Raw genomic sequence first — 70,493 nt, 5'->3', positions numbered from 1 at the left:
TAATGTATTATTTATTTATTTACAAAACACTTTAAGTTATGATTGATTTTGTGTGTCTGGGAGTGTGTTATAAAATTATGAAACTAAAAATAACTAAAACATCTAAACTATTTTGTCTTTAAATGTACCCATTACACTGTATACCAACGACCACCACCGTACCATGACCATACCATACCATAGATACAAATATATTCTTTGTATTGAAATAGTGCATTGTGTCTTAAGGGCGGTAAATAAGGAATTACGAACGAGAGTCTATTAGAAGCCCGAAGTCGAAGACAGGGCTTTAGTGAGTCGATGTTCTGAATTCTAGTACCACCCGTGCGACATACAATGTTTTTCATCACATTTGCGAGTAAAATTGTATATTTGCAAAAGAATGACTAATATTTTTTCAAATATTGCCGATACCGCTGACTGCGCTCTTGGCATGTGCCTGAAATACGCGCGCAGGTGCTCCTGCAGCAGCGCGCGCAGCAGTATCAGTACGGGCATTGATTCATTTACCGACCTTGGGCTTCATGACAAGCACATTAAGGTCGAGGGTTTTATTTGGGGGGTTGCAACCAAGGTAGCTTGCATGTTACGACACTGTTTACGAGCAAGTGTGATGAAAAGTATGAGACTGCCCACTAGCACGTTTCGTAACCAACCGTCGCCGTGGCGTGTTTTGTATTGTATTGTATTGTAAAACTCTTTATTGTACATAAAAACACATGGAAATAACAGAACACAGGATAATAAGATGATGGTGATGTTTTCGTGACATGCCGTTCATAACACGTTCCTATTACGGTCATGGCATGATACGGTGTACTGGGTAGAGACCTTTACGTGTAATGGAACGTACATTTACATATACGCGATCAACGCGTTATAAAGGCTCAAGCGCCTACAAAAATATGAAAAACCTAATTGCTATTTAATTTTCACAGGATCTTTCTGTTACGAGCTACAGTCTACAACAAGCAGGGTTACTACGAAACTCGAAACTCGAGGTTCGTGTCGTGCGGTCCCTCTCGCTCTCGTATTAAATAGTATAAGTGTCAGAGGGACGGCACGACACGAACTTCGAGTTTCGTAGTAGCCCTGCTGAGGGTTTACATGTATTTTTTTTCATGGAATGTAGTATGTAGGTAGCTGGACCTCTGGAAGAACACATACGCTACTTTTTATCCCGATACTCCCACGGGATAGGGATAAAATCTCGAAATAATAACCGCTGGACTTAGAGTCATGAAATTTGGTATGTAGGTAGCTGAACCTCTGGAAAAACACATAGGCTATTTTTACGATATTATACTGGATAAAATGTCGGAATAACAACCGCGCTTCATGAAATTTGGTGTATAGATAGCCGGACGTCTGGAATAACACATACGATACTTTTTATCCCGATATTCCCACGGGATAGTAACTAAGACCCATACATTCCTGTGTATTTTGTAAATTGTATACTGTAGTTTTTAAGTATTCAAATGAAATCTTCTAGGCATTGATTCTTTCCGAGGATATTTCTGTACAGACTTCACTGAATTTCTACGGTACACACTACATGGGTTTAACACTATTACGATGATTGTACGTACCTTTACGTAATGGAACGTACCAGTCTCGTTACTCTCGTATTAAATAATATAAGTGTCAGAGGGACGGCACGACACGAACTTCGAGTTTCGTAGTAGCCCTGCTGAGGGTTTACATGTAATTTTTTTCATGGAATGTAGTATGTAGGTAGCTGGACCTCTGGAAGAACACATACGCTACTTTTTATCCCGATACTCCCACGGGATAGGGATAAAATCTCGAAATAATAACCGCTGGACTTAGAGTCATGAGATTTGGTATGTAGGTAGCTGGACGTCTGGAATAACACATAAGCGACTTTTTGGCCCGATATTCTCACGGAATACTTAGGGATAAAATCTCGAAATAACAACCACTGAGCTTAGAGCCATGAAATTTGGTATGTAGGTAGCTGAACCTCTGGAAAAACACATAGGCTATTTTTTACCCCGATATTCCCACGGGATATCTGGGGATAAAATGTCGGAATAACAACCGCTGGGCTTAAAGGCATGAAATTTGGTGTATAGATAGCCGGACGTCTGGAATAACACATACGATACTTTTTATCCCGATATTCCCACGGGATATTTTTGTAACTAAGGGACCCCATACATTCCTGTGTTATTATTATTGTGTATTATGTACTGTATATTAGAAAATTATCTTTAATAGTTTAGGACCTATTGCGATTTTAGTAATCGACCCTTTATTTTTACTCGTCAGTGTAAGTTATATACCTATGATATAGGTACGCACATTTCCAAAATGAACTTTGTATTAAACAAAATCTGGCTGATTTTTAAAATGAGAATATTTCGAATTGTGTCAGTTTCATTCTAAACGTGCATTTAAGCTAAAGATGCATAAAGCAAATCACTCTTTTCAATCAAATGACACATTTCGTGCTCTAAGCTTGGCATAAGTTAAGTACTTAAATACTGCGAAAAGCGTCACCGTATTCTTTTTACTACTAATTTCGTTACATCATACCATACAAAACACCGGACTTTGGTCAATATAAAGTATGTCAATAAACCGGGCACGCTGAATGCAGCCATTCACTTTTAAAAAGTTACGTTTTGGCGCGAACCTCTATCCTCTGTAGATGCGGGAGTGGGTCAAATCCGTTTATTAACCTTTTCATTGAGGTTATTAATTAAAATGCTAGTTTAATATGTGTTTTAAAGATCTTTATTATTAGATACGAAGATTTCTATTATGTGGACGTAACAGGTAGAAACTTATGGTAGAGTCATTTTAAGGAGATCCCTGTGAAGTTGTGACACTTGCAATGATGGTTTTTTTTGTAAATTCGTGTCAAGAGTATATTTTTTTAATTTAAATTTACATCTGTCACAGAGATCATTGTAATATGACTACCATATTACGTAATAAACTAATAATATTTTTTAATAGATTTCAAAGAACACGGAGTTATTGATTTCATCGATGTTGTAATTTTTTTTAGTTAGTTTTCGTTTTTTTGTGCATATTTAGGAGTTATCATAATATAGGACTTATCATATTATATATGTTTTACACGAGTAATATTTACCTCGACGTTCGAGAGTCTACTCGTGACCACGTACGGCCACTGTAATGTGGTCGAAACGTCAAGGTAATTATTACTCGTGTGTTTTAGCGTGATAAAGTCCCGTTTGTAATACTTTGACTATAGTTATATTTTTTAGGACACCGTTGGGTTTTTTCTACAAATGCATCAGGCGATAGTAACCAGGTATACGTTTATAGTACAAATTAAAACTGGTTTAGCAACTACACATAGGCAGCTTATATCGAAACCCGTCAGACGGCGTCATTTAAAACCACCTGCCAACAGACATTGTATGTACCTTATCTAAACCAGCTTTTACCTGCGGCTTCGCTCTTGTAAACCATCACCAGCAGGAAGATCACTGTTGGTCAAAGATCTCCCTTTGACCACCACAATCTACGAATAATAGTGCCACAATTAAAGACTGGGGCCGCATTGCCTTACGTTTCTGACGCTCGCGATCGCAATCAAATGACAGATAGATAGCAATACGGCCTCCGAATAAATAAATCATCATCATCTCAGCCGTAGGACGTCCACTGTTGGACATAGGCCTCCATAGACCTCCACTCGCTTCTGTTGGCAGCGGCCTGCATCCACCGTGAACCCGCGACTTTAACCAGGTCATCCGTCTCGACTCGAGAACTTTTCAGCCCCAACGGCCATCGGTTCTCCGTGCTATATGGCCTACCTGCCACTTCAACGAGCTAATTCGCTTGGCTATGTCGGTCTATAAATAAATATCATGGGACAACTGTATGTCTGTCAAGCAATATAAAGTGTTACATTAAGTGAAAAATTATTACTAAAAGTAATAATTTTGATTGTCCATATTGTTTTATTTACTCGATTAGGTCTGAGAAGTGAATTACTATGTGAAATAATCTATTATTGTGCTAGTTATAAAAAAATACCTACCTAACATCGAAGGGTTCTGAACCTGAACCTAACCCAACTGAGTCGGTTTTGCCCTAGCCAAGCTTATTCACTCGCTTGATAAAATTATGCGAATTCATTTTATAACATTCATTATTACGCTAAATAAATGTCACGCTTCTTTATAATTATGCAAGTTCACTGTTATACACAATTATGTTAGGTATGCCAAATCTGTTATGCGAATTCATTTTAGGACAATTAATTGTTATGTGAAATAAGGGGCACCCCTCGTAGCCACTGTTTGGCTACGGAACCCAATTACTCGGCTTTGAATAGTTTCAGATTTCTAGGCCCAAAGTTTTACGCTGAACGGTTGATGAGTCACTCAGTGAGTAAGTCGGGGATATCGGGAATTTTCTTATGTAACATACATGGTGGCTGGATGACTCTTAACCGTGTACTTAAGTTAAGACAAGTTTTAGTAAACTTAAAAACCGGCCAAGAGCGTGTCGGACACGCCCGAAATAGGGTTCCGTAGCCATTACGAAAAAATTAAGTTATATTTTTCTAAGCATTTCGTATTTGGTACGGGATATTCCAAGTTTAGGTATATTTTATACCTTAGGCTGCTATTTACTCTTAAACCACTAATAATTGTCAAGCAAACTTAACCGTTATAGTTTTCCTTGAAAGTTTGATATAAGTAAGTACTTACTATCATCCTGAATTTTTTTTTAAATTTCCACCAACCGGTTTAGATTTTAGAGGGGGAGGGACGCTCGTTTTTAATGAAAATTTGCACTTTAAAGTTGAATATTTCGCAAACTGATCACTGAATTGAAAAATCGTCTTAACAAACCCCTAATGGTTTTAAAAGACCTATCTAACTATACTCCACACCATAGGGTTGGATGAGAAAAAAAAATCACCCCCACTTTACGTCTATGGAGGTACCCTACATTTTTTTTTTAATTTTTTATTGTACCATTTTGTCGGCATAGTTTACATATATATCTGTGCAAAATTACAGCTTTCTAGCATTGATAGTCTTTGAGCAAAGCCGCGGACGGACGGACGGACAGACAGACAGACAGACAGGCAGACATGGCGAAACTATAAGGGTTCCGTTTTTGCCATTTTGGCTACGGAACCCTAAAAACTATCATCACTCAAAAATTCACTGACCGAATAAAAACATTTTTTTAATAACTACTAATAATAACCATTGGTGGATTATTTTCTTAAAATTATTTATGTTCATGTCACGAAAATCTCTGGGCAATTTATTAAATAGTCTAACAGCCATGCAATACACATTCTTCCTAAATATACTTAGTCTTGTCGTTGGTTGACATAAATACTCGTCCTTGTATTTCGCTTATTACCAGTTCCATACAGTTGAAACAAGTGCTCATGTTCCCTAACAAAAACGCACACACACACTACACGGTTCCTCTCTGTTACGGTCAAATTTTTGCCATGAGACATTTCTAATAAACTTTTCGTAACGGAGCGGAAGGAAACGGCCCGGATGGTGTGCAAACTGCAACTGGCTGCGTAAACTGACCCAGCCCTCATTGTCTCCTACAAGTTATAAAACATTGTTTTTTATAACTTTAAGGTACGGGTTTTACAAATTCGAAGGCCCTAATTGGTTAACAAATGAGTGGGCGGGTCTAGAAGAATCATCACTTGCAAACGGTTTTGATTTTGAAATGGTACTCCGTAGCTCAGTTCCACTGTACATACATGGGAGTGGCAGGATTTCTAACTCCTTAAAAATTGGTTTACAGGTTCATATTTGCCTCCTACAATGGCTCTTAAGCATTTCTTTTGCTGGTCTTATTTTTCTGGTTTTTCTGTGCATCTATATTTCAGTTTGTTTTCGATATAGGTTTTACGGGATGACCGTAAAAGTAACAAAAAATTTGGAATTGAAATAAAAAATACAAAAAGATTCCAAAAAAACAATCTTACTTCTTTTGAGCTCTAAAAGCTCTTTGGATATCCACTGAGTTGCCCCAAACGATCAGACCGTATCTACGAGTAAGTATAGATGCCACATGTCCATGATAAGCTATGAGAGCTGCCTCTTTGGATGCAATTTGCCTTTAATTTCTCAGTGTAAAGACAAATCTATCAAGTCTACCTATACTACATAATCTACATGCTCTTTCCAGTTGCAATTCTTATCTTTTTTTATTATATCAATAAAGAGCGTAGCCTTAATTGTTTGCATAGAAAAGCGGCCCTTTCACCAAACGTTCACTGTATTTTTTTTAATAAGAGCCCTCATGACAAGTATTATTTCCTGTAAGTTTCTATCTTTGTTATTTTCTGAGATATGATTTTTTTTAACTTTTTACAAAAATATTTTGTTTTCCTCATTGGCTACGTAACTTACCTATAACGTTAATGATAAAGAGGTTGCAATATGCATAATCTCTTTTGCGACCAAATTATCTTGTATGGGTACACCACACCATATCCTTTATTTTTCCATTTTCTAGTATGAAGTACCAACTGGATCATTTTGAAAGAAATATATATTGTAGCCCTTTATATAAGCAATTACTTAACAAAAAACTGTTGGTGTCCTAGAAAGCAAGAAAAAAAATACTGAAGTTTTATTTACTACATTTATCAAAGTTTTTTTTTGGAAAAATAAAATATTATTTAAAGAATATGTGAGACTATACACAAATTACTGTACTAAAAGATTACGTAGCTCGCATTAGCCAATGAGGAAAAAAAACATTTTTGTGAAAAGTTAAAAAAAAAATCATACTTATGTCAGAAACTAACAAAGATAGGAAGCTCTAACTTACAGGAAATAATACTTGTCATGAGGGCTCTTGTTAAAAAAATTACAGTGAACGTTTGGTGAAAGGGCCGCTTTTCTATGCAAACAATTAAGGCTACGCTCTTTATTGCTTTCCACTTGTTCAACGGTAATTCCCTGATAGGTACCTGACATTGGGTGGGATTGAATTATAACTGTGGAATTGAATTAATTTAGTTTTTGTTACATTAATTTTAAAATCATTGTCATTTAACCATGTTATAAAATTATGCAAAGTCATATTTATTTCATTATCTAAAGTTGGTTGATTAGCAGAGCAAGCAGTCTTATTATTTTAGGGTCCCGTTGGAAAAAAGACTAATCAAGCCGGGGCGGGACCCTAAAAAGTACTTCGCACCTGCATACCTATATTAAAAATGTACTATATGGTATAACATATCAGAGCTACGGGAAATCCGAATTGGCACAGGAAAACATGGCGTCCTTGAGATGCGTCCGTTCATGCCGTGAGACCAGTTTTGTGCTTGTTTTAATTTACAAATCGGTATTTCTGGATTGCAACTTTGTGGTGTACTTCCCAATTGCTCTATCTACGGAATGGGTAATAGACCCTATTGTCTCAAAGTGCAGATAAACTTGAGCATGCTAGCGAATCCAAATCCCTTTATTAAAAGAAAATAAGTTTTAGGTAAAGATTTCATTTTTAATAAAAGCTTTTTTGCTGACTGTACTTTTTACTGACTGTACTTGTATTGTCACCCAAACTACATTTACATACCAAATTTCAAGTCGATCGAACTACTAGAATTTGGTCGAATTTAACTTGCAAGATATGATTACAGACAGACAGACAACCGGACAGATGAAACTAAATAAAAGCTTGTAAAATAACAGTTTACATTGCATAAAAAAGGAAGAATAATTAAAAACATGATCATGATGATCCAATTACCAGTGATCTATACTGATTTTAATATTATCCCCGATTCTGGTCTGGGCCACACATTGTACACGCGTTCGCGAATGTGAGAATTCGAACATTGATTACATCACTAAAGCCTTTGACTTTTCCTAGCCAATTCATACGCAAATCTAAATGCACGAGGAAACTGTTTGATAATCTAAAAACGTACTTGCGACGGTCCTTCCGAGCGAGAATAGACTCCTATTAATAAATATTACGGCTCGATTACTGAACGTGTTATGCAAATGAAATGATACAAATAAAATCCACGCCAAAATTGACACCGGTTTTTAAACGACTTAAAAAAAAGGAGATTCTCCTTAGTTGGACCTGTACCAGGGATTGGATCACCTATTAATTAGTTATTATGTGCCTGTACTATGTATTTTGTCCGCGATTATCTCGCGTTTGGCTGAACCGATTTTAATACGGTTTTCAGAAAAGTACCTATTTGTTACATTTAGGAGAAGGTTTTGGTACCTATTTAAACCGACTTCAAAAAAACGGAAGAAACTTTGTCATATAACAACATAGGTAACTCAGATCATTGAAATGTTGGTAACAATTAAAGTTTTTTTTTAACAAGAATAGAACTGACTACAAAAACTTGAAAATCATTTTCTACTGGCTAGAAGTCGGTGCCTCAGCACGAGCCAGCAAGAGTGGAAGTACAGTCGTCTCCCTCATCTTCGTACTATATATTGGGCTTCAATCACTCCTGCTGGCTCGTGCTGAGCTGAGGCACCGACGCATTGCGAGGCCGTAAAGCCAACGAGTTTTTAGTTGTCCATCGAGCGCCGTAATGTAATGCAACTTGCACGATTTTTCTTGCAAAGTCTAAACTCGGCTTAGCATTTATACCTGCTGAGCTGGCAACATTGCATTTTTGTTAGTTTTTCTTGATTATTCCATAAAAATTTAATGAAAATTAAAAATGTGGTTTGATAGAACTCTTCTTAATATATACTTAAGTTAGGTAATGTGTCTACTCCAATAATTATTCGTAATACACCTTTATTTTCTTTAATTACCGTTAATAAAATATAATTCGTTTTTAAAGAATATAGGTCTATCACGAATAATCATTGGAGTAGACACATTAACTTATATATTAAGAAGAGTTTTATCAGACCACATTTTTTATATTCATATTAAAGGTCTACGAGTTTGCGGCGCTCGCAGTGGAGACAATGGGTCCCTGGTCGGCTGACATGAAGGCTTTCATGGAGTCCTTGTCGTCCCGGCTGATAGAGACCTCAGGAGACCCCAGAGCTGGCGCTTACCTCTCCCAGCGAATTTCTCTGACTGTACAGAGAGGTAATGCCGCCAGTGTGCTGGGGTCTATGCCGCAGGAGGGCCTCTTAGATGGTGTTTTCTTTTTATAGTTAGGTATATTTATGTAGTTTTTATTTATTTTGTTTTCTATTATATTTTTGTATCTTGTGTTGTGTTTTTAAGTACATCCCAGCCTATACACGTCCCACTGCTGGACACAGGCCTCCTCTCAAAACAAGAGGGCTTGGGCCATAGTTCCCACGCGGGCCCAGTGCGGATTGGGAACTTCGCACGCACCATTGAATCGCTTCGCAGGTTTGTGCAGGGTTTTTTTAAGTATGTGACTATTAATTTAAATAAATAAGTATCATCTAAGTATAAATGCTTGAATTACAGCATTTTCATTGAATTTTTATGGAATACCTAATCAGAAAAACTAACAAAAATGCAACGTTGCCAGCTCAGCAGGTATAAACGCTAAGCCGAGTTTAGACATTGCAAGAAAAATCGTGCAAGTTGCATTACATTGCGGCGCTCGATTGACCACTACAAACTCGTTGGCTTTACGGCCTCGCAATGTAATGCAACTTGCACGATTTTTCTTGCAAGTCTAAACTCGGCTAGAGATTCTTTGGATTAGGTACAGCACTTCTAAATAGTTTCGAGAGTCTAAATTCTGTAGAGCACTTCTACATAGCTTAGTTATAGTCTTTTTGGCGTGATTAAGTCCCGGTAGAGCGGTTATCAATGACGTTAAATAAGTCATTAGTGAAGTAATTAAAATGACAATGACTCACAGTTAATAGGTGCGTGTGTGTTAGTTATTTTACGACGCTAAAACAGCTATGAGGTACTTAGACTTGAATGAATTTTTGCAATAGGTATGTAGATGGTGCTGATGATGATGATGATGCTGGATCTCAATAATAATAATGCATAGCCTAATTTTTATTCCGATACAGCTTTTGCCCGCGGCTTCGGCCGCGTGGTATTCGGTTATCGCGCGCTGTTTCCTCGGGAACTGTGCATTTTTTCGGGGTTAAAAGTAGCCTATGTCACTCTCTGGCCCATGAACTATCTCTGTGCCAAAAATCGTGTCGATCCGTCGCTCCGTTTCGACGTGAAAGACGGACAAACATACAAACACACACTTTCGCATTGGATTGGGATGAATGCAAATCTCATCTGGTTGTGCTTCATACAACGTCACAACGATGAAAACCGATATAATTGTGATATCTGGTAGCTTGGTGAACGATTGTGTTGCTCTGATGATGAACTCTGGTTGAGTTCGAAACGTGACAGCGTAGTGATAGTTTATGTGATGTGTGTGTTTTTACAGCGTGGATTGGGAAGAGCTGCATGATAACACATTAGTTGCATAAACGTAGCTATCGAGGTTGCCGGTGAGCAAAGTAAGTAATTGTTTATTTTATTTAGTTCACCGAAATGATTATTTTGGAAATCAATATTCCCAAATTTCAATTCAACTGTCCTTAATAGACTCAAAGGTACAGTCACCAGCATTAATGTCTGCCACAGCGGAGCGTGCAAAAATATCTGACATGTCCTTCCAGCCCTAGAAATAGAGTCGTATCAGATTTATGCACGCTTGTTGTGTCAGATATTGGTGCTGGTGACTGTGCTTTCACAGGCGAAGCGACTTATAATAGACGACCAGATGGCCTAGTGGTTAGAGAACCTGACTACGAAGCTTGAGGTCCCGGGTTCGATTCCCGTGTCGGGGCAGATATTTGTATGAAAAATACTAATGTTTGTTCTCGGGTCTTGGATGTTTAATATGTATTTAAGTATGAATCTATCTATATAATTATATTTATCCGTTGCTTAGTACCCATAACACAAGCTTTGCTAAGCTTACTTTGGGACTAGGTCAACTGGTGTGAATTGTCCCGTGATATTTATTTATTTATTTATTTTATTTATAATAAAGTCGCAATTTGTAATTCATCCCCTGTCACACGTAGTACCTATTCTATTGCTACGAAAATTGTAAATTATTTTATTCCTCTGTAACAAACCGCGTAACCTGAGGCCTATAACAAAACGTGTGACGTAATTTACTATGGATGACCCTTTGTTACAATTCTTTCAATAGAGTAAGTTTTTTTTACAGCAAAAGCGATTTCTTTTTAAACTGGCAGGCTCCGGGTTCCACGAAAAGCCAGCCATAGTAAAGGTGACCTTCGATGTTTTGCTTTTATTCGCACCAGCCAGTACCATGATATGCTGTACTTATTATATTTTATCTGTGTAAAAACGTTCAGTTCCAAAACATGTTAAGTTGTTATGTACCTAATGTATGCAATTAAAATGTCTAGTCTATGATTTTATACGAGTAGAATAGGTACTTACTATGGCGGTGATATCCTTTATGATCCTAAATTTAATCCGTACCTAATCCTATCACCGTCCTATCATATTATAACAACTGTTTCCCTAACTTTATCATAAAGCCACAATAAAACATAAACCGGCCAAGAGCGTGTCGGACACGCCAGATATAGGGTTCCGTAGCCATTACGAAAAAAATAAGTAATATTTTTCTAAGGATTTCGTATTTTATACGGAATCTTCCAAGTTTAGGTATATTTTATACCTTAGGCTGCTATTTACTCTAAAACTACTAATAATTCTCAAGCAAACTTAGCCGTTATAGTTTTCCTTAAAAAATTTGATATAGGTACTTACTACCATCCTGAATTTTTTCAAATTTTTCTACCCACCGGTTTGGATTTTAGAGGGGAGGGGGGGACGCTCGATTTTAATGAAAATTAGCACTTTAAAGGTGAATATTTCGCAAAGATATCGCTGAATCGAAAAATCGCCTTAGCAAACCCCTAATGGTTTTAAAAGACCTATCCAACGATACCCCACACTATAGGGTTGGATGAGAAAAAATCACGAAATCCTTAGAAAAATATTACTTAATTTTTTCGTAATGGCTACGGAACCCTATTTTTGGCGCGTCCGACACGCTCTTGGTCGGTTTTTTGCTAATGTCTAATGTTGTATAGGTACGGAAGGCCGACTCGCACTTGGCCGGTTTTTTTTTGGCTGTGCGAAGCCGGGGCGGGTCGCTAGTGACTTAAGTATAAAATTATGGCAGTCAAAAGGATCCCCATTTACAGCGGCGGCCTTAGGGGATGGCGAACAGGGCAACCTCCCGGGGCCTCGCTCTTGCCAGGGGCCTCGCGCAACAACCCAAGCAAATTTAAAAAATTAAGAATTTTTTAACTATATTTTCGCATCACATAGGTACTTTTCACGAAGGACAAAGGGCCTCGCAAAGACCTGCCGCCCGGAGCCTCGCAATGGGTCAGGCCGCCGCTGGTCATTCATTTTTAGATTTTTATATCTACAATAAAGTAAGAGTAAGTAGATATTATAGGTATATAATTTGTCAACGGTAAAACCAGCACAACGAAGCCAAAATAAAAACAGCAACAAACATGATCTTTTCATAATGCAAAGCAACCTTTTCAATTTGGTTAGGTTACACACTATTTGTATTTAGTTTATGCATGCTATCTCTGTCCTGTATAAACACGATGTGCACGATGTAGATACATTTTCCCGCTCTAAGTTTCACCACCTTAAAATTACATGTTGCCAAATTTTACATTAGTTACGACAGAAACCCCTTTTTGGAAAATAGAAGTTTAAAAATAGTTACTTGAAAGTGCTACAGCTACACAATACAGTAAACAGCAAAGTGCAAAACCAAGCGAGTTGAATAATATAAGTGGGTGGGGTGACGTCATTCACAGTCACTAAAAAATAAAATTGAGTGTTTGACATTTATAAAGTGTTGCCAGTTTTTGCACATTTCGCTGGAATTATCGAAAAATATTGGTGTACTCACTTTCATTGATGCAGGAATCGATATTACATACTAAGTGCATTTTTATTTACTTTAAAACATTATTTTGTTTAAACCTTGCCTGGCTAGCAATAAATTTTCCCTTTGTAAAAAAATAAGTTAAATGAATTATGATGATGTTTTTTTTGGAATATTCAAAGCGAGGGTATTCTCAAAGGGGCCAAAGCCGCGGGCACAAGCCAGTCATACAATGTGATAAAGCTGAAAAATATACATTTATCCCCAAAATCTGTGAAAAACGGTAGTAAAGTAGACTAGACTTCGCCTAGTAATTATGAATCCCACCAAAAACATTCTGTAACAAACTAGCCAACTCTCGATGGAGCTGCTTGTTTATCTCTAAAAAGTAATGAAATCTAGACAAAGTCGTGCCAAGTCCAAGGTTCCTTACTGCGATTTCTTTATTATTCCCCACTCACGTATAAAGAATGTTGAGTCTTATCCAGTAAATGTTGAGACTCAATACGCGGACAATATAAAGAAATCGCAGTAAGGAACTTTAGACTTGGCACGACTTTGTCTACATTTCATTACTTTTTAGAGATAAACAAGCAGCTCCATCGAGACTTGGCTAGTTTTTTACAGAATGTTTTTGGTGGGATTTCACTTGTTTTTGTAGAAAATTTGTAAAGGCGGTATGTCGATCTCTAATAGTTTGGTTGAACGGTTGTTTTCTAATCAGGGTCACCATGTACTCCAGATCTTCGATTATCCTAGTTTTTATAGTTTTCCCTTTATGTGGCCATTAAACCCTAACTCTGTACCAAATTTCAGCTCTCTGACTTTATGGGAAGTACTAGTCCTATTTTGATGATCATGAGTGAATGAGTGTCATAAATGCGAAACTTTGTTAATTTTAATGATCCAAAAAAGGCGATGGCGGGACGACCTAGACGCGTTTTCCAGCGACTGGCCAGACATTAGTGCCGACAGGGCAAGTTGGAACTCCAAGACTCTGAAGAGGCTTTTGTCCAGTATTGGGACATTAGAGGCTAAAAATTTTTTTGTTCTAAAAACGATGTTAATCTTTCTTCTCAAATGGTTGATCGCGACTTCGTCTGCGGAGATTTCGTTTATCACTGTCCCGTGGAAACTATGTAATTTTCCGATACAAATAATATTTTTTAGTCTCAAACTATCTCAATACCAAAAAATTTTGTAACTCGATTCAGCAGTCTAAGCTTGAAAGAAAAGGTAACGGACAGAAAGATAGTTATTTTCAGTCAGTTATGGATACAAAGTTTCGAAAAGTTACTATATTTGTCAATATTTTAAATGTGCCATGCCTTTTGCTAACATTATGGCAATTATTGTTGTGATCCTGACTGATTTTTGAAATGTGTGCAGTCGTATTTTCTTCAAGCTCAGCAGCAGTGCTCGTATCAATAGAACACAAAAAAATATTGTGAGACTGAAAAATATGTTATATTTAAATCCTAACACTAGCAACACCAGTGACGCAAGCCACAGAACCGACCGACTTTGACAGCTAGCTATCTACAATACTCCGCCGTCGTGGTGGTTACTCGTGCGCATCACAGGTCGCGTTTTACTGCGAATAGCAAAATAATTCCAGGAATCGGTGATAAAACAATCAGTGATTTTGTGAAAAAACTGGATCAAACACTGGAGTGCAGTGAGAGTGCATGTTATTTTTTCTGGAGGACCTTTGTTGCGTTGCCTAGGTAAGTCTTACAAAAAAAAACCACATTCACTTGTCTTTGACGTTTCGAAAGTTGGTTCGAACGTCACTTTTCCCGTGATATAGTCGAAAAAGGTCTTTTAGATTTTTATAATGTTATTTAGGCACATATGGCAAAATATTTCTGTTGTGCGAAATGTAAATGCGTCAGGCCATATTGTTATGATAATGCAAGCAAAGCTACATTTACCGCGTTACTTACGTGGTCACTCAATTGAATTGACTAGTCAACTACATTTCAAATTAGGTTTAGAAATCGAAGTATTTTCGCAGTAATTCGCTTTGCTCAGCATTTCCTTTACTAACACTAACTAAAAAGGTTTGTATTTAAAATATGCATAATTATAACATAATTAAAAGTTTTAAAAGTTTGCTTTTTGGTCAGCTGGCTAGTGCGTAAAAGGGGTTTTACCTCTTATCTAGCCCGTTAATGTAATTTTTAAAATATACACACATTATGGTACTTGAAACAAGATATTGATACACTTAGAGAGCACAAGGCCTTGAGATTAGTTAATAATAAACAGTGCATTGATCTGTCTGCCTTGGAGAACTTTTTGAAAGTTATGCTAATTATGGAATATTCCTGACTTCCAAGTTCATGTTTTAATATTTTGGCTTATCGGTGACCCAAACTGATCACATGCTAGCTTCATTGGCAGCATGACATGAAGGTTTTAGTTTGGTAACCTGAGACCACTCTCAGGAGGCCCACGTGAGGCATAAAAGTAAGGTTGTCCTCCTAGGTGACACTATACAGTTAACTCAGCAACTTGGATAGCATTGAGGCGTTATGCACTGTGTGCCCTTATGGAAAAGGTTGTACTTTATCTTGCTTTGGGTTGGCATCCTTTATATAGCTTATACAAGGTGGAAATTTGAAAATAAACGACATCTGGAGATAATAAAGTACTCTCAATATTGAAGATAGGGAAAGTTACTCAAAGGAAATATTCCTTTATTTTTAAAAAGAAAGAAAATTGCAAAAAATAATTTTTTTCTTTTATGTTTAGTTAAAATAAAATTAAAACAAAGTTTACATTTAATGGTCTTCCATTCTATTTATTTACCATTGTGTTTATTTTGATCCTTACAATTAATAAATCTTAAATCGGTAAATGCCATAACATTATAATAGGTATTAGTTTTGTTTTGTATTTTAATTGGTTAAAGTGACAAAGTTTAAAGTTCATAGAACAAAATTTTATATGGTCCATACAATGTTATATTTTGAACATGAAACTACCGTGAGACTCACTCATATTAAATATATTGACCCGGATAACTCACGTCTTACATCGAGTTTAGCTCAACATGTTTCGGGCTAATCCAAAGGGCTACGGATTAGCCCGAAAGACGTGAGTTATCCGTGTCAATATATTTAATATGAATGTTATATTTGTTATTAATTACAGTTGTTGCACTTAATGTGGTTCAGATAATCTAAGTAACTAATTAAGTAGCAAAGTCCACTATATTTAACCGAGCAAACAATCATTTAAGTAGGTGAGACAATAACTTGACATGTTCATCAGTCACTGTAAACAACAAGTTGAAATAGATACAAACAACAACTTAAAAATACAATGGTGACATTGACAAGTAGTGCAAAGGTGACTTATTATAACACTAACTTTTGCCTGCAACATTGTCTGCGAGGAGTTTGTTTACTGCTGGGCCGCAGAAACTACACAATTTTCAAGTATAAAAACTACCCTATGTTCTTCCCAGTCCCAGATTCAAGATAATTTAACTACACATTAACTGTTATAACATAAATGTGTAAACACATAAAACAGTTATATCTTTATTATTAAACATAGTACAGCTAATTAATGGATATACCAAATTACTATTACTTAATTAGTTTTTGATACTGTCATTCCTCCTGAGGACATTATTACATCATATCTCTGTTATACCTGTTACTGTAATTAAAGTTAAGTAAAAGGTGTTTAAAACCCATTATCATGTCATACTTCATGAGTCATGTTTTACTGTAAAACTTTGTATTGGTGTTCTTCAATAAAAAGTCTAAGTATATAGATTTAATGCTATTTATTGTCTCAGTATAACGTATTTATGTAATAATGCAAAATGTATAATTTTAACATGAAACTACCGAGGGACTCATAGTGAAATAAACTTGATAACTTATGTTAATCGAGTTTAGCTCGATTCATCAACATCATCATCCCAGCCTATATACGTCCCACTGCTGGGCACAGGCCTCCTCTCTTAGCTCGATTGTTTCGGGCTAATTCGTAGTCCTTCATTACAGAGCACACGCCACGACGACTGCTTCAAAACGCGGACTGTGCGCTACCTGTCGCGTGAGCTCTGAGATGAAAGGCTATGAATTAGCCCGAAATATAAAATAAATAAAAGAAAAAAAAAAAATCGCAGTTCAAATCGCAAAAATTGGTAGCTAGTCTGGTCGCCCTGTTGCATGCGTGCGCGCGTGTCGCGCTCGCGCTGGCTGCTGGCGGCGGACAAGGGCGGTGCTGCTGTGGCTGGCGGAGGTGCTGGAGAGCGCGCGTTGAAACAACAGACGGTCGCGTCCCATTACCGGCCAGCGGCCTGCAAAATTGTATGAAATCTCTTTTCACTTCTCATGCTCGTAAACTCGTAAAGTTCGTGTTTATGCTGGATCTAGGCGACATAAAATGACTTTTTATGCTCTCGGGTATAAAGTAAAATCTTCGTCTAATACCAAGGCAATCGGGTGTTAACAGCCACTAACAAAAAAATATCTACTTAAATATATATTTTTTAATAATTTTTAATTTGTATAAAACTAAAAATTAATCAAATAAATTAAAATAAATCAATAAAACTAAGTATTCATAATTATATTAGCAAGGCATGAAAAATAAAAGGTACCTTCTTAGTAGTGAACAATGTTTCCACTATTGGTATTTCATCTCCTCGCAATCAAAGTGAAAAGTAGAGTGTAAAACTCGAGCATTAAAACCATTCCTCTCGACGTGTCTATCAACCCTCGCCGCAAAGGCGTCTTTACCTATAGTGCAGGGTGTGCGTTGCACACGGGCGCAGCGGTGTTAGGGGCGCCGGTCGCGGCACTTTGTATCTATTCCATTTTGACCGCGCGCTTCCTAGATGCCGCTAAAGTAATAATTGCACACGGGCGCTACATGGGCTAAAGACGCCTCTGCCTCGCCGTACCGGCTCGGGTGGCTATATGAACGTCTCGGGTAAAATGGCTCGTTTTATGCTCTTGTTGTACAACAATCTACTATTGCAGGCCGCTAGAGTGACCGCGCGCCGGCAGCCGAGCCGCAGCGCCTACAGTGCGATACCTCCCGGCCTATTATTTGTAACACAACGTAATATCGAAAATACAAACTGAGACATGGATGCACAGAAAAACCAGAAAAAGAGACCAGCGCTGGGAATCGAACCCAGGTCCTCAGCATTCCGTGCTGCGTGCCATACCCCTACACTACCACTGGACAGGAGTACAGACACGAATTTCTCCTATGCTCCCATATCTCAGGCAGGTTGCTTATTTCTACTAACTAAGGTACTTAAGCAGCAGCACTAGCGACATCTATGTTTCGCTCTCATCGAGAGACGTAACACACTTTTGGAACTAACCGCTCACCCAGACAAGAGATGTCGCTACTAAGCAATCAAATTATGATTGGTTATTTGGAGTCTTTTTGTATTTTTTTTATTTCAACTCCAAATTTGTTACTTCTACGGTCATCCCGTAAAACCATATCGAAAATTCAAATTGAGACATGGATGCACAGAAAAACCAGAAAAAGAGACCAGCGCTGGAAATCGAACCCAGGTCCATGATTTTAATAACTGAAGCTAAAAACGTGTTAAACGATACAAAATCATCTTCTATTTGTCCAAACTGAATACCTCAGCTTAGCCGATAAAAGTTCCATATTAGTCACGTTTATTGTTTACTCACACACTAAAACAGAAGCACTTAATTAGGTTAATACTATGTTTGTTTCTGTCTATCAAAATTGGTCTCGACTATGTCAGAAAAGGACACAACACTGAGACTGACGTAAAGCGTTAATCGCAAGGAAAATAAAACAAATGAGTAACTATAAATGCCTTAACTTTATATGGTATTATTATTACTGAGTTAAATTGTACTTTATGAATCATGAATGGGTTTGTAAAGTTAGGTAGTAAACTTAAATCCAAATCTTTATTACTATTACATAACTAACCTACCCACTCGTATACCTTCTTCTTCCATTTGACCACATTCAACGTAGAAAGAAAAGCAAATACATTTATTGCCCATAAAACAAAAACATACATATAACATCACCACTGCCAACTGCCACCATATAGAGAATGGTCTTGTCGGTGACCAGCTGATTTCCGATCGATTCACCGACCTAGTCTTTCAGCCATTTGCTGGTAAGCCGGGAGAGGAGCATGCATTCTCCCGTTAGGCTCTGTTTGGTGCTTGGGTCAGTCTTTTTTAGGGTTCCGGAGCCAAAATGGCAAAAACGGAACCCTTATAGTTATTATAGGGGGGGCACTCCATACACGTAACAGAAATTGTTTTTTTTTTAACTCGCATCAACTTGTGGCACATAGTTCGACAGCTGTTTTGAAAAAATAGTAAGGTTTCTCAAAAACTTTACAAAAAGGACGTAAGTGCCGTGAAGATACGCTCTTTTTCTGGTAATAGATTTTAAGACTGTAGTAAGTGTTTTAATTGTGTTATAATATAACGCACATAATATTACTACATTTTTTTCGTAATGGCTACGGAACCGTATCTTGGGCGTGTCCGACACGGTCTTCGCCGGTTTTTTGTTGATTCCCATTAATTTCTTCCTTGACCGACCCAGTCTTGCTTCAAACATTGGCTGGAAAGCCGGGAGAGGAGCGTCCATTCTCCCGTTAGGCTCTATGGGGTGATTGAGGCAGTCTTTTTTTGTTTTCCTTTTCATAATCAATTTCGCTTTGATTTCTTTGGCAGATGTATGTGTAGCGACACAGTTGTATAGCTACCCATATAGCGATATCTTTATAGGTTAGCTATACCGACGGGCTCGCCAGTAGTCTCTCGCCCATAGGACTGTGTACTCGTCCTATATGGGAATAAATAATAATTGGCAGTATTCAGTGTTTGGACTTATATCTCTCATTGACTCTCCATTACGGTATTTGACTATTTTGTATCTGTTTTATAAATTAAAACTACACAATGCCTGTTATCGAATAGAAAAACAATTTTTAGGCTACCTTTACAAATAACAAAGTTATAAAGGTTTGAAATTCAAGATTAGACAGAGAAAGACATACTGGCATGTGACGTCACACGCCAGTACCGCCATACTTGCTGCATAGAGAAAGAGACAGGTATATAGATTTTTCAAAAAATCACTATAAATCCAAATGTCAACCGATTTAAATTTTCTCTTCGCTAAACACTATCTGTATATCTATATTTTCATAATAATATTAAGATATGGCAAAATAGGAGTTGTCAAATACCGTATTGCAATAAACGATTCTAAATTCTAACACAAAGAATACTAAATATGGAATGTTAATATGACGTTAGGAGCACAAAGGTTCCACCCAACGATTCAGTTTATTTGACCTACAGGCGACTGAACCACTGTAAATTACCGTTGTTCTAAGAGTAGTAGACAGTTTAGTATACTACTGGCTCCCCGATATAGTGCCCTAGATTGTGTTAATGACTAGTGCGTCAACAACTTTGTGGTTATCGCACTAATTGAGGTGTAGCAATTAATACTAATGTCTTTATTTAACTTAAGAGACACTTTTGTTAATTGAAGATTCTTCCTGTTGTTTTACTGTCGCTTATGTTTAGATTTTTACGTCATCTTGGGCGGAGCCGTTTGTTCAATGATGAACTAAAAGAATTTCTTTGTTCACCCGCGACCTTATACTGAGGAACTGCATGAACACGCATAATAATATCTTGCATACACTTAAGAGCGTTTATACCTGCTGAGTTGGTAACGTTGCATTTTTGTTACTTTTCTCGATTCTTCCATAAAAATTAAAAATGTGGTCTGTTAGAACTGATCTATATGGAGCTCCGCAAAGTAACGCCTGATTCAATAAATTGTTGACGCGGAATCAGCTTTAGCCGATCAAATAACGTTTTATGTCCACGCAAATGTACAAATGCTTTATGGCCCCCATAGCATGGTGCTTGGTGCCCAAAAGGCTGGCAACATTCGCTCGTCGAATAGCGATATGGCAATTCGTAGAGATATGCCAGCCCTTTAGTCTCCGGTAGTGTCGAGTGTCGACTCGACTAGGCGCTTTTGCACTTTGTTTTGGTATATTGCATATTGTAGTTTGTGTGCGAGTGTGCGTCGGGACCTCATAGACTTAGGGTCTCAAAACCGACAATGACCACATTGTATGAAAGAATGAATAGAAAGAAAACACAAATTACTCCGTGGCCCAAAAATACGTTGACTTAATAGTCTTGGAAATTAATTGACGACACAGCGACCTTACTATCTCACACCCGTTTATATGCGTCGTATAAGGACAAGAAATTATTGCTTTGCATTGCGTAAACATGACAAAAACCAATAACTAAATAATTTTAATAACTTAATAATGTACCAATTCCGGCTACGAATAAATATTCTAATATTCTACGAATAAATATTTATTCGTACAATTCCGGCCTTACAATACCGACCTGATATTTCGTGTACACAGCCATAGAAACTCTTGTTAATTAGAAACCAGTTTGTATGAGCGTGTACACACACGAAATATCTTAATAAATAGTGTCACCCCAAATCGTTAACAAAACTACCTAAATAATGCAAAAACCCAACAAAGAAACAAATACAAATGAACTCATAACGTTACGTTACTTTTAAATTTTGTCAACCTACATCCGTTATTTATTTTACTTAAGTAGTGTTTATTTAACATTAGCCTCATTTTGTTCGCCGAGAGTAGATAGGTATTGTGCTGTTTATAACGCCGTATGCGTAACCGGGATTCGTTTCGCGGTCGACCTTGTCACTCGTGCTTCGTTCCAAATAAAGCGCAGCCGACTGTCACATAATGTTTTTTAACAAAACCTGATTTAATGTGTCGCATACTGGTGTCTATCTTGACATCATCACTGGTTCGGAGTACCTACCAACTTCGGAGTTGTAGCACGGAAAGATGAAAGCGAACAATGGATGGATAGCCAAGTGGTTAGAGAACCTGACTAGGAAGGTAGAACCCGGTCTCGATCCCTGGCCGAGGCAGATATTTGTATGAATAACACGAATGCTTGTGGGTCTTGGATGTTTATTATGTATTTATCTAAGTATATAAGTATGTTTATCCGTTGCCTAGTATCCATAGTAACTTTGCTTAGTTTACTACTGTACTTACTAGGTCAATAATGTCCCATAAGCTGTCGCAGCGTGTCTAGCCAAGCTCAAATAAAATGGAACAGGCGACGCAGCCGTGTGCATATTTACACGAATAATTTCGTGCTAATTTTTACCTCCTTCACAACTCGAAACCTATTTAATCTACATAAATGAAATTTGGCACATGTAGTCAAGCCCCTTAGCTGTAAGAATCCAAAATTTAAGCACGTTATAGTTACTACATACGGGACCAGGCGCTTTTGTACTTCTTTAACCTCATCACCGTCAGTCATCTAATGGAATGCCTCTCACGCCACGGTCATCTATAAATAACCAACATTCAATTCGAAATTAATCATTCTGCAATGAAATTAAAAATCAAGTTGATGTGTCGCTGTTTTTTCCGTAACGTAGGTACAGAGCAAGTTACTTCGTTTGTTTTGTGGCGGTGGAGAGGTTAATTCGTTTGTGTGCACTGGGACTCCATGGACTCAGGGTCTCAAAACCGACAGCAAATTGTATGCTTCGCACCCTGGTATTTACGTCCACTTGCAGGCTTTTTAATCTAGGTTTAAGTGGTCTTAAGTCCTGTCAGATCCATAAAAGAACTGTCAATTTAAGCCTTAAATCGAGATTTAAAAAAGCCTACAAGACGTCCTTAATTTTCCTGCTCTCGGCTGCTTTAGCCGCTGATTGCGATTTTCAACTTTATTTATGTACAGTACAACTAGAATGACAATCGCGCTCGGAACTCTCCGGTTTTCTTCGTTTTCCTAAAGATTCAAATGAGAGAAAAAGAAAACCCTTTTATTTCGAATTCCGAACGACATTAGCAAACTAAAGTGTAAACAATTTACTAATCCATTTCCGTTGGAAGTGTATATCTCTATACACATATCACCTACTGATGCGACGACGGTGAGGTGATGTCAGCTGATAGCAGTGATACTGAATGTGTTCACGCGATCAAAATAACTATCGATGGTGCAATATTTTTATTGTTAAGGTGTGCTTTCTGCGAAATCAGTGTTACCAACTCTCAAAAATATTTATTCCTAAATGTCAAGTTAAAAATTGCCACAATTAATTGGAAATCCCCCTAAAAAAAATTATAAATAAAAAATTATAAATTAACCTCTAAAATCAGGAACTTCCGTTATTGTTTTGTGGCGGCAAAATCTAGATTGGGTTACCCCATGCTCAATATTTTTACTGTTTATTATATTTTTATTTAAATTAATTCAGCATTCATTTGCAATACATAGGTAATCAATTAGATTAATTATTACTTCTGCCACTTAAAAATCTTTTATTTATCAAAACTAAGGAAGGATACACACATTAAGAAAACTTAACTATGAACTAAGTACCTTACTTAAAAAACTGAATACTAAATTGAATACAATATTAACATAGTTCGTAAGTATAACCAATGTCACTTATAATTTATGGATTTTATTATCTCAAAATATATATTTTTTATTAGCCATTTTCTATGTCCCATTCAAAAAATCAAAAAAATCAAAATCATTTATTCAGTAAATAGGCCGCAATGGCCACTTTTACACGTCATTTTTTAAACTACCAGCGCTTTCGGAAAGACCATCATTGCCAAGAAGAATGCGCCGCAAGAAACTTGGCAGAAAGACATTTTTTCAACATAAAATAATTACAAATAAAATACTTAAAAACTACAGTATACAATTAAATAAAAGAAAAAAATAAGCTTGCTGGTCAAAGGCCTCTCCCTCGGACTTCCAACTTCCCCTGTTGGCAGCTAAGTTTTGCCAGTTGTTTCTGAATGCGTCCAAGTCGTCCCGCCACCTCCGTCTCGGTTTCTTTAAATCAATAACAAATATGAGAAGTATGAAAAATAGGAAAAAAAAAGAGGAAAAAAACCCGGAATTTCAACTGCTAAATCTTCAGACGCGTGCGAAGTCTCGGGTAATGTCTAGTCCAATATAAACGGTGCCTCAACGGGCTCACGCCGTTTTGTCACTTGATTTGTTTTAAATATTTTTATTGATTATATGTATGTTAGTCTGTAAGGTTTTGTATGGGCCAAGAAGCCCGAAATAAATGGATTTATTATTTATTTTAAAACGCCCTCTCGACACACCTATTTTAACGTTTGTTTTTGCTTTAAACGTTGAACTAACAAAGAGAATACTACAACAACTTTGTATGTATTGTCGAGATTATATTTGCAGTCACTCCCTGCTGGCCTCTTTTTAGCAATTCAAATTTATTCTGAAAACTTTTCAATGTCAAATATCGTGTTAGAACATCGACGGCTAATACCCATAAATATTAGAAAATAAGTAAGTATACGTCGTTTAAGTAGCAAAAACTCCTTAATGTATTTCTGTACCCGACCCCACATTCGGTTTTGGTTTCTGCGTTAAATCCGACTAATATTATAAAAAAATGCGAAAGTTTGTGAGTATCTTAGATCTTAGTAATGCCATCATCACATCGATTCTCGCGTAACAGTTCCTGAGACTGACGACTCGGGCCAGACTTCTTTTACAAACTGACAATTAACAATAGTTATTTTTTTCCCGCGTCCAGATCTCAGCATCAAGATCGCGCATGGCAACACTGGCGTTTCGTAGGTGATATAATGCCAATCCTTAATAAACCCCGCATGTCACTGACCAATATTGATAATTCTACATATATATAATATAATATAATAGCTGTTGCCCGCGACTCTGTCCGCGTAGAAGTAAGGATCAACATAGGTTTACATCCTATTCGCAGACAGACCTGTTGCCCGCGACGCGAATATAGTTTACATCCTATTCTCAGACCTACCGAATATATCTACATAAAAAAACCGGTCAAGAGCGTGTCGGACACGCCCCAAATAGGGTTCCGTAGCCATTACGAAAAAATTAAGTAATATTTTTCTAATGATTTCGTATTTAGTAAATTTTATACCTTAGGCTGCTATTTACTTTTAAACTACTAATAATTTTCAAGCAAACTTAACCGTTATAGTTTTCCTTGTAAGTTTGATATACTTACTATCGTCCTGAATTTTTTCAAATTTTTCCACCCACCGGTTTAGATTTTAGAAGGGGGGACGCTCGATTTTAATGAAAATTTGCGCTTTAAAGTTCTATATTTCGCAAATGAATAGCTGAATCAAAAAATCGTCTTAGCAACTCCCTAATGGTTAAAATACCTATCCAACGATATCCCACACTATAGGGTTGGATGAGAAAAAAAAATCACCCCCACTTTACGTCTATGGAGGTACCCTAAAAAAAATGTTTTTTTAATTTTTTTATTGTACCATTTTATTGGCATAGTTTTCATATATATCCGTGAAAAATTACAGCTTTCTAGCATTGATAGTCCCTGAGCAAAGCCGCGGACGGACGGACAGACAGACAGACAGACATGGCGAAACTATAAGGGTTCCGTTTTTGCCATTTTGGCTACAGAACCCTAAAAAAATATAAAAGTTCGAAGGAGTTTGGCCACAAACATGTTTGACCCGAGAGTTTTATATATTAGATAATAGGTAAGCATATCGATAACCATAACCTAATAAAGCAGATAATAAAACCTGTTTCCCGCGACTCCGTCTGCGTAGAATTCATTATCGCTATACCGCGGGAACTACTTACGCAATTTTCCGGAATAAAAGCTATCCTGTCCTTCCCCGGGACTTAAACTATCTGTATTCCGAATTTCATCTAGAGGTAAATTGAAATCGGTTCAGCAGTTTAGACGTGATGAGGTAACAAACAAACAAACAGACTTCCAAACTTTCGCATTTACACTATTAGTGAGATTTATAAATATTTTTTTCTTTTTTACGAGTTCTGTGATAAGACCAACTTTAGGTAAGACTATGACATGTGTCCGCTCGTCTGTGACCGCGTCTGATAACGATATAATGGACTCCGGGATTTCCGAACCATCAAATAAATAACCTTTTAATCACGCAATGACCCTATGGCCCTGCTAATTAAATAGACTAATCAACTGGTGATAACCATTGCTAACTTCTCTTTTTTTAAGTAGTTAACTATTTTTCTGGCAACATCTACATAGCACTATTAATTATGTACCTAATCAAATTCAAACTCAAAGTCAAAATATCTTTATTCAATTTAGGCTCAACACCAAAGCAACAAAGCACTTATGAACAAAGAGCGGAATTTCTCATAGCAAAAAACAAACATCAAAGGGATTGAACATAAGTTTTATCGACTATTCCAGTTATCGATGTTATCGAATCGACTCTTCTTGTTATCGCCTTGTAACAATATTCTGTAAAATTTGACCTCTTTGATGAGCGACTTTCATCTCCATATTAAAATAAAATAAATCGCGCCAACGTCACATATTATGACATTTATGTCGCTTGAGTTTTTCTTAGTCATTCCCGTGTTATTAAAATGGTTAATCCTAAAAGAAAAACGATTGTCAAATGGATTAAAAAACATCCCTTACTTATTTACAATGAAGATTCTCCAACGATATTACTGCTCTAAATGTAAAGTTAATTTAAAGCAGCTCAAACTCTTTATATTTTTAATTGTAACTTACTTAAAAAGCGCTATTTTAAAAGTTCCTACTATTTCCTGTTTATATATTAATTACTGAAATATTTATCGATAGTCGATAAGACTTATGTTCAATTCCTTTGACGTTTGATTTTTGCTATGAGAAATTCTGCTCCTTGCTTATGAATGTCAAAAAAACTACCACTGTTGAGAAAAATCCGGCAAGAAACTCAACGAGGTACTCGTATATGTACGAGTATATAAACAGATTTACAATATTATTACTTAATTGATATATACATCACAAGCTTTTTTTTTTTCATTTTTAACGCAGTAGATTTCTTAAATATGCCGCATAATTTTTAAAGATTTTATTTATTTTGTTAATTCAGTTCCAATTTTGCGTCGTATTTTACACACTTCTAGTGGTTGAATTGACTTAAAACTTGGTAGGTACAGTCAGCAGCAGAAGTAGATGAGCATCAGTGGTGCTCAAATGAATCTACACTCTCTTATTACCTTGGCAATACAGTCGCGTATAGATCATTTTGAGCGTCGTGACTGCTCATCCACGTCTGCTGCTGACTACATACATGAAGGTAAGATGACAATGCAGTATAGACAATAGAAAGTATTGTCAGGAAAAAGCTTGTATTAAATATTTTTTGCAAAAGCTGTTTCATAAAAAAATATTGGATATCGAAAATACGAACTGAGACAGCGCTGGGAATCGAACCCAGGTCCTCCGCATTCCGTGCTGCGTATACCCCTACACTACCACTGGACTTAGTCTGGGTTCGATTCCTAACGCTGGTCTCTTTTTCTGGTTTTTCTGTGCATCCATGTCTCAGTTTGTATTTTCGATATGGTTTTACGGGATGACCGTAAAAGTAACAAATTTGAAGTTGAAATAAAAAATACAAAAAGACTCCAAATAACCAATCATAAAATATTGGATGTCATAACTGTATGGGGTATTTACTTGAAACGTTTGCGTCATTATGGTTTTATGGATGAACAATCGCAGGTGACGTGGTCTCTGGAAGACAAGAGTCAACTGGTGACGAACGACAGCAAACGAGTACCCGTGTTTATCCGTATTCAATCACAAATAAACTCAATTTTATTAAACAGCTAGCACGCGTAAATCATTAGATACAGCAGTACCCTTAGTGTAAGTTTTCGTTTACAAAATACGGCTCGATCGCGTCCGCGTTAAAATCTCAATTTGTATAGAAACACGAACATCGCAAACGTTCCGCTAGAGGCGCTGTTCGTGTTTGCATACAAATTGAGATTTTAACGCGAACGCGATCGAGACGTATTTTGTAACCGAAACTTACACTAAGGGCACAGTTGAATTGAAAGTTGAATTGTGTCTGTGGCACCGTAGCTCTTAAACGGGTGGACCGATTTGAATGTGGCTGAAAACAGGTTTTCTAGCGATGGTTCTGAGACATGTTTCATCAGAATCGGTCCAGCCGTTTTTGAGATATTAAACTTTGAAGTGACAAAGTCGGGGGTTTTCCAACTTATTGTTCGTTAGGTTAGGTTATTTATTACACTTGACTGTACATACATGAGATTGACTTCTGTACCCTATCTGTTTTGTGACCCTGGGGTTGCCAGAGATTTTTTTGGTGTTGGATGGCCACGGTCCTGAAGTTTCTGATGCAAGTGTCGCTAATGTCGCGAATATATATATTTAGTAATTCTTGTGTATTTTCTTTTTAACCCCCGACGCAAAAAGCGGGGTGTTATAAGTTTGACCGCTGTGTGTCTGTCTGTGGCACCGTAGCTCTTAAACGGGTGGACCGATTTGAATGCGGTTTTTTTTATTGGAAATCAGGTTCTCTGGCGATGGTTCTTAGACATGTTTCATCAAAATCGGTGTAGCCGTTTCTGAGTTATTGAACTTGGAAGTGACAAAGTCGGGGGGGTTCTAACTTTTTGGTCGTTGGGTTCGTCAGGGAGATGCGAGTGCCCTTGCACCCCCTCCCGCCGCTCATGAATAGGTATGAACAACCTGATACATTTAAAAAGTTAAACAATAGTTAAATGCGTAAGTGACATACCTACTGCATTAACATTAAAACTGCCTATAGTGGTTTTGTGACGCACATAAAATAACCAAGTACCTAGACATGATAATAACGGCACGCGTGCCATTTGACGAAAACATAGAACTTCATAAACATAGTAGTTTATTGATTTATTTATATTGTAGTTTATGTATTATATTGTTTAAAAGACTGTATAGTAGCTTCCACATTTTTTTTACTCTTAAACGCGCTCTTTGTCGGACCCTAACTGGTTACTCCTCTCATCTACTCAAAGGTTGACTGGTAGAGATCCCTTATAGGGATAAGTCCGCCTTTGTACAAGTATCTCAAAGTTTATCAATTGTGTTTTGTTTCTTTTCTTTTGTACAATAAAGAGTTTACATACATACATACAAAACAGGTTCTGTTTTATGTTTGTAAAAGTTATTATTGAAATCACGAAGCCGTGATAATTCTATATTATACAAAAAACTGCTAAATATCTCCGAATATATATTGAGAACTAACAAAGGCAAAATCTGTTAGTGTTTGGATTTTCGGTTTCGGCGAATTTCAACGTTGGATCTTATACGTTATATACGGTTTCGTATTGTATGTAAACTCTTTATTGTACAAAAAAAATAAAAGAAACGAAATACAACTGACAAACTTTGAGATACTTGTACAAGAGATCTTTACCAGTCAACCTTTGAGTGGATGAGAGGAGCATTCAGTTGGACGACACAAAGAGTGAGTAGGTATAAGAGTCAGAAATGGTAAAAGCTACGATACATTGGTTTAAACAATATAATACATACATTTAGTGCTACCAGATATTAAAGTTGCGTTCAGAAATCGTTTAAGGAACTCACCAATAATTCTTAATCGCGATTATTCGCGACACATATAGAATGCAGTAGGTTAGGAGAAATTACTATTTCAGAAATAAATTACTTTATGGCAAATGAAAATTCTGGAAAACGATACATTCGGGCATATGAAATTCGGGCAAACGATAGAGAACCTTTTTACCTATTATAAAGGAAATTCTTGTCAGTAACCATAACATGTTTATCACTAGGCATGTCTATATAGTATCTATAAATGTACCTATAACATTCGCGCATCTTAACTTCGCACGTCTGGCAGCTTGCCGAGCACTGTTTACAAACAAAGGGGTGTCGCTCACACCGATGCGTAATTCATCCTCCAGGGTTCCATCAAAGTGATAATATCTAGTACATATTGTTAGCAATAAAACTTGTATCTTTTGAAAAAGGAATAGTGTCATTTTTTCTGTATCATTCAAATTTACAAAAAAAAAAACTTTATCTATGAGACATTAAAGTTTTAAATTTCGATGTCATATTTTGTTGTATGATGGGATGGGTCGCAGGTGGTTATACTTGTCTCAGGATCATTATACGAGCGTTTCAACCATAGTAAAATAGGAGAAGTATGTAACCGCCCCTTTAGGAGACTTAACTGCCTACTCCGGCGCGGGCGCTTAGGGTTGTCGATGTCTATCGCTGTCTGTCTGTTTCGCTCTTTTTTTCGCAGCGCAGCCTTGACGAGAGAATATTTTAATCCTGCTTATATTATCAGTGTGTGCGTGCGGCGGGTGCCTGCGTATCGGCGCCAACTGGCGCACGCACATTTAAGCCGCGCGATGTACTTTTGTTTGTAGTGAAATTACTTGTCCTATTTTACTATGGCTTCAACCGCCGTAACTGTCGTGGTCACATTTTGTTATGAATGGGCTGAGAATTTGATGACATTGGCCATTATTTTTTAGCCGTCCTGTACTAGATAACCTGGAAACTGTAACAGAATACAATACAATACAATGTGGATTGTAATACAACATTTAAACAATAAAGAGATTTGAGCTTAATTTGCAAATTATGTTACTTTGATAATTCAATATTAAAATATAACGATAGCCAGAGGCGGCGCTACACATGAGCCATCGCCTACACCTCGTGCTTTGGAAGTTTCTCGTTTTTTTTGTTCATCTAAAAATCCGTAATTTAACGTGTTGTGTGCCATTACAGTGCCTCGCGAAATTTATCTTGACTACGCCAAATTTAGGTCCTGCATTGTCACTGACAAAGCAAAGAGATTCGAGCTTAACTTGCTAATTCGTTACGGTGTAATAAGCTCCCTTCACGAGTTATTTAACTCAGTGGGCAGACATAGCGCTACCGAGAAATTCTTTAAATATAGTGCGTGATGACTACCACAATGATTATAATACTAGCATGCCACCTAATTTAGGTCGATTGGTTGAATACATCAGCAACGAATAATATTAAAAACAAAATATAGTTATAATTTTCAATAGTACAAAAGTTTAATTTACCGCATTAAAAAACTTGATATTAAGTGTGCAAACTTGCGTGGAGAGCGTTCGGTACACTGCGCATTATGGAATTTTCCTATGTTATTTTAAACATCATGAACTTCTTATAGATTTTCCTTTAATGTACTTAATAATGAAAAATTGAATGTATTTGTAAACAATTTTACTCCCATTAGTTTCCGAGATAAAGAGGGATGTTTGTTGGATGAAAGTGTGCTATTTTATTTTTATTTTCTAATTTATACCTACTTTACAAGTGACCCCATGTTTAAAATGAATTTACTTACCCACGTTACATGACTGTTTTTGGATCACCGACTTGCATAATGTGTAGATAGCAATTCAACTCAATCGTTTCAGTAGTTTCGGAGCAAATTTGCTGTGACGGAAGACGGACTGATAGACAGACACGCAAGGGTTCCGATTTTCCTTTTGTGGTAGGTAAGGACTACGGCGTGCATTGAGGGTAGGCAGCGCTTGTCTTGCCTACCCTGCTACGGGAAGGCGGCGTGCTGCTGCGCAGGCGCAAACTGCCAGCTGCCTACCCTGGAATTGACCCACTGCACGTCAAAGTGTCGAGTAGTTCGTATCTCCGCAAAATAACCCCTGAATCAATCAATCGTTTGATGTGATGAATGATGATCCTCCTTAACGCTCCTTAATACACCTTTCTCTTTGTTCCAGGATGCACTTGAACTAGACCTCATCATGGGAACAGCAACAATGTCCGCCACAAAAACACCAATGGAGAAAGAAAAAAAACCGAATATAATAAAAATCATATCCACACTCTTCCAGAAGAAAAACAAAAAAGAACCGGAGAAGAAAAATGAAGAACCCAAGCCAGAATACAAACCTCTCAAAGTTACATCAGTTGCAACTCTGCTAAAAGACTTCCAGAAGATAGAAATAAAAGATAAAGAAGATGACAATAGAAGCGATGAGTTCAAGCAATTCTCTTTCACTAAAAGCGCTAAACCAGTAGAAACGTCTGACAATGAAACTGACGATTTAAAAGAAACAACTGAAACACGGAGTGGGAGGTTTGGTTCACATTCATCAAAAGACAGTGGATATTCAGAGCAGAATGAAACGAAAGATGAAAAAGACGATATAGTTAAGAAACTTGATAATTTAAAGATTGGGAAAGAAACGAAAACGCAAACTGTTGTTATATCTAGGACTCCCCTCAAGAATAGGGTCAGCGATGTTGTTGGTAAACCGCATCCGTATTCCAGAGATGCGGATAACTACAAACAGGTATATATATAACGTTTTAAGCGAAACTTTTTTCCACGCACGACTAAAGCATGAAACCAGCTTCCTGGGACAATATTTCCGGAGCGGTACGACTTAGGGATGTTTAAAAAACAAGCCTATCAGTCTCTCAAAGGGCCGGCAACGCACCTGTGATACCCCTCGTGTTGACACGTGTCCATGGGCGGCGGTGATTGCTTTCCATCAGGTGACCCGCATGCTTGTTTTCCCCCCTTACATATATAAAAATAATATATTATATAACTAATATTTTTTTAAATATCGTCAAAGATAATAAGGTATTTTGACACATCAATCAATTGAAGTACTCTTTATAAGCTGTCAAAAGTAGTCAAAACATGATTCAATGAACTATAAATAGTTACTTTGCTCACCCGCGACCTTACGATATTATGTCTATGCAACAAAGTATATTCATGCAGCTCCTTTGACTTCACACGTTCTCCACACTGCACATTTCTGCTGCACGCATGTTGAAGAACAGTGAATACATGTTGTTCACTTTTAATATTTTGACTTTGTTGTTTTTTGATTTTGACAAGCTTTTGACTGTGTCATAAAAGCTAATTTCACTAGGCATACCAACGTTAGATATAATTTTCATTAGCCCTAATATCATGACAGCTAAACTTGTATGTCCGAATTGATTACTAGACAGTGACTAGACCTAAAGTTTTACATCCTAATGGTTACTTGTACTAAACATTAAATGCTCTAATATAACTAAAACTGATAATGAACTGCGGGTAGTATGAAAAACTTGGACGTGTAAACTACCAACACTTTAGTCAACTCGTAGTAGTGATTCTATTCTCTTTAGCAGTTGTTGCTCGAAAATGTGCTTGTTTCCTTGTGTGTGTGCTAGTGCTACTAATACCGATGGCTGGATGGCTGGTAGGTCAATATAGCTGCTACATCAATCATGCAGGCCTACGCGTCTGTTCCAGATGAGTTTTGGCGTATTGTCTGTGCACGTCTTTGGTGGCTGACTAGACCGATGCGAAAGCGACATGTTCGTACACAGGTCTAACAAGAGAAGTTAGCGGAGGTTGGTGCAGAACCGCCTTGGTGTCGTTTCTGTCTCTTGTCAGGAAGTGTCTTGAGCCAGGCTTCATCTCAATACTTGCGATCCTCCAATACGCGTCTGCGCCAATCTGTGCGTTTTTCCGCTAGCTTTTCCCAGTTAAGGTGGTAAATTTTGAAGGTGGCCATGCTGCGCTTAGCGCAGTCCTTTAATCTGAACCAAAAGGTCTCCCGAAGTGTCGTCGTGTCTGGCATTGGCCAAGAGCTGCTATATAGTGACTATCAAACGGGCGTCACCCGTAACGTATAGCTTTTGTATAATCTTAGACCATATTTAATGCGTTGATCCAGGAAGAAGGGCTACGAATTAGCTCGGAACATGTCGAGTTAAACTCGATTTAAGACGTGAGTTATCCGGTATTTATCGATGCACATGAGCTGGCACGAATGAACTGAATGAGTGAATGAAAGTATCATCTGCGTGCTAGCTATTTGAAAACACCACACAAATGTGAAAATGTGCATCAGTCAATTTCCTACAAAAATGTCTAAATGTGTTAAAAATCACGTCCTTTAACTTCAGACGTTAGCCTAATCTATCATTCAATTAACACCTATTAACGGTCAGTCTGGAAGTCTCGTTTCATTATTATTATACGGTTGCGAACGTTATTTATATTAATTAACTTACACTTAGAGGCCTTAGATTAGAGCATTAAAGCAAGAGGAGGCGTCTTGCGTTTCATCATTATATAGTATAGATAGTGCCACGAGAGTTGAAGTGAATGATTACACTCACAGCTACATCGAAAATACAAACTGAGATATGGATGCACACAATTATGATTTTTTTTTTTAGTCTTTTTGTTTTTATTTTTGTTTTTTTAATCATAATTTTGATTGCTTAGTAGCGACATCTCTTGTCTGGGTGAGCGGTTAGTTCCGAAAGAATGTGACGTCTCTCGACGAAACATAGATGTCGCCAGTGCTCCTGCTTAAGTAGCATAGTAGAAATAAGCAACCTAAGATATGTATGCATAGGAAAAATTCGTGTCTAGATTCCTGTCCAGCAGTGGTGTAGGAGTTATAGCACGCAGCACGGATTGATGAGGACCTGGGTTCGATTCCCAGTGCTAGTCTCTTTTTGTGCATCTGGTTTTTCTGTGCATCCATGTCTCAGTTTGTATTTTCGATATCGTTTCACGGGATACCCATAAAAGTAACAAATTTGGAGTTGAAATAAAAAATACAAAAAGACTTCAAAAAACCAACACACAGCTACAACATTTCGTATAAGGCCAGCAGGATTTGGACATTTACTCATTCATTCTCATTTCTTCATTCATAAATTATTACTTACACAGCTACAAAAAGAACTGATTGCAAAGGAGAATAAATGAAATGAATGAGTAAATGTCAAAATCTTGCTGTCATTACACGACATGTTGTAGCTGTGTGTGTAATCATTCACTTCAAATCTCGTGGCACTACCTATATTAGCTTATAAACGCCCCACTGCTGGGCACAAAGTTCCTCTTAGAATGATACGGCGGACGGCTATGATACTATCAGCCAGCGCCCTTGGCTAATCAGAAGGCTATATACTCCTGCGCAGTATCGCTGCAAAGCCGTCAACGCGTGCTTCTGCAAACATACCTGATGCACTGCAAAAACGCGTTAGCCCCATCAATATCCTAAATCCGTTATTGTAGGTACTAGATGCGCAGGGCGTTAATTTAATAGGTACTTACTATACTTTATTTTGCCAATTTGCCATATCCTGTATATTATTATGCAAATATAGATATATTATGTTAGCTAAGAGAAAAATTGATTCGGATGAAAATTGGATTTATAGTGATTTTTTGAAAAACCTGTATATCAGTCTCGTTTTAAAAATGTCTACTTGTAAAGGTAGCTTAAAAATTGTTTTTCTAGTCGATAACATGCGTGGTCAAGCTTTAATGTATAAAATAAATAAATAAAAAATAGGTACTTAGTCAAATACCTACTCAATATCAATATCAATAGTAATAAAGTAATTCATGAACTTTCATCATTCTTTCGATAGGTAAGCTATCAGATACGCGACATTGACAACGAAATGTGATAAAATAAAGCACCATTTTATTTTATCCGGCTTTTCGGCTAGACAAAGAAAAGATATCTTAAATTGACATGAATTAGTGATTAATCAAAATATCTGTAACAAAAAAGGTAAATAGGATATTTATTTAAGTTTTACTTACAATTTGAATAAATTTTTAGGGTTCCAAAACTCACCTGGAAGATTTGAGCGAATTCCTTTGCGTCCTGTGACAGTTCACCATTTTGAATTATTATGAAGCTAAAGTGCTAGTTTTTTTACGTAATTTGACCTGTGATGTCAATGACCCCTAATCTCACCTAATGCAGTTGCAAATGAGGCCAAAGGTGTATCTCACTGGTTCAGTACTTAGTTTCGAGCACGATCTCCTCTCTTATTTGTTTGCGGGGCAAAGATACTCGTATCTTTTGTTTTTTTGAAAAGTTTTTGCGAACTTATGTTCGGAGAAATGCATTTTCTGTGAACAAAGCACTCCATAGTTTACGAGGAAGTCTATATGGGTTTTTTGCAGCTGCTTGCCTTAGTTTCTCGCTATTCGAATTCTTTGACTCTACGGCCATTGAATACGTCCTAAAACCGCTAAACGGATTTAAATGGCCTTTGATATGGAGTCGGGATAAAATTTCGAAAATTCACGTAAAATTTGGTTTACGTGTGTGTAGCCGCTGGTAAACATAAACACTAGTTTGTAATAATATATTGTAAGGATTGTAGTTTATAGCATTAGATAAGAAAGTTAGCCTTTGAAAAAGCCCCACAATAAATCTAGATCGTTTAAACTATTTTTTGAGCTTGACAGTATACTCTATTTATCTAACTAAGAATAGAGAAGTAAATCGTGAACTTGAAAGAAAAAACATCCATTCATAACAACGTGGAACAAAGAAATTAAAAATAAAATTACTTAATGAAATAAAAAATGCTCATATCACAAAATGCTCCCAAATCAGCAAACTGCCTATCTTGCTAACGGCGCTGATATGTCATTTTTTTGACCTTGGAACGCTGTTTTCTCAAAATAGAACAAAACCGACTGAACCTCGTCTGAAGCCCGTTTGTGCCTTCCCTAAATTATTTCAATTCAGTATTTATTCAAAAACTTCATCTTTTCAGATATGTCGGGTCCCGTTCAACACGAACAACTACACAGGCGGCCAAGTCTTCGTAAAACCCAATACAGACCTCTCCGAAATCAACCAAGCTCTCTCCACAATCGAGACAAACGTACAGAACTTTCCAGAAAACTGCGAGCAACAAAGCTTACTCTGGCAAACCGCGCAAGAATACGTCAACGAAGATGCATCCGAATTACCAGAGGATATACTCCACGATTATATCGAAATGCTTAGCGAGAACTACATCCCCAAAGAGATAGATCCTCTAGAAGAATTCAACAAAACACTCTTAAATTTCGAGCTAGACAGCAGCTACCAAGCCGCCTATCCAACGCCGCCGTATTCTGAAAATGTATCCAGCCCAGTTTCTGTCAATTTGGGTTCACCACAACTCACTAGCTCAGAGTACATTCTATCTCCGGACCGCTCATCACCTATCTACAACAGTGACTTGGAAAAATACCAAGATATAACCACAGAAGTAGAGAGATACCAGGAGGTCCCAAAGGAGTTGCATCAAGATTTGCACCAAGAGCTGCTTGATTCAGAAAAGAAGCGGCCGAAGGCATCATCAGGGTCGCTGATGACAATGAAGCAGTATAAAGATCTACAGAAGGAGCTGTTGGCGGAGTTTGCTAAGCTGGAGTGTTGTCAGATGAGCAGGAAACCTTGCAAGGAGATATTTGAGGAGCATGCGAGGAAACTGAAAGTGGAGGAGAGGAAGGGGTTGTGTGTGAAGCTGTCGCAGCTGGATACGAAAGCAGCGTACGGGTGAGTCTTTTTGAATCCTAAACCCACCCAAGGGGGGCCACTACGAAATTGGAAAATCGAAGTTCGTATCGTACCGTCTCTCTCACTCTTGTTTAAATAATATTAGCGTCAGCGGGACAGCAAGATACGAAGTTCGAATTTTGCACTTCGTAGTACAGGGCCATTTGTTCGTAGGCCAGGGCCGACTATAGACAACCATCTAGGTACAGTCACCAGCATTAATATCTGCCACAGCGGAGCGTGCAAAAATATCTGACACGTCCTTCCGGCCCTAGAAATAGAGTCGTATCAGATATTTATGCACGCTTGTTGTGTCAGATATTGGTGCTGGTGACTGTACACCGGACAAGTCTGCCTTTGGCGCGCTTTTAGATACGACAAGCGACAAATTGACAGGTCGTGTTTGTTACACATAGAATACCTACTCATACTCACTTCTACGAGATAAGTCTATAAAAGTTAAAAGGTTGTACGCTGAATCTAATTTTCAATCTAAATATACCTATTTCAAAGTAAATGGACATGTACGTGTACCATCAGCCAAATAAGTGGTCTATCAATTTTTAAACAAGTTCCTATGAATATGTATGAATATGTCGCTAAAGTCGAACTTTCAAGTTGACAGACACGTTATTGGATTATTTTGACGTGCAAACGCTCAACGTTAGGCGGTAGATACATAATGGCTGGTGGTACCTGCCGACCCGTTCGATGGTTCCCCCGTTTCCACAAACAACATGGTTTTTATTGGAAGGTTATTCATTCAGCGCGTGACCCATTTTTCACGCGAAAGCAGAGTGGATTGACAACATACATATATTCATTAGGTGAAGTACAATTATTCGCCAGCCGCTAAAGGCTTGAATTATCATATATCTGTGAGGAAAACTGAGGGCTTGCGTCATCCAGCCCACTCGGGACGAAAATAGCTGTTTTACCTCCAAGACGTGAAATATACTATTTATTTGAATATTATTGACTTGCATTTATATACAGGGCGATTCTGGAGACGTCATTAGGACCAACATTATGTTGAGTGGGGCCCAATTTATATATTTTTTTTATTATTAATTTGTTATGTCCCTCTAAAGTGTTTTTCTGTGTATGGAAAATGTGTACCTAAATCTATTTCTCAGGTTACAAAAATAACTAACCCAAAACAAAAAACCATGTATATTTCCCGGGTTTATCCCAATAAAATATAAACCACTTTTCAAATGACGAATGAATTCTTCGCGGATAAATTATTCTAGAATAAATGACCGGCCAAGAGCGTGTCGGACACGCCCAAGATAGGGTTCCGTAGACATTACGAAAAAATCAAGTTATATTTTTCTAATGCTTTCGTATCGTGTACGGAATCTTCCTAGTTTAGGTATATTTTATACCTTAGGCTGCTATTTAATATCTTACTACCATCCTGAATTTTTTCAAAATTTTCCACCCAACAGTAGATTTTAGAGAGGGGCTTAAAGTTGAATATTTCGCAAACCGATACCGATCACTGAATCTCGAAAAATCGTCTGGGCAACCCCCCAATGGTTTTAAAAGACCTATCAAACGATAACCAAAACTATACGGTTAGTCGAGAAAAATAAATCACCCCCACTTTACGTGTATGGGAGGTGCCCTAAATTTTTTTTTTACCACTGTCTTCGTGACATATTACGTGGCATATTACTATGTATATTCCAGGAGGCTTAACGATGGCAACAAGTTACAAGCTGAAGGAAAGCATTTTATTCTATCAAAGAATTCTTTAAATAATAACATGAAAGTTATCACATTGTTCAATTTCAATTTTCAATTATTTATTTGCATTAAATGTGGCCTTATAAATATGTTGCATGTTGTTATGCAGAAATTAATATTAAATTCAATTCAAATCATTTATTTCATGTAACAAAACACATAATATATTAGTAAATAAATTTAAGAAGGGGTTAGTAACTTATTTATCTCTAACGATTAATTTCAATTTTACAATTTATTAATAATCAGTATTTAATCTTGCTGAATAACATTATTTATTTTAGGTAAAAAAAAAATCTAGAAAATAAGATTTGTTTGCATGCCAGTGTATCTGGTTAGACATAATTATCGCAGCTCATTAGCACTATTTTTTAAGACCGATTTACCATGTCTGAAGCAAAATAAACTACTTCATTTCAAGAAAAAGTTTATCGACTCAATTCCTTATTTACCGCCCTTAGGACACAATGTACTATTAAAACAAACCAATCTAACTTGGGGGACATCCCAAAAACGTGTTTAGTTCTAATTTCAAGTTTTTTATTTAAAATTTTCCTTGTTTGTATGTTACTGAATTAGATAGGTATGTACCGGTAATAGTAATATTATTATGGTATGGAGCTGATATGTAGCTATATATGCTTATAAACAGGGAGATTCTGATTAGATAAAATCGGTTCGGTTAGTGCACGACCCCGAATTTGCCGACCCGGAATTATTAAATTATTATTAAATTACCTACTTATATAAATAAAATATATCCCACTAATATCATAAATGAGGTTCGTGAGTTCAAACCCCGGCCCGCACCTCTGTGTTTTTCGAAATTCATGGTGCGAAATTACATTTAAAACAATTATTAAGTACCTACGAGCTTTACGGTGAAGGAAAACGTTGCGAGGAAACCTGCACACACCTGTGAAGTAATTCAGTGGTATGTGTGAAGTTCCCAATCCGCACTGGGCCTGCGTGGGAACTACGGCCCAAGCCCTCTCATTCTGAGAGGAAGCCTGTGTCCAGCAGTGGGACGTATATAGGCTGGGATGATGATGATGAATATCGTAAATGCGAAAGTTTGTTAATCTGTTTGTGTGTTAAATTGTCACGTCTCAACCGCTGAACCGATTTAGATGAAATTCGTTATAAAGATAGTTTGAGTCCCGGGGATGGACATAGGATAGTTTATATCCCGGAAAATTGCATAGTTCCCGCGGGATAGTGATAAACGAATTCTACACGGACAGAGTCGCGGGCAACAGCTATTTTACAACAAACTATCCTAGACTTAAAATGCCTACATAGAACAAAAAAAAACTCAAATTAAACACAAACAACAAATGATTAAGCCGTGGTGGCCTAGTGGTTTGACCTATCGCCTCTCAAACAGAGGGTCGTGGGTTCAAACCCCGGCTCGCACCTCTGAGTTTTTCGAAATTCATGTGCGGAATTACATTTGAAATTTACCACGAGCTTTGCGGTGAAGGAAAACATCGTGAGGAAACCTGCACAAACCTGCGAAGAAATTCAATGGTGCGTGTGAAGTTCCCAATCCGCACTGGGCCCGCGTGGGAACTATATGGCCCAAGCCCTCTTGTTCTGAGAGGAGGCCTGTGCCCAGCAGTGGACGTATATAGGCTGGGATGATGATGATGAATATCGTAAATGCGAAAGTTTGTTAATCTGTTTGTGTGTTACCTTGTCACGTCTCAACCGCTGAACCGATTTAGATGAAATTCGTTATAAAGATAGTTTGAGTCCCGGGGATGGACATAGGATAGTTTATATCCCGGAAAATTGCATAGTTCCCGCGGGATAGTGATAAACGAATTCTACACGGACAGAGTCGCGGGCAACAGCTATTTTACAACAAACTATCCTAGACTTAAAATGCCTACATAGAACAAAAAAAAACTCAAATTAAACACAAACAACAAATGATTAAGCCGTGGTGGCCTAGTGGTTTGACCTATCGCCTCTCAAACAGAGGGTCGTGGGTTCAAACCCCGGCTCGCACCTCTGAGTTTTTCGAAATTCATGTGCGGAATTACATTTGAAATTTACCACGAGCTTTGCGGTGAAGGAAAACATCGTGAGGAAACCTGCACAAACCTGCGAAGAAATTCAATGGTGCGTGTGAAGTTCCCAATCCGCACTGGGCCCGCGTGGGAACTATATGGCCCAAGCCCTCTTGTTCTGAGAGGAGGCCTGTGCCCAGCAGTGGGACGTATATAGGCTGGGATGATGATGATGAACAAATGATTAAAAACAGCCCCCTTAGGCAAGATTCCGAAAATGCTGACAGCGTTTACTCTTTGAATAGCTAAGCTAATTCTATGTCCGAGGAAGCTGCCGGCTCTTCGGTCCCCTGTTATAGATATTTTGGTAAAGCTTCAAGGCGCTAGGACCCAACGGACCAAGGGTCTCGACACCAAACGGGACAAAGTCATATTCAAAGTCAAAGTCAAAATATGAATGTCAAAAAAAATCTACCACCGGTTCGGAAAATCCTCTGTTGAGAAGAATCCGGCAAGAAACTCAACGAGGTATATTTTTTGTCACACCTCTCCTTCAGAAAAGTAACTTTTCCTCCCTGGCGAGAGGGAGCAAAGTGCAACTTTTCTGTTCAAGGCTTTTCTAAGTGTTTTATTGCAAATGCCATTTTTTGAAGTTGATAATTTTAAAGTCACGCCATTTTCTATGCTGGTTGTTCTTTAATAATATTTAGAATTATTTTTTTCAAGTTTATTAATGCTCGGTGTGAAAAGTTGTATGAGCCACTCGGGAGCAAAATATTTTCATCTTGGACGCTTGAATCCCTCATTACGCTTAGGATTCTACTTTACAATCCCTCTCTACGCTCAGGATTCTATTGTAGAATCCTTCGCTCCATTCTGGATTCAATTTACGCCCTCGCCGTAAATACACCATTTTGCTCCCTTGTGACACAAATAACTATTAAACAGAAATATTATTAAATGATATCTATACATCACAAGTACTTAACACAACTTTATTTTTAACACAATAAGTTCGCTATTTGAAGGGACCGCTAATGCGGATCGGAATTATTTCCAAATATCCCTGTCCATGATATAATCATTAACTTTATAATACGCCTTTGATATTAATGTCTTCTTGACAACAGATCTGAATTTTAAATGTGTTTAATTTATAATATTTTTTGGAATTTTATTATAAAAACGTATGCAACTTCCCAGAAACGACTTATTCGGTGCCCTAGGCCTGTGATTACATGAGGGTATGAATTATCACTGTCGATTTTTGTCGTTCATTCAAGGCGCCAATTACAGGTCGTACATTAGCTGCACACGATAAAATGTAACAAAACAAAATTTGATTCTTACTATATTCCCATGGGAATCCCTGAAAATTGAATCGTGGTTTTCTTTTTCTTTCACAAGCTAGAAAATACAATTGTAGCGAAAATATATGCATCATTCTCGGCGCGCTTAATAATCTACCTCTTTTAAAGTATTATTAAAGTATATTAATGTGATATCATTACAGACTAAAGGTAATTATAGTATTCAACTATGAGTGAAAATAACAAAAGTTTAAAACATTTAATGTTAGAACATTTTTGCCTAGCTTAAAGTAAAAAGTTTTCGTTGATATTATAATAAACCAACTCAAAATAATGCCAAAATCAGTACTTACTCAAATTTCGAAAAAAAAAACAGAATACCTACATTCTATACCATACAGGATACATATATTCTCCCACAGATTTAGTACAACCATAACTATTTAGACATTTCTTTCAAAGGAACTGTGAGTCTAATTGTGCAGTTGATTGAATATCTGGTGTTCAGGGCTAAAACTAAGTGCTTTTATGGTGTCATCTACCATATTACATCAACATCACAAAGAAAACATAAAACACTGTCTCCCGCTCAGGTATTTCAATATTTGTCCAACCATTTAAGTATGCATCGATTTGAATAAGTTGTGACAGGAATAGACGTGAAGTAGGTACCTGCGCAGGAGCAGACGTCGGTACACAAACACGATGCAGAGCTGACAACATAACGAGTTTGAGAAATATCGTTTATTTATGCTGGCTCGTAAGCCAATCGTTTGCGTACAAACCAGGGTTATATTCATAGCCTACTAGTACTAGTATTTAAATAAATAAATATCATGGGAAAGTTTACACCAATTGCCCTAGTCCCGAACTGAGCAAAAGCTTATATAGATAAATATACCTTAATAATCAAACATCCAAGAGCCGAGAAAAAACATTCGTATTATTCATACAAATATCTGCCCCGGCCGGGAATCGAAACCGGAACCTCAAGCTTCGTAGTCGGGCTCTCTAACCACATGGCCATCCGGCCGCCTAATTTGGGTCAATCAACTTGTATTTAAGTGTGGGTACTTATATTATTCTGTCCCGCAACTCGGGTGACATCAGTTACACTTTGTGTAACTGTGTGTGTTTGTTTCTATTGGTTAATGAACACATTCCGCGCACCTCTCTGGTGTAAATGCAGCCTAACGTTACTTTGCATAAGTAAGAAAGGTTCCGTTTTTGCCATTTTGGCTCCGGAACCCTAAAAAGTATGTAAGTATTAAAGTAAGATTTGAGAAGTGAACTACTATGTGAAAATATCCGTAATCGGGCTGTTACAAAACATTCACAAATGCAAAACAAATAGATAAAGAGAAAAGAAAAGTATTTACTTTGCAATCTTAATAATATTATAAACGCGAAAGTTTCTATGGATAGATGTTTGTTTGGATGATTGTTACTCTTTCACGCAAAAACTAATGAACGGTATTGCATGAAGTTTGACATACAGATAATATAGGTAGAGTCGAAAATACAAACTGAAATATAGATGCACAGAAAAAACAGAAAAATAAGACCATCACTGGGAATCGAACCCAGGTCCTCGGTAATCCGTACCGCGTGCTATACCGCTACACCACTCAACGGTACCGACACAAATTTCCCCTATGCACCTCATATCTCAGCTTGTTTGTTTCTTACTTAGTCACTTAAGCAGCGACGCTAGCGACATCTATGCCGTAGCCCTCATCGAGAAACTTTCAGTTTGTATTTTCAATTTAGGTTTTACGGGATGACCGTAAAAGTAAAAATTTGGAATTGAAATAAAAAATACAAAAAGATTCCAAAAAACCAATCTTAATAGGTAGAGTCATTCACGATGACGCGTGCATGTCATTAATGTCTAATTTTGAGAAAATCACGCGTCTTCGTCGATGGCACTAGGTATATATAGGTACTCTGGATTAACATACATTTAGGCTACTTTTTATCCGTAAATAGTGGTTCCTGTAGGAAGTTTCAAACTACATACCAATTCTGCGGCAACGTCTAGTTGAGGATACACATGTATATATCTAGCTAAAAATATACAAGCAGGCTCGTGTCCAAGCCTCCAATGTGTGCAAGCCTGGTTTGAACTATTTTTCCTTTAGTAACCACGTGTTGAGCGAGTGAACACGCGACTACGTTATTTCCCGCACTATAAATTAACTTTACTTACGTTTAAAAAATACCGGACAAGTGCTATTACTACTAAAACACGAAGGGTTCTGTACAGTACAGACGATTTTCAATTAGGGGACGTTCAAGTATTTCGTAACGCAATTTTTGACAAGGGAGGAATGCAGGAAGGAAGGCAATTGGGGGGGAGGGGTTGTGAAACGTTGACGATGTGTTACAGGGGCGGGAGGGGGTTCAAAGAACGCGTTACGTCACAGTTTTTTTGTAACAAGTACTATAATGTCTCCAAAAGTGGGAAATTCGCATCATCAGTTGATGTTCTTGGCCTATAAATGCTCTCATGCTGATTGCCAGTGGAACTGTGCCAAAAAATACCAACTAAATTCGTTAAAACTGCTAAAGAAAAGCTAAAAAAAAATAAGAAATGGTCATTTGGTTGTTATGTAACGTTTAGGAAGGGGGAGTACCGAAAAATGTTACGGCGCGTTACATGGGGGGGGGGGGGTCAAAATCTCCAAAACTTGCATTACGTATTATTTGAACGCCCATTTTACCATAAGCACTACATATTTGTATATTAGTCATTTACGGACTAATAAGCAATATCTTTAAAAGGGTTATTTTTTAAGGATTTCCCTTTTTAGGGTTCCGCACAAATAAAACGGAACCCTTATAGGATCACTCGTGCGTCTGTTTGTTTGTCCGTCCGTCTGTCACAGCCAATTTGCTCCGAATTTACTGGACCCCAAATCAAGTGAAATTTGGTAGGATGGTGTAATCCTATGACCCGAACACAGATGTGCAAAGTAAATAAATATTTTTTTTAATAAGGGTAAGGGTCATTGTCGGGGGACAAATCGGGAAACTAAAAAATAAAGTTTTGCAAACCATACTGTGTCATATATAAAATGAAAGAGTTCGTTATAGGGATCTCAAATATATTTTTGTTATTATTATAAAATATCAACAGTGTTGATTTTATTCACGAAAGAAGACGAAAATTTACCATTCCCAAACCCCCCACCCCTGATCTCCGAAACAATCAATTGAAAATAACGTGGTTCACTAAAACCTCACTAGATAGCGCTAGTAAGTTGTGACGAGGGAACCCGTCACGAGTCAAGGAACGTGCGGCTACAACACTGCGCCAGGCTGACGCAACCGCTGCCGACACCTGCGAGCCAGACCGTGCGCTACAACACTGCAGCGCCGCCCCCGCCGCCGCCCGCGCACCGCACCATACCCCGCGATAGTATATAACCGCGCCGCACCGCCGAGAGCAGGAGTTGCCCGGCGTCCTCCGACGCGACTAGACCGGAGCGGTGCGATCTCTCGCGCAGCCTGGCTGGACGTGTGGGGCCGTCGAGTGACGCCCCCCCTCCGATTCCTCCTCTCCCCGCTAACCCCCTCTAGCCTCCCGTACCTACTAATTACCGCCTCGCCGCCGCGGTGCGATCGACCTCGCGCAGTGGTAGCGGAGTGAGGATAACCGCCCGTAACATCCGTACTAAACACTGACCCGCCACCGCGGTGCGATCTACCTCGCGCAGTGGAGCGTGGCCAGACCCGCCGTCCATCCCGTATCCACTAACCACCGCCTCGCCGCCGCGGTGCGATCGACCTCGCGCAGTGGTAGCGTGGTGTGAATAACCGTCCGTGCCGTCCTTACTAAACACTGTCCCGCCGCCGCGGTGCGATCGTTCTCGCGCAGTGATAGCGTGGACAGAATAACCGTAGGTTAAGTTCGCCGTAGTTTAAGTAGTGATTTAGTATTTAAGGTGTAGGTTTACTAGTTATCAATAAACAGGCATAAAAGCCCTCAGTATTGTGTATTATCAAATCGGTGTTTACATCATCTCCCTGACCTAGACCCCTGAGCTAGTCCGAGTATAGAAAGCCTCCAGACCCTCAGTGCGCAGCCGCACCTGGATCGTAGGCTAATGTTAGCGCGGCGCGAAGGTGCCACGGTACGTTTGCAATCTAACGTGGCAGTCAATCCCCTCGCCTGTCCCGCGGGAGACCGGGGTTCGACTCCCCGCCGAAGCGCCACGTTACATTTGGCGCCCAACTAAATAACTCACAGTGTTTCGCTCAGAGTCAGGAGAGATAGTAGAGAAAAACCGACGATTACGACAAACGAACAGACCGACCGACAACACGCACGGACTAATCGACTTAGTACGAGGCGTAATGCCCACATCCTGGATATACAGCCTACCGAAAACAGAATTAATTAAAGAATCAAAAGAACAAGAGTTACCGACCGACAATTTAACCGTAGAACAACTACGAAAACAACTAGCCGACCACATCCGAAGCCAAGAAGGCCACGAAACAGAAGACACGAAGGAGACCGCGATACCGAACGAAGGGGAAACAACCATGAGCACCGAAAAACAACCAGAAATGGACATGACGAGTCTAACGAGAAGCTGGGGAGTAACGTTTGACGGAACCGGTGATCCGGTAGAAATCCTAGAAAGGATAGAAGAGTTGATGACCTCGAAAAACATCAAAAAGGATCAAATGCTCCAAGCTCTACCACACGTGTTAAGGGGGAAAGCACTGTGGTGGTACAGAAATAATAAAGATGCATGGGAAGATTGGGACGGGTTCGTGAAGTTGTACAAACTTTATTATTTTCCAAGCAATTACGAAACAAGACTAGAAGAAATAGTAATCACACGAAAGCAAAGGTTCGCAGAGAAATTCACAGATTACGTGACAGACTTACAGACAATAATGAGAAGACAAGCCAAACTGTCGGAGGAACAGAGGATAAACCGGATCTATGAAAACATGCACCCGAATTACAAAACGTACGTAAAGAAACAAGACTTCACAACCATAGAGGACCTCATACAACTAACGACCGACTACGAAAATATACAGAAGGAAAAATTCAAAGAAAAAACCCGAATAGGACCGATACCGCAGCTAGAAACCAATTACCGACCAAAGGGATCACCAATGGAGCACCGACCAGGCACAACAAGCGGGCGAGGGAAAATACAACCCAACTACAACTCCGCAACATGCTGCTGGTCGTGCGGCAAACCGGGACACTCCACAAGAGAATGCCGAGGCAGGAGGCAAATATTCTGCAGTACATGCGGGAAAGTAGGAGTATTGAGCAAAAACTGCTGCAGATGGACAAAGGAAGGTGCAGGAGCAGCAAATGAAATACAAAGGGAGGACAACCGGTATTTCAAAGAAGCATCTATAATGGGAGGAAAACAAAAATGCTTGATAGACACAGGCTCAACTAACACATATATAAATGCAGATACGTACAAGAAATGCGTCGAAAGCAACGCAACCCAGAAGGATAGGCGTAGGAAAATAATACTAGCAAACGGTAACGAGGTGGAAATAAACAAGGACGTCCTAGTCTCTATAGAGCTGAATGGAATCACATTTAAGCACTGGGTTAGAGTGTTGCCAACAGCAAATTGCACCATTATTGGAATGGATGTATTGAGACGAGTGGGACTGACCCTTCAGTGGGGAAACACCCCAGCTAAAAAAGAAGACAGCGACGTCACAAAGGAAAACCAAGTGGAAGAAAACAATACCGGCCTAACACAGAAACAGAAAGAGGAACTGGAACAGATGTTGACCGCCGAGTTTGAGAAATGCGACAAGAGCCCGATTGGCAACACATGGATGGAACACCGGATCAAACTAGAACACAATAAACCAATAAAGCAAAAAGACTACCCGAGGAAACCCCACCAGCAAAAGAAAATTGATGAACACGTGAAAACCATGTTGGAACAAGGCGTCATAGAACCGTCCGAAAGCCCGTATAGCTCACCAATAGTGCTAGTAAAGAAAGAGAATGGTGACCGCCGAGTCTGTATTGACTTCCGTAAGAAATATGAAATCTCCGAAAAAGACGCATACCCGATACCGCAAATAGATCACACGTTAGAAAAGTTGAGAAACGCGCAAATATTCTCAAAATTCGACCTCAAGAACGGACCGGGTAAACACAATCAAGTAGCGGATGAATTATCCAGAAACCCAGTTTATGCATATCAACAACAGCCCCGAGAATGGTACAACACAAAAATAACAGAGGTAACCAACAACCGACAACAAGAGCAACACCGCATAAAAGAAGGAAGATTCTATAAAAAGATAACAAACCCAACATACGGAACAAAACTAGACCCGAAATCAGAACGGAAAATGTGCGTGCAGCAAGAGAAAAAAACCGAAATCCGACAAAAGAACCACGACGCCTTAGGAGCAGGCCGTATGGGCACGGCAAAGACGCTAAATAAAATAGCACAACCGTACTACCAGCCAGAAACCCAAAAGAAATATTACGATCAACAACGGAGACAGTGGGAAACCCAGCCCGACAGTTACGTATTAAAAAAAACATACCCGTTATCAGATGCGAATAAAAATTTTTGCGCGAAGCTAAGCCCAAAATACGCGGGACCATATAAGGTCGTCGGAAGGAAGTCACCAGTAATATACTTATTACGAGACGAAGCCAAGAGAAACCGAATAATAACAGCCCATATAAAAGACATAAAACCCTTCACAAAACAGAACAAAAAAAAAAAAAAGGAAATAAAACTAAGATCCCGACCGCCCCCTACAAATAACCCGCAGCAAAAACCGTATTAGAAAACCGGAAATAACGCCATTAAGTAGGAGCCACACCGTTACATTTGCTATTAGGCAAGAGTCCACGCCGATGAGAAGGAACACGGACACAGAGACCTCCCCAGTTGGACCGGAAGGTACCAACGGAGAAGAAAGGAAAAAAAATAAGAGGAGAGGGAAGCCGCGCAACGGCAACCACAGAAGGGGTTGCATACGGCTCCCCAAATACAAAAAACAGCCGTGACCAAAACAGTACAAACAAACGAAAAAAAAAAATGGAAAAACCCAACTGGAAGTTTAGGTTTCACTTATAACCCGTAGTCCCGTACAAACCTACAATTCATACAGATAAGTATCAACCGTTACCCGCAACCGCACGAACACAGGTGGACCCCAGCAGGCAGTACAGATCGTACAAGGTAGTCCAACAGGTTCACCGGTGATTTTTTTCCCGCAGGAAAAAAATCTTCACGAGCGGGAGGGGGATGTGACGAGGGAACCCGTCACGAGTCAAGGAACGTGCGGCTACAACACTGCGCCAGGCTGACGCAACCGCTGCCGACACCTGCGAGCCAGACCGTGCGCTACAACACTGCAGCGCCGCCCCCGCCGCCGCCCGCGCACCGCACCATACCCCGCGATAGTATATAACCGCGCCGCACCGCCGAGAGCGGAGTTGCCCGGCGTCCTCCGACGCGACTAGACCGGAGCGGTGCGATCTCTCGCGCAGCCTGGCTGGACGTGTGGGGCCGTCGAGTGACGCCCCCCTCGATTCCTCCTCTCCCCGCTAACCCCCTCTAGCCTCCCGTACCTACTAATTACCGCCTCGCCGCCGCGGTGCGATCGACCTCGCGCAGTGGTAGCGGAGTGAGGATAACCGCCCGTAACATCCGTACTAAACACTGACCCGCCACCGCGGTGCGATCTACCTCGCGCAGTGGAGCGTGGCCAGACCCGCCGTCCATCCCGTATCCACTAACCACCGCCTCGCCGCCGCGGTGCGATCGACCTCGCGCAGTGGTAGCGTGGTGTGAATAACCGTCCGTGCCGTCCTTACTAAACACTGTCCCGCCGCCGCGGTGCGATCGTTCTCGCGCAGTGATAGCGTGGACAGAATAACCGTAGGTTAAGTTCGCCGTAGTTTAAGTAGTGATTTAGTATTTAAGGTGTAGGTTTACTAGTTATCAATAAACAGGCATAAAAGCCCTCAGTATTGTGTATTATCAAATCGGTGTTTACATCATCTCCCTGACCTAGACCCCTGAGCTAGTCCGAGTATAGAAAGCCTCCAGACCCTCAGTGCGCAGCCGCACCTGGATCGTAGGCTAATGTTAGCGCGGCGCGAAGGTGCCACGGTACGTTTGCAATCTAACGTGGCAGTCAATCCCCTCGCCTGTCCGCGGGAGACCGGGGTTCGACTCCCCGCCGAAGCGCCACGTTACAAGTAGTTAACTCGTGTCTTACCGTGAGGATTTCACGATATTTTCCGTGGGGATTTGATATTTTGTATTAATTTAAAAGGCACCGTAAAAATATTAAAAAAAAAGTAGAGGAAATCTTTGACTTGGGCATTGTACGGAACCCTCTCCACGCGAGTTCTACCCGCTTTTGGCCGGTTTTTTGGGTACCGTTACTTAACTAACAGTAAATTGTGTAAATAAGGAAGTAATTAAGCAAAAACATGTTATTAATGCATATTCTGTTCCATAACAAACTTATCTACGGGGAAACTAGGCAAAAGCGTGATCCGTAAGGATGTGAAAAATGTACGTAGAGAATCCCCACAAAAAACATCAATGAAGACTTAGTTTTTAACCCCCGACGCAAAAAGAGGGGTGTTATAATTTTGACCGCTATGTGTCTGTCTGTCTGTGTGTCTATCTGTGGCACCGTAGCTCTTAAACGGGTGGATCGATTTGAATGCGGTTTTCTTTATTTGAGGGCAGGTTTTCTAGCGATGGTTCTTAGACATGTTTCATCGAAATCGGTTCAGCCGTTTTGGAGATATTGAACTTGAAGTGACAAAGTCGGAGGTTTACCAACTTTTTGTTTAGGTTATATATCGAAACAAGTAACAACTTTAGGCACAAGTTTACAAAAATAATCAAAATAATTGATGTGCGTGTTTAAATAGTAGATTGTACAACTAGAGCATAAAACGAGCCATTTTACCCGAAACGTTCAAATAGCCACCTGAGCCGGTACGGCAAGGGTGGATACACGTCGAGGGGAAAATGGGTTTAATGCTCGAGTTTTACACTGCTTTTGACTTCGATGGCGAGGAAATGAAATAACAACAGTGGAAACAATTGTTCACTTACTATGTACATTTTGTTTTTCGTGCATTACTAATTATACATTTTTAGTTTTATTGATTTATTTTGATTGATTTTGAGTTTTATATAAATTAAAAATGTATAAAAAAAATATATAGAAACTTCTTTGTTTGTGTCTGTTGACGCCTGATTACCTTGGTCTTAGACGAAGATTTTACTTTATGCACTAGAGCATAAAAAGTTATTTTATGTCGCCTAGATCCAGCATAAACACGAACTTTACGAGCATGAGAAGTGAAAAACTATTTTGACTGCCGACTGAAAGTTTTATCGTTTGTTAAAACGAGATCATTTTTAAATAATCTTACCTAATAGTTAAAACAACATAAAACCTGCCTGACTGATCCATCTTTACACCCTGGGATCCTGGATACCATTTATGAGAAGTGCACCCTAACCCTAAGACTATTCTAGCAAGCTTAAATACGTCTAGGTTACATTGTCCGTTAGGTGTCTTGTAGTTTCATCGCCTATCTTCCTTGAGAAGCGAGCCCCAGTTAAAACCTACGACCTCTGCTTGACAGGCCATATGTTAAACCACTAAGCCACCAGACTTCTACTTTTAACATGACTTTCTTTTAGGTTCCGTAGTCAACTAGGAACCCTTTTAGTTTCGCCATGTCTCTGTGTGTCTGTCTGTCCGCGGGTAAGCTCAGAGACAGTACTAGAAAGCTGTAATTTGACATAAATATAGATATCAGTCACGCCGACAAAGTAGTACAATAAAAAAAAGTAAAAAAAAAATTTTAGGGCACCTCCCAATAGACGTAAAGTGGGGGTGTTTTTTTTTCTCGACTAACTGTATATTGTGGGGTATCGTTAGACAGGTCTTTTAAAACCATTGGGGGGTTGGTAAGACAATTTTTCTATTTAGTGATCTGTTTGCGAAATATTCAACTTGAAATCGAGCGTCCGCCCCCTCTAAAATCTACTGATGGGTGGAAAAAATTGAAAAAATCAGAATGGTAGTAAACATATCAAATTTACAAGGACAATTATAGCGGCTAAGTTTGCTTGAGAATTATTAGTAGTTTAAGAGTAAATAGCAGCCTAAGGTATAAAATATACCTAAACTTGGAAGATTCAGTACACAATACGAAATAAATAAAATATTTGATTTTTTCGTATGGCTACGGAACCCTATCCTGGGCGTGTACGACTCGCTCTTGGCCGGTTTTATTTTTTCATACTCTTTTTAAACTTATTTGTCATCCCTAGAGTTCATAATATAAGTACATAGACATACAAACACGCTCCGATAAGTATGGCTTGGGCGCTGATTGGTATTCGACCTTGTGGCATCAATATACGTAGTTGTACATACATATACGTTTATACTATAAATGCGCATGCAAAAACCAAGGTGTGCCTGTTGCTATTTGCATCTCTTTCTATCTTAGTCAATGGAAGGGAGATGTAACATCTTAGCTAAGAGCTTTGTTTTTTTTAATGTAAGCAACTACACGATTATAAGAGCCCGATATTTGGAGTCACCTGCATTTATTATATCTCTCACAGCGCTGAGGAGCGTGCAAAAATGTCTGACACTTCCTAAGTAAGTGACATATTCAACTGGTTCCCGCCAATTTGTTTTTTTTTCTTACTTTTTTTTGGCAGAGTTAGTAGCCAGTAGCAGCAGGGCTACTACGAAACTCGAAGTTCGTGTCGTGCGGTCCCTCTGACGCTTATGCTATTTAATACGAGAGCGAGAGGGACGGTACGATACCAACTTCGAGTTTCGTAGTAGCCCTGCTGAGATGTGCGAGGTTGTGTCGCGATGAATGTGTTTTTATGAAACGTTGTGGTGGAAACAGCTGAGCGGAGCGAGGCGAGGTAAATAATAAATATTGATTGATTGAATTGATCTAGTCCCAAAGTAAGCTTAGCAAAGCTTGTGTTATGGGTACTAAGCAACGGATAAATATAATTATATAGATACTTAAATACATATTAAACACCCAAGACCCGAGAACAAACACTCGTATTTTTCATACAAATGTCTGCCTAGACACGGGAATCGAACCCGGGACCTCAAGCTTCCTAGTCAGGTGCTCTAACCACTAGGCAATCTGGTCGTCTAAAAGCGTTTCTATTGGTCAATGAAAAATATTTCCTCGCGACACATCCTCGCGCGTCTCTGGTGGAAACGCTGCTTAAGTTAACACAACACATGCTTTTCTGGCGTCACCTGTTCACGAAAAACCAGAGGAGGCCTGTGTCCAGCGATGGGACATAGGCTGGGATTATGATTAACACCGTCCAATTTCGTTCACCATCTGAATTTTGATCGTTGTTTAAGTTTAGATTACAGATGAGATACAAAACTGGGAAACACAAGAACAATAGCTGAAATATGAGGTGCATAGGGGAAATTCGTGTCTGTACTGTTGACCATCAGTGGTGTAATATAGCACGCGGTACGGAAATAAAAGTGGTTAGATTCCAAATTATTTTTCTGGTTTTTCTGTGCATCTATATTTCAGTTTGTATTTTCAATTTGGGATTATGATCATATAGGTCGGAGGTTCCCAAACTTTTTTCGTGTAACGTCCACTTTGAAAATCAGTTATTTTGTGGGGACCCCCATTTTTTTCACCCTCAAAACCCCAATAACATATTAGTCTCGCCTAATGAAGGCACAAAGGTGAAGCAGTTGACAGCAGGCAGGTGGTAGGACCTTGTGCAAGGTCCGCCCGGATTGCTACCACCATCTTGCTCGCTAATCCTGCCGTGAAGCAGCAGTGCTTGCACTGTTGTGTTTCGGCGTGGAGAGTAAGACAGCCGGTGAAATTAGTCGCATTTGAGGTATCCCATCTTTGGCCTCTAGGTTGGCAACGCATCTGCAATACCTCTGGTGTTGCAGATGTTTATGGGCGGTGGTGATCTCTTACCACCAAGAGACCCACTTGCTAGTTTGCCATTCAGTCGAATAAAAATAAAAATAAATCTCTAGGCCCTTACCGCCCCCCTCTAGACCTACAGCACCCACAAGGGAGCGTTATCGCCTACTTTGAAAAGGACTGATATAGATAATGATGACTAACAAGATCACCACAGGTTACCTTTAGCGCCCAGTGCCGGCAAAAACACATTTGCAAAGTATTGTTTGCCGGCCTGCAGACGAGTGTATAAAACAGTTTTTACCGCCTCCGTAGTTTATTGACATTCACGAAATCGTGCTCAAGATTACGTTCGGGAACAGCGTTGATTGTGACAGCAAGATCACTTCGGAAAAAACGCTGGGTCAGTTGCGTGGAGACGTATACACATTACGCAACATAATGGTTTAAACTTTCGTGATTTTCACTCGTAATTAAATATCATAATTAAAACATAAATACACAAGTGATATCTTTTTTTTTGTTTTTTTTTTTATTTATATAAGAAGGGGAAAACGAGCATGTCAGCATGGCAGGGTCAACTGATGGGAAACAATCACCGCCGCCCATGGACACCTACCAATACGAGGGGTATAAAAAAAGTCGTTTATTGACCAAAATAGTTCTTTTACATTGAATACAGTGTCTAGTGGGCCCCAAACTAGGCATAGCCTGTATCTTATCACATAATCGCCTATATCGGTATCACAGATGCATTGCCGGCCCTTTGAGGGAATGATAGGTTGAGTCTTCTTAAGGGCCAATGATACTAAGGTCTGTGTCTTTATTTACTTGTTTTTAATTTTTAAATATTGAATGAGGTGCTTTATAGGAGATGGCAGAGGTGCAGGATAAATCTGCTATGGACGACTGGGAAGGGAGTTAGGGAGGAATGTGGAGGGGACATTGCCGGACTCTCAAGAGCTAAAAAAACCCGGCTGCACGTCCCCAGGTCCCGGAGCTTACTACGGGGAGGAGAGGGTTGGAGGGGTTTCTTCTTATCTACTTACTAACAGAGTCTTGCTTCAGTCTCAATCCAGTGGCACCGTAGCTCTTAAACGGGTAGACCGATTTGAATGCGGTTTTTTTATTTGAAATCAGGTTTTCTAGCGATGGTTCTTAGCCATGTTTCATCAAAATCGGCTGAGCCGTTTTTGAGATAATGAACTTTGAAGTGACAAAGTCGGGCGTTTTCCAACTTTTTGCTGGTTAGGTTATTAATATTAGTACGCATATTTCCTTCCAGAAACGTACAAATGACACGCCAACGTCTAGACTTACATCCTCGCCTCGCCTTGTCTCGCTTGAAATAAAGTAAGGTGCACGTCAACGATAAAATCCAACGCGCGTTTTTTACAAAGCCACCGCTGTGCTCTAAGCTACGCACGCCCCGCAGGTGGCAACTGGTAATTCAATTAGCTTTACTTTTTCTAAAAATAAAAGCCATTTAAATAGATTAAAGTCTTTTTTGCCAAAATATATTAAGTTATTTTAATGAAAATATATTACTCTTTTTCTGCATTACTTTCGAATTAGCCTTGACACATTTAGAAAATGTAGCGGATTTTTTATACAAATCAAGTAAAAAGCAATCTTATTTCAATTGTCACAAAAGATTTGACACGCGAAGAGTCACTTTAAATATACACACATAGATAGAATTATTTAAAAAAAATCCGTTAGATGGCGCTGTTTTTAATATTGCTTATTTTGTCTGATTTTTCATACATTATTTTTATAATATTCTCAACGATAATAGGTTTAGGTTTAAAGATAATTTATTCTCAAAAAGAATTTTATAATTCATTTACTTGAGAAATTACGTGTACTTATACATAAGCGTTAATATTACGATTACAATTGCGAGCGCAAAACATGCGGCGGCCGCGATACTAAAATGAAAACAAAAATTAGGGTAGAAACTAAATACACCAAGAACCACAAAAGCTAAGTTCCAACATTATTTGTTGCGAAGAATGAAATGTTCAGCCAGTGTTGAGAACAAGTTGTTTTCCTTAGCTATAGTTAGCTGACTGAAACAGGGTGTCCTAATACGACGTCCGACGATAATCCCAGGCCCTACTTCCCCGCTGGGCACACTGGGCACGTGCCCAGGGCCCCGTGATCGACTGGGAGCTCCTAGTCCCTACTCTATTACCATTACCAAACTATAACCGATAGCTAAATAGTGCTTTATTATAGTCATAGGTGCGCCATTATCCTAACGTGGCCGCCCATACGTAAAAGACGGTAATGCACGACGACGACAATCCATCGACAGCTGACACAGCTGCTTAAAAAATTACGACTCAAAATAAAAAAAATTGTTAAGGAAAAATGGCTTAGTTTAGAGCCTCAAATGTATTTTTTATCTCTAGTTGTTTTCAAACCTTCCTGAAAAGTCACTTATATTCGATACTAGTGTTGACCTCCGGCTCCGCACGTGTAAATCATTACTTAGCCCTTGTTCGTCCGCAGGGTCCTCCAACACATCTTGCTGAGTCTGTCGACTGGCGCCACCAAGGAGGAGAACCTGCAGTGCGCGCTGTTCAGCCTGCTGTGCGAGCGCGTGCTGGCGCAGCGCCCGGCGCTGTTCCTGGGGGACTTCGGTGAGTACAACCTGGGGATCCAGCGACCCAGCATTCGAATCCAGTAATGCCCAGTACAAGTTAAGTGTGTCGCCGACTTACTCGCCTACCAAGATTTTTCCCTTAAGCCAGGTTTTCTTAAAGTGGGGTCCACGGACCCCTTAGGGTCTATGTGTATTAGGGGTCCTCAGTAGGACAGTCTGTAAACATATTTATTAGAAAAAAATCCAAAAAATATTTTTGACAGGGGTCCGTGACTGAAAAAAGTTTAAGAAACCCTGCCTTAGGCATAAGCACTTCCTCAAAATTTCCTTACTTTAACTCCCTCTAAAACCAAAATAACCCTCTTTTCCATAATAAGCTTAGCCGGTGACATTCCTGCCCCCTCTTCCCATCCCAGTAATCGATTTTTCTCGACTTCACGCCGCCATCTCATTCTCATTCTCGGACCTTCAGACGACCGCCACCTGACTACGAAGCTTAAAATCTGATAATAAACTAAATGTATTTAAGTATGTAATCTATATAAGTATGTTTATCCGTTGCCTAGTGTCCATAGTACAAGCTTTGCTTAGTTTGGGACTAGGTCAATTGGTGTCAAGTGTCCCATGATATTTTATTTATTTATATTAAACTAAAATCAAGTAAATAAAAGTAAGGACCTAGTGTCTTTGGCCCTTATGCCGATTATAACGTAAACGTTTTGCAGGGCTAGGGCTCCTGAAGTCGGCGGCGCTCCGCTGCCACCGGCGGCCGCTGTTCACGCGCTACCTGGTGCAGTGCGTGCGCACGGCGCTGCGGCTGACGCCCGCGCACATGGAAGGACGCGACTGCGTGTTCCACGAGGTACGCTCTAACTTGGGACCGGACAAGTTACACCAATGAGGGCTATCGCGTATGAATTCGCCACTAGAGGCGCTAGTGTAGCGTGAGGTCTCCGAAATGTCAAATCTCATAGTGTTTGGGTGAGCTACGCGGGTTTATTTGTAATTAGAATAATTTTGTGAATATTTTGCAATATCTGAAATTAATTATGGCAATTATGCGTTACGGGGCAATGAATGTCTGTGTTTTGAGACAGTTTTGTCTTTCGGAAACCTTTGTCCTCCCTTTTTTCCGAATAAAACGGGGACTATGCAACACTGTGGCATGCTCGATATTTTTATGTACGGTTTTAAGGTGTATTAAATATGATTTTAATCTAAACTTTGTTTTCGCGCCCGTAATGCTAACAACAGTGCGCCATCTATAAAAAACTAGTGAGCCAACTAGAAAACAACTAGTCAGAGACATACATTATCTTAACTCTTGATCAGGCGTTTTCAACCTTTTCGTTTTAACGGCACAGTTTTCGTTCATCAAAGTTTCACGGCACACCAGTAAAAAATAGCCAAGTGCGAGTCGGACTGGCGCGTAGAGGGTTCCACCCGCCCCGCTATTCCTTCCGCTCCGTTACCATAACAACCTGACAACGCGAATCGCACACGCCACGCGTCAGTTGTTTTCGTATTATTTTCTTATTAAAATAGCCATTCATAATTTCAATGCAGCATAGGTACACTTCGCGGCAATCGCGGCACACCTGAAAATATACGCGGCACACTGGTTGAAAACGTCTGCAGTAAGGCCCAATTTAGACTATACGAGAACTTGCATACAAGTTCCACTACATTGCGGTATTTCTTTGATCAACTAAATTCAACGTCCCTCAATAATCTGCGATGTAATGCAACTTGCATTCAAGTACTTGAATGGTCTAAATGGGACTTAAGAGTTAGGCCACTATCATTTGACCTGTAAATTGCCCTTAGATTTAACAGAAATCTAAAACAACACGGTGTATTGTATGGTATTGTAAGTTCCCCCCTCCCTTCCCCAGACGGACGCGCTGGGCGACACGCTGGTGACGGCGTGCGCGCGCGCCGGCGACGCGTGCGCCGCCGTGCTGGCCGAGCTGGTGCGCGACGCGCCGCCGCTGTTCCGCCTCGCGCACGCAAACACTGAAGGTAAACTGACGCAGGAAAATTATAGCAACTACGATTCTCTCTCTCTCATCCCAGCCTATATACGTCCCACTGCTGGGCACAGGCCTCCTCTCAGAACAAGAGGGCTTGGGCCATAGTTCCCAGTGCGGATTGGGTACTTCGCACGCACCATTGAATCGCTTCGCAGGTTTGTGCAGGTTTCCTCACGATGTTTTCCTTCACCGCAAAGCTCGTGGTAAATTTCAAATGTAATTATTGCTTGACAATTAGTAGTAGTTTAAGAGTAAATAGCAGCCTAATGTATAAAATATACCTAAACTTGGTAGATTCCGTACACAATACGAAATCCTTAGAAAAACATTACTTGATGTTTTCGTTATGGCTACGGAACCCTATCCTGGGCGTGTCCGACACGCTCTTGGCCGGTTTTGCCATTTTATTTTTAATCTGTAAAATTGCTATTATTTGAGACAAACAATACTAGAAGGCGGCGTGTCGACCAGAGGTGCGAGTATGGACGGTTGCAGGGGGGGGGAGGGCAGCTGCCCCCCCTGGAAATTGTATGTTCTACCTATGAAGCAGGATCCCTTGCGGGTGTTTACCCTATACACTACATATACCTTGTGTTTCATGTTGGTATCTCTTGTGTAGTTTTTATGACAAAACAAGCGCGGGTGATCTGACTTGCCCCCGCCCCCTGTACGCCCCTGTGCGAGGATGAAAGAAACGCTTCAATTACCTATCCTCGCACAGCACAGCTTTAGTAGAAGTTCCTATTGGTTCATGAAAAACACATTTTGATGATTATTTTATTGTTGTTTCAGGCTACACAGCGCTGCACGTGGCGTGCGCGCTGCACTCTGAGGCGGCGCCGCGTCTACACATCGCGCATGTGCTGTTGGAGCACGGCAAAGCCGACCTGTGGGCCGGGGTGTGTATGCAATACAATACAATGACACTTTATTAACCACAGAGTGCAAATAAATAACTACGGCCAAGTGCGAGTCGAACCGAAAAAAGGTTCTGTACCCTCTAAAAAATAAAAAAATACTTAACCTGTTCCAGTTTTAAAATACAGCGGATAGTGAAATACAGTTCTTGTATGTAATCTATCCTTATCATCTACTGAAATATATAGTTTAAATTCAAAACGTCTTGTATAAGTACAGTACAACCATAGTATGTCGCTCGGGACTCGTCAGTTTTCTTCGTTTTACTGAAGATTCAACTGAGAAAGAAAAATAAAACCGATCTTCTGTTTCGAGTTCCGATCGACATAAACGTTAACATGTTTTTTTGTTCCGTAGTAGGTACTAACACAAGTTGTGCTAACTGTAGACTAGGTCGAATGGTGTCATTTTTCGATATAATTATATGTAGAATTATGAATATTGGTCATTAACATGCGGGTTTATTAAGGATTACTATAGCACCTACGAAACGCCAGTGTTGCCATACGTGGCGCCTTTGACAGCGCCTGAGATCTGGACGCGGAAAAAACGATTGACAATTGACAATTGTTAGTTTGTAAAAGAAGTCTGAGGGGCTACTACGAAATTCGAAAATCGATGTTCGTATCGTACCGTCCAGTACCGTCCTGTCCGTCCGTCCGTATCGTATCGTATCGTAGCAATAAGGCCGCCTATTGCTTACCTTGTATTTTTTTCTCTGTGTATAGATCTGTTTTCTATATCGCTTAATATTTCTGGTGTACAATAAAGAGTCTTTATATTGTCCCGTTGACGCTAATATTATTTAATACGAGAGTGAGAGAGATGGTACGATACGAACTTCGATTTTCGAATTTCGTAGTAGGCCTTCTAGCCCGAGTCGAGTCTCAGGAACTGTTATGCGTTTCTTTATTATTAACGAGGCTTTTCTTTAGGTTAACATGAATGGTTGTGATAATTGCACTACTAAGATTTCAATGAATGAGTGTCGTATTGTTTTGGTTTTACGTTGACCACGATTAGTTGACATTTGTTAGATTTCCAAAATAGTTTGATTCCCCGTAGTTTGCCCATATTGATAATGTCGGGGTCGGATTCAGACTCTCTAAATTATATCTTCCGACATAAAGTCTGTTACCGGTTGCCAGGTTTTATTTAGGAAGGTTAAAGTAACGGCTTTTTGTAACTTAATTAATAAACTAAGATTCAGACTTTCTAACAAAATTATAATTGCCAGCAATGTACAGCAAAGTAAATGACAGCTGACAGATACTTTCATTATTACTTGTCAATTTACTTTGCTGTTGTACATTGCTGGCAATTATAATTTGGTTAGAAAGTTAACAAAGTCTGAATCTTAGTTTATTAATTAAATTAATGTCATGATTAAGTTACAGAAATACGTTACATTAACCTCTCTTAAACCTGGGTGCCGGTAACACACTGTATACTTATTTTCTCAAAAATGTCCGTAAAAGTTGACATTATTCTTTACATATCAAAAGGTGAAGTGCATACTTTATGGTCAGCGAAAAATTAAAAAGTTAAAAAGATTGCAGGCGCGCTAGCTCGACAATAATAAATTAGCGCGCCTGCAATCAGTCACAAATTTTTAAAAAAGTTAGAAAGGCCATGGAAATGTTGGCACAAGTCGTATACAGCCAAATCTAATGGCCGGTATCAGATATTTTGTTGGAACTTCGGACTTTTTTTATTGGGTCTGAAACAGCTTGTGGTGTTTTCGGTGGCAAATACAGCTGCAGTTTATTTTTAATGAAAAAAGGCGGGAAAGCATAAGAAAAATAATTGGAATAAAATTAAATGTTATGATATACTTTGAGAAAAAGTTTAGGCTATTTCAGAATTATTCATCATTTTTGAGAAAAGCTTTATATTAGTCTCGGCTGGAACAGCAATCGCTGGCTTCGTATTAGTTAAACGGACGAGCTTGCGAGTCATACTCAGCCAGCAATTGGCTTCTTCCAGGCCACGACAATAATCTACTATTATTTAACGGTGTAATGTCATGTGGCGTGTGTGTGTGTGTGTGTGCGCAGGACGTGAAGGGCGGAGACACGGCGTTGCACCTGGCGGTGAACTCCCCGACGTGCGCGCTGCGGCTGGTCGTCGCGCTGTTCCGGCACATCGAGCGCGCGCGCTGGCGGCAGCTCGCGCATGCGCCCAACAGGAGGTAACGAACCTAAGAGCGTTTTCACATTATCCGATCCGATATCGGTATCGGACGACGATACGATATCGGGGCAAGTAAAATGTATGAAATATGTACCTGTCTTTTACATTGTCCGGCCCGATATCGGATATCGGAGCCGACACCGATACGTTCACGGCACCATCGGACTCCCGTGGGCTGTCGGACGATAAAGTTTGTATGTGTGCTATGCGTGTATCTAAATTGACTGTGTGCGCAGAGCCCGATGCGTGGCGGCCATTTTGAGCCGGCCATATCGGAACTATTTTGTTGGAAATGGAAAGCAGCACATGGTGTCGGCTATCGGATGTCGTCTATCGTCGTCCGATACCGATATCGGATCGGATAATGTGAAAACGCTCTAACACAGCGTTTTAAACTTATGCGGGACTTACACTCTCGCATCGCACCTCGTCTCGTATCGATTGTAATTTGTAAATGAGCTTCCTGTTTACACTCTCTTGGCGAGTTCTACGAAACTGGTAGCTCGAAGTTCGTGTCGTGCGGTCCCTCTCGTTCTCGTTTTAAATAGTATAAGTGTCAGAGGGCCCGCACGACACGAACTTCGAGTTTCTTAGTAGCCCTTCAGTTGTCTTTGAGCTTACAACCTGCGCAGCACAAGGTTCGATCTCGAATGAAGCGAGAGCGCGAATGTGAACACCAAGCTCGCGTTCGTCGCGAGGTCCTCTGACTCGTGCCCATAACCCGCTCCGGACGCGAGCGCTGCGAGGGGCGAGGGGCGAGGCGAGCCGCGCGCGTCTGGTCACACTCACCTCGTACCTTGCCTCGCGACTCGTACGCTAGTGTAAATGTAGCATTAGAGAAAGGGAACATAGCCATACTACGTGACCCATTTATGGGGAGTTTTCTAAATACCAAGCTTGGCCACAGGGGCAGGGGAGGAGGCGTAAATTTTCGTCACTTAGTCAATATTTTTCTTCTTAATTATATTTTTTCACTTGTAATAAAAGTAGATCATGTATTCTTGTTAATACATATGTTAGCATGGCAGTAAGTTAGCGCGTCAGTTCCGTTGCACTTCGTAATTGCCTGAAGCAGCACAGTGAAGACTTTTTCGTTTTTAAAACTTGTTTTTGTCCACAGCTCGGTGACTCCCCTGGAGTATGCGCGCTCGCAGACCAAGTCTATCAGCCGGCCCTACCCACAGGAGGTGCTGGATTTCCTGAAGAAGTGCCGCTGAGACACACAGCTTCGACCACAAAAGGTAAGCTATAGGTAGTGCCACCAGAGATGAGGTCACGCACTCAAGAACATGTCATGTAATGACAACGGGATTTTGACATTTACTGATTCATTTCATTCATTCTCCTTTTATACAATCAGTACTTCATGTAGATGTGTGTGTAATCATTTACTTCAACTCTTGTGGCTACACCTACTTACATTCGAACGTATATTAAGGGTTTGTAAAGACGATTTTTCTATATAGTAATTTGTTTGTAAAATATTCAACTTTAATCGGGGCATAAAATAGACAGCAAAAAAAGCTTGTATTAGATTTTTAACCTAGTTATTATTTTTCTAAAATATATATATTTTTTTTTTATTTATTTTTTACGTACGGCGGAACCCTTCACGTACGAGTCCGACTCGCACTTGACCAATTGTTTTTATGTTTCAGAGGCACACTTCAACTCTTTCAGACGAAAAAATCACAATGGGTCAAAAATTAGCTGCTGTCAAAATGTCACCCTGCATCATTCAAGATTGGCAAATTCGCTAACGCATTCACCCACTAGAAGCTTCGGAACTTCTTCAGCTGCCGCAAACGCACATGTGCGTTCATACCTGCAAAATTAAGCAAAGCTGGACAAAAGTCACGAGAACGCCTATATGCGTTACTAGCAAGGAATGCAAACGACGAGATGGAAAATCGAGCGTCATATCTCACTGGTTGTATGAGAATCATATGATTCTTCTATGATATCTAATTGTTGTATTTTTACATCTTTAAAAATAGTTTACGTTTAATTCTTAAATGTTAGCTTAAGCTCTTAATATGTAGTCGTTGAGGTTATTTTTTATACAAATAATTGACTGGTTTACTGGCGTTCTTGGCATGAAAACTTTTTCCTGATACATACGATTTAGAGCTGTTCAAGATCAGAGTGAATAGGCTGTTACTGAGCCAGAGAACTACATCTTCAGCCCCATATCTACACTTACCATCAGGTAAGACAGAGGTTGATTGCTGGTCAGTTTTAAATTTAAAAAAATTCTATGTGGCATCTTAACTATACTAAACTTCGTTTTTTTAGCATTCGGAAGAAGGTAAGCGAACTTGACGTGTCTTTTTATTAAAAAACACTTTTGAAAAATAAGTCACAGCAAATAATGTAACAATCAGCAAAGTTATATGATCATTTACATGTTTTTGGTATCATAAGTAATAGTTACTGTTTTTTTTAAACGTTTTTCAATAAAAAGATTCCTCAAGATTGTTTACCCTTTTTCTAATGCTAAAAAAAGTATATATAGAATCTATCGTAGAATATTGTATCAGTTGCCATGAGATATGTCAGAGCGAACAGTGTCCAAAATAAGTACAATGTAGTGAATAATGTTTTACCATCGTATTTTGTCGGAAAAAAATTGTATTTATCTTGCTTTGTCAACTAGCTTACTGAAGTTTACTGAAGCTAATTGATACAGCAAGATAAATACGAACTTCTCCGACAAAACACGAAGAAAAAATACTGTTCAATAGAAAGCCACTGACTATAAAATTCCATATTTTATTGTCTTTATATAACGAAGATTTCCGCTATTCCGCATGCGATAAATGAGGGTTTCTTGACAGGCGATTATCCCTAGATGGCGTTAGTGTCGTCGGGTCCGTTTGACGTTGCAGTCTTGCTTGTGATTAGAACGTACTTTATTTCAACAAACATAATATAGTATAAAAAGAAACTTTAACAATTATATAGATTAAAAAATATCTAAACCCTGTATCTCTCCTACCCGGGGCATCGTGCCTAGCATGCTTGCGGCATTCCCTCGCCGCACGGCTAAGCTCAGCCTCTGAGCGAAAAAAGACCCGGCCCTGGGGTCGCCAGAGACGCCAACTAATTTATCCGACACCTCGCGAACAAATTTTTTGGTGTCGGATGACCACGGTCCTAAAGTTTCTAACGCAAGTGCCGCAAATATGTAATCATTCGTGAAAAACGCTTGTGATTGGCTCGTTTATCTGTTTCCAATCACAAACGTGGCGCAACTGTCAAAGTTGTCAAACGGACCACGCGATGCTGGCGCCGTCTAGCCTGTCACAAATCATTCTGCGCCGTCAGTCGCGGGGAACGTTGTTTTTTCTGGAATAGCTCATGGCGACGTTACAATTACAATAGTTCGCAGTGCCTTTAAGTCTAAGATATTTAACATGACATAATTAAATATTTTCATTATATGATGGCAACATTGCTCAATAAATAATTATAAAGTTTGTCTTGAAATATATTTGCGCCTTATTAACCTGCACAAACCTGCGAAGCAATTCAATGGCGCGTGGGAACTATGGCCCAAGCCCTTTTCTTCTTAGAGGAAGCCTGTGCCCATCAGTGGGACGTATATAGGCAGGGATGGATGCGCCTTATAATTTTCATTGTTTATGAAATTTGTTGTCTGATAAATATTGTCATTGTCGTTATTTTATAAATATGCATAATACTTTTGACTTTGTATGTATTTTAGTAAACAAATAATGAAATAATGTTAATAATATTATCATATCAATGCAATTTGATATTTATTATGAACAAGTTAGTTTTACAATGTTCATTAAATTTTTCGTTTTGCTTGTTTATGTTTAGATATTGCAGTCTGCAGTAATCTTATTATTTAATTTGTCGTATTTTTTCAAGATTATGATCAACATGGATCAACTTATGATTTAGTCTTAGTATTCTGTAGAAATAAGTGTTTCGACAAAATCATTCGACGGCGGTATCCGCCTTTGTTACCGAAAATGACAAAAAGATAGTTCTTAGATTAAGTTAAATTTCAATACTTCCGGTTTCCTTCAATGTTTTATCAGTTTTATGTTCGTTACATTTTGTTTAAAATCTTAATGATGTTATCGATCTCTTGCTTTCGCTTATTGATCTGACCGATAACCAACTTTACGAACAGATTATAATGAAATTATAAAAATATCCCACCATTTCATGTTTTTTTTTGTAAATATTCACTTATATGTAAGTTTATTTCTTTTCTTATTATGAAATTAATTGTACTAAAAAGGTAGTTACTTGACTTTTGGCGCCATTTCATCACAAAATGGCTGCTGGTTCTCATATGCTGAGTAACGCAATGAATTATAATGGTCAATGATACGTATCTCGCCTGATTTTTTGTATTTTCAACGTAAATGCAATGGAAATATACTTTGTTTACAAAAATAATTTGTTTTATTGAAAATAAGTAATTACTCTTTGGCTTACCGCTGTGGTGCACCAGGCATCCGCGAACTCCCATAATCCCATCGGCTGACTCTCGCAGCCAAGCCAAGCCCTACAAAGTGCAAGTTTCGAACTTCGTATCTTACCGTCCCGCTGACTCTTATAATTAAATTAATTAATTAATTATATTTTGACTTTGATCAATTTTTTTATGTATGGTATGGCGGTAGTTATAATGGGTTAACTACTCTGACACCTTTATGCGCTGCTAAGACGTGGACACCACCGCACACGACACCATTAGGTGTTCTTGGCGTTCAATGCAGCAATATGACAATCAGAGGGGCTATTACGAAATTCGAAGTTCGTATCGTACCGTTCCGCAGACGCTAATATAATTTAATACAAGAGTAACCCTGTAACCCTTGTTTTCTGTATCGCTTACTATGTCTGGTGTACAATAAAGAGTCTTTGTATTGTATTGTATTGTGAGAGGGATGGCACGATACGAATTTCGCAGCAGCCCTTCTGACAATCGTTCTGTTGGTTGATAGGAGTACAAATGGGAAAATACTTATTCGTCGACTTTCCCTACTGCTTCCTACGAGTAGAACAAACAAAAATAAGTTACTTTAAAAAATTATACAAGCATTTTTTGCTGACTGTAGTTGTATTATCATCCAACCTACATAAGAGTAGGTACGTAATCGAAATTTATAGTCATTCCGACCACTGGAAGTGGGTCAAAAAGAACTAGCAAGATTTGACCTAGTAAAAGCTCGTAAAAATAAGTTTTTGGTAAAAAAAAAAAAAAATTTTTGCCGACTATACTCGTATTGTCACCCAAACTACATTTGCATACCAAATTTCAAAACGATGCCATTAACCGTTGAAGAGTTGTCCTGTGGAGACGATCCTAGCCAGACTACCAGGATGTCACTGCCAGATTATTGTATTGTCACGCAATTTACATAAGTATACCAAATTTCAAGTCAATCCAACTACTGGAAGTTGGTCGAGTTTAACTTCACCATCTTCTTTGTACTATGTTTGAGCAAATAAATGACTGATTACAGACAGACAGACAGACAACAAGACAGGTGAAACTAAATAAAAGCTTGTAATATAGATAAAAACGAAAAATAAAACACAAAAGTAAGAGTCTCAACTTTTATTCTCATCGATTCGAGATTTCAGATATTTTTCAGTTTCATGATTGCACCACAAAACACATTCACAGCTAACAGGTTGAAACAATTCTCGACAGACTTGACACTAGACCCATACAACAAAAGAAAATGGCCGCCCAAACCTAGATCACATGCATGACCTATACGCACCATTGCGAGTGAAAAAAAAGTCGAAATCTTAAACTTTATTCACTCAAGACAAAAGTAATTTTGTAGCGTTACTTTTCACTAAATCGGCCAATAACACGTAACATGAAGTCAAGTTCAAAAGTAGCGCAACGCTTTAGTGATTATTAAAATTCGCTAATTATCATTGCAAGGTTAGAAATGACTAAAATGGAGGTCGCCATCTTTTATTGAAACCGAGACGGCCGCGCCTTAAAAGGCTGAAAAACTACCAACTTTTAGTCCTTCGAACAACTATCTATATTATCATGCGCAACTTTTAAACTCTACTACTTATACGTTACGACATATCAGCGCGATTTTACTCAAGTAACATGTATCATTTAGCTTACTGTTTATACATTGTACTGTACATGCGATTTATTGTATATAGACCGCATGTATAACTGTATACTTAATATAGTTAAACTTGTGCCAGTAACCTCTTGTTTACGATGTTACATATCAAAGACAGATTAAATTTAGACTATAGTATCTATGCTAGAAAAAAAATGGAAGATTGTGTAATTCTTGAAGATTTAGTGTCAAAGATGTGTGACACTGCAAACAGAAATGTTACTTACAATTTCATTTTTTCTGACACTGCAAGAAAAGTTGACAATAAGGCTAATTTAAGTAGGATATAGATCCCTGTATCGATCTTTGTCCTATATTTAGGACTGTAGGCCTCAAGTCTGATCGATATATCGAGACAGGCTGCAGAGCCCTCATACACACAAAATGTCAAATTACACTTAAGCTACTACATTCAAGAATAAATGAAATCTTCAATAGTTTGTAAAAACAGTCGCCTTTAAACAAATAATTGGATTGTCTCAATCGAAATGTCCCCGATAAGAACTAAATTATTTTAATAAGACCTTGATTCATTTTAAATGTAAATAAAAATAATTACAGGCATGTTTTTACAAATTACTGTAGAGTGGAGAAATTTAGTCTCAGTCGCATCTTATTAATATTTATTCAAATTTAATTGCATTAAAATGCTTGCAAAATTCAAATTTTATTAATAAAACACCACAAGAGTTCTTATAGCTACTATGATTTTTTGGACATTTTTTTTCTTCTTTTTTTTAAGACACATTTTTATCGCACTCTCTACACACTGACTCTGTATTAAAACTAATTAAAAAATCTTAAAAAGATTTTAAAGCCCGAGCGGCGCAGTTATTAAAAAAAAGCGTGAGGAAACGCAAACCACAGACGCGCCGCTCGCGCTCGCTTTTGTTGTTTGTTTTTTTATATCAACGTGATATTTCGTGACCGACTACGAAAACATTACCTGAGATCATTTTTTTTATTTTTTCAAAGGTTTGTATTTTTTTTGTCATTTAATTATTTATAGCTAGGCATAATTATGAAATAATCGAAATATTTTAATAAGAATTATTATCTATAAAATAAAAAGTAAATAAATGATAAACAATAATGCCAACGTTTAGATTAAATCTTATGATTTTAGTCGAAACTCTCGTAGAGTTAGTCAGTTTTTTTAAAGAGGAGAAAATATATTAATTATTATATAATACTAGACAAGTTATTGCCCACGTGAACTTACATTTTTTCGGTGGATTTTTTTAAGTTTCAGCACACGTGACTTACGACCCTTACGGGCTTGCGGCGCCGGAGGGTACCCAATGGTACCAACGCCCCAAACCCCGATCTCAATTAGGACCTTAACAACTAAGCAATATGGAATTTTGTTTTCAACATTTTCTTATAAAAATCATCACAGTAAGAAAGCTATGGACTTCCGGGCAGCGTTTGTCCTTTTAAAAAACCATAACAATAAAAATCCTAAGTTACATTTAATAAAGCTCCGAAGACTGATATTAGTTTTTAACCAAAAAATACACACACAAACGTAGTCACAGTAAATTAATGTTCTTAATTTAGCACTAAATTTAAGTATTGAGGGTAGGTGACTGCGCTTGTGCTAAAAACAGGACAAGCGCCGCCCGCCCCAACATGCAGTTTGAAAGAAATTCAATAATACTCCAAAAATGGTTTTATCGAGACAATTTCGAATTAAATTGCACTATTATCCTTAAAACTGTATGTATATTTGTAGAAAAATTACCTATTTTCTTCTTGTAAAAACGTTAAAACACGTCTAGCATCGACTGGCACTTGACATAAGAGTAAAACGTATAGACGCGACACTCCCGCAGCAAAAGTTAAGTTTTAAAATTTCAATTGAAACACAAACACTTCGAAAACATTCCATAACGATACCGAGCACTGGAGGGTGTATTGGTTGGAACGCATCACAGATGATGAGCCCTATTTAAGTTTCTACGTTGCTTCCTAACCGTTCTAATTTCAGTACGAATTGAAACATAAATTAAGTGATTTTTTTTTCTTATTTCACAAAAATAAAATAGTAGTTAATACTACTAACGTAGCAATTCCGTTCCCCATAAAATTCCGATTTAAGTTAATATTTCACTATCGATATGATGGAAAACAGCACTAGTCTTTCCGTGTTACTACAAAGCCGCGTCGCCTCTATTCGTAGCTACTCTTACGTTCCATACAAACAAATGATCACGGACTTTTGACTCATTCAAAATTGGGATCACACACATCGGAGCAACATTACAATACCAGAGCTGCCAAAACAAAACGG

General features: G+C 38.8%; 1 protein-coding gene across 1 annotated transcript; it reads left to right on the top strand.

Moving 5' to 3' along the window:
• Positions 1-14,431: 14,431 nt before the first annotated feature.
• LOC141444571 (uncharacterized) lies at positions 14,432-66,491 on the top strand. Its single transcript, XM_074110136.1, has 10 exons — positions 14,432-14,637; positions 31,645-32,220; positions 36,482-37,254; positions 56,817-56,947; positions 57,636-57,772; positions 58,806-58,932; positions 59,736-59,842; positions 61,919-62,052; positions 63,175-63,295; positions 63,713-66,491. Exons 2-9 carry the CDS (start codon positions 31,669-31,671, stop codon positions 63,269-63,271), a joined length of 2,058 nt encoding a protein of 685 aa, XP_073966237.1. The 5' UTR covers positions 14,432-14,637; positions 31,645-31,668; the 3' UTR covers positions 63,272-63,295; positions 63,713-66,491.
• Positions 66,492-70,493: the final 4,002 nt, after the last annotated feature.

This window comes from Choristoneura fumiferana, chromosome 30 (assembly GCF_025370935.1).
Source record: "Choristoneura fumiferana chromosome 30, NRCan_CFum_1, whole genome shotgun sequence".
Taxonomy (NCBI): Eukaryota; Metazoa; Arthropoda; class Insecta; order Lepidoptera; family Tortricidae; genus Choristoneura; species Choristoneura fumiferana.
The sequence above is the reverse complement of the archived record's forward strand: the minus strand, read 5'-3'. Positions and strand labels throughout refer to the sequence as shown.

What these genes read in the sequence shown, in the direction of transcription:
- LOC141444571 (XM_074110136.1), top strand. Translation starts at nt 31,669, where the DNA reads ATGGGAACAGCAACAATGTCCGCCACAAAAACACCAATGGAGAAAGAA. An exon ending in GCTGTTCCTGGGGGACTTCG is followed by an intron (nt 56,948 to 57,635) that starts GTGAGTACAACC and finishes AACGTTTTGCAG; the next exon opens with GGCTAGGGCTCCTGAAGTCG. An exon ending in GCGACTGCGTGTTCCACGAG is followed by an intron (nt 57,773 to 58,805) that starts GTACGCTCTAAC and finishes TCCCTTCCCCAG; the next exon opens with ACGGACGCGCTGGGCGACAC.